General features: G+C 47.4%; 3 protein-coding genes and 2 pseudogenes across 7 annotated transcripts; all 5 read right to left on the reverse strand.

The window, feature by feature from the left end:
* Positions 1 to 7,471: 7,471 nt before the first annotated feature.
* On the reverse strand, positions 7,472 to 8,618 carry LOC146545487 (uncharacterized). Its single transcript, XM_085220722.1, is given in 2 exon segments — positions 7,472 to 8,150; positions 8,153 to 8,618. Coding segments are annotated over 2 exon segments (1,077 nt in total). The 3' UTR covers positions 7,472 to 7,539.
* A 1,274-nt stretch (positions 8,619 to 9,892) lies between these two features.
* On the reverse strand, positions 9,893 to 14,717 carry LOC146545488 (uncharacterized; annotated as a pseudogene).
* A 119-nt stretch (positions 14,718 to 14,836) lies between these two features.
* LOC146545489 (uncharacterized) lies at positions 14,837 to 15,914 on the reverse strand. Its single transcript, XM_085216842.1, is given in 3 exon segments — positions 14,837 to 15,447; positions 15,450 to 15,776; positions 15,779 to 15,914. Coding segments are annotated over 3 exon segments (1,074 nt in total).
* A 1,330-nt stretch (positions 15,915 to 17,244) lies between these two features.
* On the reverse strand, positions 17,245 to 21,045 carry LOC146545490 (inositol 1,4,5-trisphosphate receptor-interacting protein-like 1; annotated as a pseudogene).
* Positions 21,046 to 35,873: 14,828 nt separating this feature from the next.
* On the reverse strand, positions 35,874 to 56,772 carry CD47 (CD47 molecule). 5 transcript variants are annotated; one of them, XM_085239375.1, is made up of 12 exons: positions 56,588 to 56,772; positions 54,146 to 54,496; positions 52,843 to 52,890; positions 49,666 to 49,755; positions 47,036 to 47,137; positions 46,099 to 46,191; positions 45,650 to 45,745; positions 44,299 to 44,388; positions 42,982 to 43,013; positions 40,714 to 40,738; positions 40,075 to 40,102; positions 35,874 to 38,244 (listed from the first exon to the last, which is right to left on the reverse strand). In XM_085239375.1, the coding sequence occupies exons 1-11, from the start codon at positions 56,631 to 56,633 to the stop codon at positions 40,077 to 40,079; spliced, it is 999 nt and encodes a 332-aa protein (XP_085095501.1). In that variant the 5' UTR covers positions 56,634 to 56,772; the 3' UTR covers positions 35,874 to 38,244; positions 40,075 to 40,076. The 5 variants fall into 5 exon arrangements, with proteins under 5 accessions (XP_085095501.1, XP_085095533.1, XP_085095518.1 ...); XM_085239407.1 differs by lacking the exon at positions 52,843 to 52,890; XM_085239392.1 differs by lacking the exon at positions 40,714 to 40,738.
* Positions 56,773 to 60,948: the final 4,176 nt, after the last annotated feature.

Below are 60,948 nucleotides of genomic sequence, written 5' to 3' on the forward strand. Positions count from 1 at the left end.
GGGGGTAATGGGGAAGGGAAACCAAATGCCAGGCCCCCTTTGGACAATAACCCCATGGTTAGGTTTTGGGGAGAGGGGGGTTTTTTAAGGGGGAAAAAAAACCCGGGGGTTTTTTGCGTTGGTAAAAGACCACAGGGGCCCAGTCCAAAAGTGGGTTGAAATATGTCCCGCAAAGAGGAAACCCCCTTTTTTGGGGAGGCCCATTTCGGACCAGGGGCCCCTTTCCCAAAGCCAAGGGGTTTTTGGGGACAAAAAAACTGGTGGGGTTTGGAGCCAACTTCTGAATTTGGGGGTGGGGTTTTTGGGGAAAAAGGGGGGGTAGGGGGTTTTTAAAACAACTTTTAAGGAGTGGGATGAAGAAAGGGGGGCCCTTTTTTGCGGAAAAAAAGGCCCCCGGAAATGGCCAAGGGGCCGGGGATTTTGGGTGAAAGGAAAAACTTTTTTGCAGAGGGGGGTGGCCTGGTGCTTCCCCGGGGGTGGTATAGCTTGGGCCCGAGGGGGTCTATGAGGTCTCAAATTACGCCTGAGGAAACCCCCTTGGGGTTTTCCATTTCCCGGGTTGGGGCCCGGGGATAGTTTTTAGAAAAAAACCCCGCAGCAAATTCAAAAGTTTGGGGGGTTTTTTTTTCTTCCTCACACCCCATGGGCCGGGCCCAAGGTCCAAAAAGGTTTTGGAGTGGGAAGGCAAAGCTTTCCCTTTTTGCCCGTTGGGGACTGCCCCCGCAGCCCCGGGCAGCGGGGGATTCTTCCAACCCCCCCCCAAACCCCCCCAGAGCATTTGACCGGGGGGGGGGAAAAAGGGAAACCCCTATCAGCCCCGAGACAGCCCGCAGGGGGGGGTAAAACCAAACCCCGGGGACGTTTAGCCCTCCGGGTTTTGCGGTTCAAACCTTTGGGGGACGGGGGTTTTGCCCGGGGGAAACCATGGGTTTTTGCCGCAGCCCCTGGGGGAACAAGGGAAATGGGGCGCGAGGGGTTGGATTTCCCCCCCCTTCCAGTCCTCCTGCCTCTTAAATTAAGGAGGGTGATTTGCTTTCCCCCTAAAGGGGGAAAAAAAGGTCAACCCCTGGATTAAAAAAATTAAAAAATTTTTAAAAAAGCGAAAAGGATCCCCCCCCCCTTGGGAAAATCTCCCCAAAAAGGGGGTTTCCCCCCAATGGCAAGGAAAAGGGGCTTTTTGGCAGAAGAAAATTAAAACCAACCGCCCTTACCCCATTTTTTGAAAAAAAAAACTTGCCCAAAGGGGGGCCGGGTTTAAAAAAACCAAAAAACCGAAAATTCCAAAAACCCCTTTTTTTCTTTTTTTTTCCTTTAATCCCCTTTCCTGATACCCGGGGACAAAAGGGATTTTAAAAAAAAAAACAGGAAAAAACCTTTTTAATGTGGCCCCGCTTTTGCTGCTTTTGCCCAAGCAGAACTTTTTACTTTCCCCAGGTTATGGTTTGCCCCCCCCCGCCCGCGCCTTTTTTGGCACGCCCTTGGCCCCGAGCTGACCATTCGCTATTGCTCAGGGTGAACTCCCCAAAAATTTTTTAAAAACCCGGGTGATTTTAAGGCCCCCCCAAACCGTAAGGGGCCCCACCCTAAAGGCCGGAAGTGCCCCCCTTTAAAAAACCCCCCCCCCGGGGTCGTCTGCAAATCCAAAAACACACGAGGCAAAAAGGAAACCCCGCCAGATTGTTGGGGCTGACCCGGGGGGCCCCCCTGGGGTTTGCAAAATTTCAAATGCCCGTTCATCTAATGGGGGCTACAACCCAAGAGCTTTTCCGCTGTCATAAAAAACCGGTTTAGTTGAAATTTAGATATTAAAAAGCCCGGGAAACTTTGAAATTCCTAAAGTTTTATTGTTTAAAAAAAAAAATTTTCCAAAATCAAAAATTGGGAATTGCTCAGGAAAAAGGGGAAAAGAAAAAGGGTTCAAAAACCAATAAAAAAGCGAGGTTTTAAAGAGCCTGGGTTCCTTGTTTTTCCCCATTTTGGTTTAAACGGGGAAAAAAAATCCCCTCCAAAAAAGGGGCCCTTAGGGAAACCCCGGAGGCCAGGTAGAGTCATAGCCCAAAGGGGAATTCCTCCGCCCATTCAGGGGGGTTTTTGGGGTTTGGGGCCAAAAAAAACCCCCCTTTTCGGGCTTAGGGGAAAAACTTTCCCCACCAGGCAAGCAGGTCTCGGGAAAATTCAGAAGGGAGTGTGGGCGCCGGTAGCCGGCCCCCGGGGCGCCCGTCGACCAAGGCCCGGCCTTGCTGGTTCAACCCCACACTTAAAAATTCCCAGAATAACTCCTGATCCTATCTCAGGGAGAGTGCTTGAGCACTGCATGCCCACCTTCCGAAAAAAACAGCCGGAAAAAAAGATTACCAAAATCGTTGAAAAAAAAAACCCGTTTTTAAAAGAAAAAGAGGCGGGTTTTTTTAAAGACCAAAAAGAAAACCCAAGGGGGGGAACTTTCCCCTTTTTTTTAAAAAGGGAAAAAACTTTGAAAAGAGGAAATGGATCACGCTTCCTGACCCACTCAATGCCAGAAAAAAGCTTTTGCGAACCCAAACATCGGGTGTTTAAGGGGGCCCCGGGGGGGGGTTAGGGGTTTTTTGGGAGGGGGGGTTTTAAACGGGGAGGGTCCGGATTTTGGGGGGACCCCCATGGGCCCCCCCAAAAAAAAGGGGGGGGCCCCCCTGCACTGGGGGCCCGAGAAGGGGTTTGGGAACGGTCGTGGTCCCAAAACCCTTTTTGTGGGGAAAACCCAAACTGTCCCCCCCCCCCCCTCATTTTCCCCCGCAGGGGAACCTTTTTTTTCCTTTCCCCCCAGGAGGGGCCCAGGAATTCCCCCGGGGGAGGCCCCCCAAAACGGGGAGGGAAAGGTATAAGGTTTTGGCTCTTTCTTCCCAACCCTGCAACCCCTTTCCGGGGGGGGGGTTTTTTTAAGGGGGTTTTTCCCCCGCCAAAAGGGCATCCCCGGGTCTCGGCTGGCCTTTCTTTTTCCATTTTGGTGCTCCCCCTTTGGGGCCCCAAAATTCCCCGGTCCCCTTTATTAAAACCCCCCTTTTTTTATTGCCCCCTTTGTTTTGGTTTTAGGTTGGACGGCCATACTCCCCATTTTGGTCAGAAAGAAGGGGAAAGGAAAGGGGGGGAGGCCAGAAATTCGTGTTGGCAAAAGGTACCTCCCCCCCCAAAAAAGGGGCCCGCCAAAGACTCGGGGGCCGGGGGCCAGTCCGGAGGCCAAAGCGGGGTCCTTGGGCCCCATTTTGCCATTTTTTACTGCACCGTCTTTGGGGGGGAGCCGTTCCCCAGGACAAGGTGAAGCTTAAAAGCCAAAGGTGAAAAACCAAGGGGTGTTCCCCGGGAAACGTCCCCCCCACCACCCTGGGAAAAAGGGGGGAAACCCCCGGAAGCCCCAAAAAAAAAACCCCCCTGGCAAAAATTGCCTCTTCCTCCCCCCCTTGGGGCCCAAAAACAGTAAAAACTGGGGAAGCCCCGGCCTGCGGGAAACAGCGGGTGAATGCCCCGATACTCTAAAAACGCCCCCGGGGGATGAACCCCGAAGGGAATTCCATGAAAAAAGAGTGTAAAAACCCCCCCTTTTCGCGCCCCTAATGCGTGCCCACTGGGGGGGGCCAAAATGCCCCAAACCTTAAATCTCAAGCCCGAATCCCCCGCCCCCTTGGCCGGAACTGCAAAAAGGGACTCCCCTGCCCGCTTCAAAACCGGCCCAAACCCGCATGTTAATTTGCAGCTGACCTGTCCATCCCATGGGGGAAAAAAAAATCAAATTTGGGTTGGCCCTTACACCCTTTGGGGCTAATTGGGGAAGGGCCCAGTTTTTGGGAGAAAAAAGTCCTTTTCGGAAAAAAAGCCTTCCAAGCCAAAGCCCAAAAGGAAATGGAAACCAGTTTTTAAATTGGAAAAAAAAAGCCTCCCCAAAAAATTTCCCCTAAAAAAAAGCTGCAATAAAAAAAGAAAAAGTCGGGGTATGCCCCCAAATGGGGGGCCCAAAATTCCCCCCCCTTGTTTTCCCAAAATTTCCCAAAAACCCTTTTCCAAAACCCCTTTCCCTTCCCCCCGGGGGTAAACCCCCCCGGAGTCCACCGGTTTTCCACCCTTTCTGAAAATATTCTTTTTGAAACTTAATTCCCCCCCCGGAGCGAAAAATTCCCCCCCCGTTTTAAAACAGAGAAAAGGGGCCCCCCCCAAAAAACCCCCCAGGAGTTTTGGGGAAGGGTTCCCCCACCCCCTTAAGGGGAAACCCCCCCAGCCCCTTCCTCAAGGCCTGGTTTCCCCCCCCCCGCTTTTTTCCCCCCTTTGAGACCCACCCCTTTATGCTTCCCCGGGGGGGGAAAACCCCCCGTTCCTTTTGGTTGGCCTTCCCGGCTGGTACGGGGGAAAAATACCTTCCCCTTTTGGGGGCCCCTGTTTCTGTGCAAAAGGGGTCAGGCCCGGGCCCCCGGGCCCCTGGCCTTTTTGGGGGATCAATCTACCCCGGGATTTTTAAAGAAGAACCCCCCCGCCGTTGCTTTGTTTAGCCAAAGGGGGGCCCATTTTCTTTTGAACCCCTTCCCGGGGTTGGCCGTTCCCTGTAGACCCCTGGGCCCCTCCCCCAGAGATGATTCGCCCTTTGGGCATTGAGTTTTTGGGGTTCCCTTCCCTTTAAATCTAAAAAGATATGAAGAGGGGGGGGCCCCGGGCCCCGGAAACCCATCGCCGTGGAGTGGATTTTTTCCCCCCGACCCGGGGTCCGCCTCCTTACCCAGCCAAAATTACCCCCAGCCCGGGCGGTCCCAAAGGGGAAACTTTGGGGGTGCGGCTTTGCGAAATTGGTGCACATCAAAAGCCTTTCCCCTTTTTGATGGGCACAGACAAGAAAGGGGTCATTTTGGGTTTTTTCATACCCTGGGTAGGTTGTCCCCCGTCTCCCTCACTCCGAGACTCCCCCCCCAACTGTCCAAACCCCGGCCCGGGGCGGCAAAAGGTGAGTTGGCCTTTTAAAATTTTTAAAGGGATCCAAGGAAGCCTCCTCCCTTTTCCTCAAACCCTAAAAAAGGGGGCGCTGAAAAGAGGGGGCCTCGCAAAACCCCCATTTCCCCCCAGGGGGATTATTTGGGGGAATTTGGGGGCCGGGAGTGGGCCGACTTTTCCCCAGAATACGTGGGGTTCAAAGCCCCCCCGGGTTTGGCAGAGGGGGGAAAAGGGAAAAATGGCACAAAAAAAAAAAAGGGGGGGGTTTCCCCCCGTTTTTGCTTACCTGGGCACATTTCATCCAGAAAAAGGGGATTTCTCCTTTTTCTACGCAGTCCTCCAGCCACACCGCCCCAAGCCTGTAGCGTCGCCTGGGGTTGTTGTAGCGAAAGTGCAGGATCCGGCATTTGTTCTTGTTGAACCTCATCCCACTGGATTCAGCCCAGCTCTCCCGCCTGTCCAGATCCCTCTGTATGGCCTCGCTACCCCCACGCAGATCCGCAATTCCAGCCAATTTGGTGAAATCTGAGACTTTACTGGATGAGCACTCGATGCCTTCATCCAGGTCCTCAAGAAAGATATCGCAGAGGACAGGCCCCCGGCACCGACCCATGCGGAACACCACTCACGACCAGTCGCCAGCTGGATTTAACTCCATTCACCCCACTCTCTGAGCCCGGCCGTCCAGCCAACTCCTTACCCAGCCACGAGTGTACCCATCCAAGCCTCGGGCTGCCAGCTTCCGCACGAGATTACTGTGGGAGAACGTGTCAAAGGCTTTGCTGAAGTCTTGGTAGACCACATCAACAGCCTTTCCCTCATCCCACAGATGGGTCACTAGATCATTGAAGGAGATCAGGTTGGTCAAACAGGACCTGCCCTTCATGTTACCATGCTGGCTAGGCTTGATCCCCCAGACATCCTGCACGTGCCGCATGATCTCCCTCAAGACAATCTGCTCCATAACCTTCCCTGGCACCGAGGTCAGGCTAACAGGCCTTTAGTTCCCCGGATCCTCCTTACGACCCTTCTTGTAAAAGGGAGTCACATTGGCAAGCCTCCAGTCTTCTGGGACCTCACCAGTCAACAAGGAGCGCTGATAGATGATGGAAAGCAGCTCAGTTATCACCTCCGCCAGTTCCCTCAGCACTCTCGGGTGGATCTCATCTGGCCCCGTAGACTTGGGGCAGTCCAGTTGGAGTAGTAGGTCTCTGACTGTTTCTTCCAGAATCACAGGGGGGTTAGCATGCTCCCCAGCCCAGATTACCAGGTCAGAGAGAGGTTTATCCTGAGGATAACTGGTCTGACTTTTAAAGACAGATGAAAAGAAGGCTTTCAGAACCTCCCCCTTTTTGCTTATCCTCAGTGGTCACATTCCCAGCCTCATCCAGAAAAGAGTGGATATTCTCCTTTGTCCTCCTCTTACTGTCAATGTATTTATAAAAGAGTTTCTTATTCCTTTTCACCCCAGCGGCCAGGTTAAATTCAAGCTGGGCTTTTGCCTTTCTGATTTCACCTCTACACATCTTAACGACTTCCTTGTATTCATTCTGAGTTGCCTGTCCCTCTTTCCACAGGCGGTAGGTAGATTCTTTTTTTCTCAGGGACCCTCAAGAATAGCTCCCTATTCATGCACGCTGGTCTTCTTCCCCGCCGGCTCATTTTGCAGCTCAGGGGGACTCCCTGCTCCTGCGCCCTTAAGACTTCCTTCTTGAAGAGCAACCAGCTCTCTTGGACCCCTTTACCCCGTAAGACTGAATGCCGGGGGACTCCCCCTATTAGTCTCCTGAAAAATTCAAAGTCCGCCCTCCGGAAGCCCAAGGGAGCAGTTTTACTATTCCCCCTCCAGGCTCCACCATGAATTGAGAAATCTATCATTTCATGGTCCCTCTGTCCAAGACAGCCTCCAACCTCCACATCTCCCACCAGACCTTCCTTGTTTGTGAACAGCAGGTCTAGGGGGGCATTTCCTCTCGCGGGCTCTCTGACCAGCTCCATCGGGAAGTTATCCTCTATGCACTCCAGAAACCTCTGGAAACTGCTTCTTCTGTGCTGTGCTGTACTCCCAGCATATGTCAGGGAAGTTAAAGTCCCCCATGAGGACAAGGGCTGGCGACTGTGCAGCTCGTGCCAGCTGCTTATAGAATACCTCGTCTGTCTCTTCATCCCGGTTTGGGGGTCTATAACAGACGCCCCCCAGGGTGCCAGTCTTGTCAGCCCTTCCTCTGATCTTTACCCAAAGGGATTCAACGTTATCGTCCCCAGCCACAATCTCAGTAGCATAAAAACATTCCCTAACGTAGAGAGCCACACCGCCACCCCGTCTTCCTTGCCCGTCCTTCCTGAAGAGTTTGTAGCCATCCATTGCAGCGCTCCAGTCATGGGAGCAATCTCACCACGTTTCTGTTTCGGCAACTAGGTCATAGTTTGCCTGCTGCACAATGGCTTCCAACTCTTCTTGCTTGTTGCCCATGCTGCGTGCATTAGTGTAGACGCACCTCAGCTGAGCCCCTCGCCTCTCACCTAATCCCAACACCACTTCCCCAGGCTGATCTCTAGTAGGCCTGGCTTTATCCCCTTCCCCCTTCCTATCTAGTTTAAAGCTCTCTCTACAAGTCCCGCCAGCTCCTGGGCAAGTATCCGTCTCCCTTTTGGAGACAGGCAATTCCCATCAGCAGACCTCAGGCCCGGTGCCGAGTAGACTGCCCCGTGAGCAAAGAACCCAAAATGTTTGCGCTTGCACCAGCCTCTCAGCCATGCATTTATAAGATGGCTTTTCCCGGTCATCTCAGTGTTTGTCCCTGCCACCAAGGGAATACTGGCAAACACTACTTGTATGCCCGCTCCATCAACTAACTTCCCCAGTCTCCTAAAATCATTGTTTATAATCCTCAGGCTTCTATCAGCGATCCCATTGCTGCCGGCCTGAACTATCAATAAAGGGTAATAACCAGAGGGGCGGATAAGGCTGGGGAGTTTTCTAGAAATATCCCTGACCCGGGCCGCAGGAAGGCAGCACACCTCCCTACGGGTAGGGGCACGCCGACATACTGGACCCTCTGTTCCTCTCAGAAGAGAGTTGCCTACAACTATCACCCTCCTTTCTTTCTTGGAGGAGGCAGTCTTCAAACGTGGAGCTGACCGCCTCACCTTAGGTAAGCTTGGTGGCAGTGCTCCCACGTCATCATCACTCACCACTCTGGTTTCAGGGGTTCATACCTGTTACAGAGAGGGACCAGAGGAACCCAGGTAGGTCGGGATAGGGGCTGCCTGCGACGCCAGGCTGAGACCTGCTGCCATTCCTCCTCTCCTCTCAAGCTGTCTCTTCCTGTTTGACTATGATGAGAGAAAGGGTCCATTACTCCCTCAGTCTGGGAAGTGCAAACTCTGCGCCTTTCTCGCAGAAGGTCACTCCACCAGTCAGTCTGCCGCTCGCCGTCTCTGATGGGCTGCAGTCTATCTACCTCCTCCCTAAGCTCCCCCACCAGGTTGAGCAGCTCGTCCAGCTGCTCACACCGCACGCAAGTGGCATCCTTCCCATCCCCCCCCGGCAGCAGCAGGCTGAGGCACTCCCGGCAGCCAGAGACCTGAACCGCCACATTTTTGAGCAGACCCTCTGTCTGGGTTTCCACAGTCTTTGCGTGGGAAGCACGTTTCCTGGTGAGGACCATGTTTGAAGTGGTGGCGTCAGGGCCTGTCAACAAGAGAGCAAGTCAACTGAGAAAAAGACGAGCACTCACCCGTACTGACACAAGACCCAGCCTCCACTCCCACTGCTGCCTACTTGAATGGGCAGTGCAGGCGGCCCTCACACACTGACTATCTCCACCCTAGGTGGTTAGAGCAGCTTTCCACACCTTCTGTGTTGTGTTGTGTGCTGTAGTTCCCGCCTCCCGGGTCTCATTTTATCCACACAGCAAATGGGCCAAGGTCAATCTCCAGAGTTAAAGAGCAGGCAGTGTCAGCTCTGCCCCTGTTGAGTCAAGGGCCCGCCCACAACCTGCCAGCCCAGGCTCCAAAAAAGTCTAAAAAAGAGCTTTTTTGGTTGCTTTTCTTGACTCCAGATCCCTTGCCCACCGATTTTTTACCTGCTTGAAGCTAGACTCTGTAGCAAATGACCGATGACTCGTGGTAAGTAGCTTGAATACTGCCACGAGGTGTCAGCTCCGCCCCTGGTGAGTCAGGAGCCCGCCCACAACCTGCCAGCTGCTAGCCCAGGCACAGCTGCTAGCCCACAGCACAGCACTACCGTCATAGAGCAGTAGCCCTATGACGCTAATAAGAAACAGTCTAAGAGGATTTCTTGATATTCTAGATGCTCTGAAGGATTGCCTGCAGACTTCCTCCCCATTTTAGAGCTGCAAATCAGGGGAAAAAATCACCCTCTCATATCATAAAAGGAAGCAATTGAGGTGTACTCCAGGCAGCAGCAGAAGTGCCACAGGACGTCATCCAGCCACAGGGGCAATTCCTCTTGCCCCAGGCTTCAGAGGCTACGGTTGAGAGGTGGCGAATCACAACCATCTTCAGGGCTTGGGCAAAAAGCTGTGCCCACCAGCAGACAACTGCAGGTCTGCAGACAGTTGAGGAAGAAGCTGGAGTGATGGGCATGCCTGGCCATATGCCTGGCAATCTGTATGTCCCCCTCAGCGCAGTTTTCTGGCTGCACCGTGCTGCTGGTGCAGCTGGCTTCACCCTATTCGATGCTCAACAAAGTTCCCGAGACATCAAGCTCCTCCTGCATCCTCATCTCAGTGGTACTGAGCATGTCTTGATGCTACTGAACATGCTCCTCCCTACCAGAAACAAAAGGCAGCTGCGGAAAAGAGCCTTAGCAATAAATAACAGATTGAAAAAAAGCCACGTTCAAAGCAGAACTAGTCTTAGGCGTTGATTTGTGTAGTAGACGCAAAAAAGAATACTCTTACACAAGGAGTGCTGGTGTTAACAATAGTATCCAATTTATTTAAATAAGAGAATTACATACTTTGAAAGAGAGAAATAGAAAAGATCACAGAAACGTATCCTGAGCCTACTCAATGCTCAGAAATGAGTCCGATTCATCAAGCTGCACCCCAAGAGTCATCGGGATGTTGAAGGTATAGCTGGAGGGGTGATCAGCTGGATCTTGCCTGAGTGGCTGGAGGGCTGCAGCTCCAGGCGGCAGTCACGCGACTGAGGCAGACGCCTCCAGGCTGCTTTCACCTGGTCCTGGAGCCAGAGCCGCTTTTCTCCACGTGCACATAGGAGCCCGTGCAGAAGGTGTCGAGCAAGCTGGGCTCCTGCTTGTCTCTCAGCTCCTCCTGATCGTGGTGCAGAAAGCAGAGCATGTCCCCCAGCAGCCGCTCCCTCGTGCAGGTGCACACCAGCTGCACGCGCAGACAGGACTTGCTTATCGCTGTCTCCTCCATGTCGCCCAGGTCCACATGGAAGGTGTGCCCGGGAGGAGGCCTCACGGGCACGAGCAGGGCGGTAGATGACGTTGTCATAGAGGGTGCTCCATTCTTCACAGACCCTGCAGACCCCGATGGCCGGCTGCAGCCGGGGCGTGAAGCTGTGGCAGGTTTGTTCCTCGGCAGGCACGCAGAAGGTCATCCACCGGCTCCATCAGGCTGGCACTTGTCGGCCATGTACGGTGCTGGCCACTCGGTGCTGTCGGCCCAAACTCTGCCCAGGTCCCATGTCTCATCTGAGTCACTGTCCTCTTCCTCATTGTCGTCCTCCTCCTTGTTTCTGGACCTTTTCAGGCTGCTGCTGATACAGGCCAGCGTACGTGCCACTTTTGTGCGGAAGAAGAAGGGCTTAAGGAAGACAACAAGGATCGCAGCACAGATCCAAGTAATGCTGCTGCTCCGTGGCAAATACTGCGTCTTCCTCACGCACCAAATGAGGCCAAAGAACAGGATAAAGACTCCGGGAAAGGCCCAGATGTGCCAGTGCCGGAGGGCAGCAAGGAGCGGGGCTCCCTTGGCCACCCAGTTCTGCCATTGCTTCCACTGCACCGTCTTGGTCAGCAGCTGAGCATATGCAGCTGAACCTGCTCATACATATTGCCACACGTCAGGTGAATTGCCAGACGGATGATTCCCATAAAGGCCAGGGCGATGAAGACCTTCCGAGCCACTTGCATGAGGAAGATGAAGGTCTTAAGGAAGACAACAAGGATCGCAGCACAGATCCAAATAATAATGCTGCTCCCTGGCAAATCTTGCGTCTTCCTCACGCACCACATGAGGCCAAAGAACAGGATAAGGACTCCGGGGAAGGCCCAGATGTGCCAGTGCTGAAAGGCAGCAAGGAGCTGAGCCATGTCCCGACTCAGCTGCTCCACAAGCATATTGCCACGCATGAGGTGAATCCCCAGAAGGGTAATTCCTATGAATGCCAGAGTGATGAACACCACCCGAGCCATAGCCGCTAGCCACTAGCAGGTGCGTACCGCACTCACTGAAGGCCTAGGGCAAAGTGCCACAGCGCTGCCTCTCTTACAGCTCCTGACATCCCCAGCCCACCCTCCATTGTGACCTGTCTGCATGCTGTCACAAACACGGCCACATCACTGCACGCTGTCACAAACACGGCCACATCACTGCACGCTGTCACAAAAACGGCCACATCACTGCATGTTAGATTAGACTGGTAGCATGATCCGTGTGCCATGCCTCACTGGCGGAGCAGTACTGCAGAAGTATGAACAGGAATGCTGCCAACTTACACTCTAATGGTGGCTACAACTTAGGGGCAAGGGCTTTTCAGCTTAGTGCATGGAAAAAAGTCACTGTTAATCTAGGAAATTCAGCACCTATCTAAGCCGAAAGCCAAAGGGAAACTGTAGAACATTCCTTATGTTTTCCACTAGTTGGCTAAAGAATTAATGTCCATAACATACCAAGAAGTCTGCCAATGAAAATGTAAAGCTGAACAATGAAAAACTGACAAAAGAAACAGAGAATCATAGAATCACCAAGGTTGGAAAAGACCTGAAAGATCATCCAGTCCAACTGTTCACCTATTACCAATAGCTCCCACTAAACCATGTTCCTCCACACAACTTCCAGTCTTTCCTTGAACACCCCCAGGGTCGGTGACTCCACCACCCCCCGGCAGTCCTTTCCCGTGCCTGACCACCCTTTCTGAAAAGTAATACTTCCTAAGGTCCAGCTTGAATCTCCCCTGCCGTAGCTTGAAACCATTCCCTCTCGTCCTATCACTAAAGACACGAGAGAAGAGGCTGACCCCCAGCTCACTACAACCTCCCTTCAGGAAGTTATAGAGAGCAATGAGGTCTCCCCTGAGCCTCCTCTTCTCCAGGCTGAACATTCCCACCTCCTTCAGCCTCTCCTCATATGGCCTGTGTTCCAGACCCCTCACCAGCTTTCTTGCCCTCCTTTGAGCACGGTCCAGGGCCTCAATGTCTTTCTGGCAGTGAGGGGCCCAAAACTGGACGCAGTACTCAAGGTGTGGCCTCACTAGTGCTGAGTACAGGGGAAAAATCACCTCTCTGCTCCTGCTGGCAACACTGTTTCTGATGCAAGCCAGGATGCCATTGGCCTTCTTGGCCACCTGGGCACACTGTGGGCTCATGTGCAGCCGAGCATCAATCAATACCCCCAGGTCCATTTCCTCTACGCAGTCCTCCAGCCACACCGCCCCAAGCCTGTAGCGTCGCCTGGGGTTGTTGTAGCCGAAGTGCAGGACCCGGCATTTGGTTTTGTTGAACCTCATCCCACTGGCTTCAGCCCAGCTCTCCAGCCTGTCCAGATCCCTCTGTATGGCCTCGCTACCCCCGGGCAGATCCGCACTTCCAGCCAATTTGGTGTCATCTGAGAATTTACTGGGGGTGCACTCGATGCCTTCATCCAGGTCATCAATAAAGATATCGAAGAGGACAGGCCCCCGGCACCGACCCCTGCGGAACACCACTCACGACCAGTCGCCAGCTGGATTTAACTCCATTCACCCCACTCTCTGAGCCCGGCCGTCCAGCCAACTCCTTACCCAGCCAAGAGTGTACCCATCCAAGCCTCGGGCTGCCAGCTTCCGCAAGAGAATACTGTGGGGGACAGTGTCAAAGGCTTTGCTGAAGTCTAGGTAGACCACATCAACAGCCTTTCCCTCATCCACCAGATGGGTCACTAGATCATAGAAGGAGATCAGGTTGGTCAAACAGGACCTGCCCTTCATGAACCCATGCTGGCTAGGCCTGATCCCCCAGTCATCCTGCACGTGCCGCATGATCTCCCTCAAGACAATCTGCTCCATAACCTTCCCTGGCTCCGAGGTCAGGCTAACAAGCCTGTAGTTCCCCGATCCTCCTTACGTCCCTTCTTGTAAATGGGAGTCACATTGGCAAGCCTCCAGTCTTCTGGGACCTCACCAGTCAACAAGGAGCGCTGATAGATGATGGAAAGCAGCTCAGCTATCACCTCCGCCAGTTCCCTCAGCACTCTCGGGTGGATCTCATCTGGCCCCGTAGACTTGTGGCAGTCCAGTTGGAGTAGTAGGTCTCTGACTGTTTCTTCCAGAATCACAGTGGGGTTTGCATGCTCCCCAGCCCAGATTACCAGGTCAGAGAGAGGAGTATCCTTAGGATAACTGGTCTGACTTTTAAAGACAGATGTAAAGAAGGCATTCAGAACCTCCGCCTTTTTGCTTATCCTCAGTGGTCACATTCCCAGCCTCATCCAGCAAAGAGTGGATATTCTCCTTTGTCCTCCTCTTACTGTCAATGTATTTATAAAAGAGTTTCTTATTCCTTTTCACCCCAGCGGCCAGGTTAAATTCAAGCTGGGCTTTTGCCTTTCTGATTTCACCTCTACACATCGTAACGACTTCCTTGTATTCATTTTGAGTTGCCTGTCCCTCTTTCCACAGGCGGTAGGTAGATTCTCTTTTTCTCACGGAGCCTCAAGAATAGCTCCCTATTCATGCACGCTGGGCTTCTTCCCCGCCGGCTCATTTTGCAGCTCAGGGGGACTGCCTGTTCCTGCGCCCTTAAGACTTCCTTCTTGAAGAGCAACCAGCTCTCTTGGACCCCTTTACTCGCTAAGACTGAATGCCAGGGGACTCCCCCTATTAGTCTCCTGAACAATTCAAAGTCCGCCCTCCGGAAGTCCAAGGGAGCAGTTTTACTATTCCCCCTCCAGGCTCCACCATGAATTGAGAAATCTATCATTTCATGGTCCCTCTGTCCAAGACAGCCTCCAACCCCCACATCTCCCACCAGACCTTCCTTGTTTGTGAAAAGCAGGGCTAGTGGGGCAGTTCCTCTCGCGGGCTCTCTGACCAGCTGGATCAGGAAGTTATCCTCTATGCACTCCAGAAACCTCTGGAAACTGCTTCTTCTGTGCTGTGCTGTACTCCCAGCATATGTCAGGGAAGTTCAAGTCCCCCATGAGGACAAGGGCTGGCGACTGTGCAGCTCGTGCCAGCTGCTTATAGAATACCTCGTCTGTCTCTTCATCCCGGTTTGGAGGTCTATAACAGACGCCCACCAGGGTGCCAGTCTTGTCAGCCCTTCCTCTGATCTTTACCCAAAGGGATTCAACGTTATCGTCCCCAGCCACAATCTCAGTAGCATAAAAGCATTCCCTAACGTAGAGAGCCACACCGCCACCCCGTCTTCCTTGCCTGTCCTTCCTGAAGATTTTGTAGCCATCCATTGCAGCGCTCCAGTCATGGGAGCAATCTCACCACGTTTCCGTTACGGCAACTAGGTCATAGTTTGCCTGCTGCACAATGGCTTCCAACTCTTCTTGCTTGTTGCCCATGCTGCGTGCATTAGTGTAGACGCACCTCAGCTGAGCCCCTCGCCTCTCACCTAATCCCAACACCACTTCCCCAGGCTGATCTCTAGAAGGCCTGGCTTTATCCCCTTCCCCCTTCCTATCTAGTTTAAAGCTCTCTCTACAATCCCCGCCAGCTCCTGGGCAAGTATCCGTCTCCCTTTTGGAGACAGGCAATTCCCATCAGCAGACCTCAGGCCAGGTGCCGAGTAGACTGCCCCGTGATCAAAGAACCCAAAATGTTTGCGCTTGCACCAGCCTCCCAGCCATGCATTTATAAGATGGCTTTTCCTGGTCATCTCAGTGTTTGTCCCTGCCACCAAGGGAATACGGGCAAACACTACTTGTATGCCCGCTCCATCAACTAACTTCCCCAGTCTCCTAAAATCATTGTTTATAATCCTCGGGCTTCTATCAGCGATCCCTTTGCTGCCGGCCTGAACTATCAATAAAGGGTAATAACCAGAGGGGCGGATAAGGCTGGGGAGTTTTCTAGAAATATCCCTGACCCGGGCCGCGGGAAGGCAGCACACCTCCCTACGGGTAGGGTCACGCCGACATACTGGACCCTCTGTTCCTCTCAGAAGAGAGTTGCCTACAACTATCACCCTCCTTTCTTTCTTGGAGGAGGCAGTCTTCAAACGTGGAGCTGACCGCCTCACCTTAGGTAAGCTTGGTGGCAGTGCTCCCACGTCATCATCACTCACCACTCTGGTTTCAGGGCTTCATACCTGTTACAGAGAGGGACCAGAGGAACCGAGGTAGGTGGGGATAGGGGTTCCCTGCGACGCCAGGCTGAGACCTGCTGCCATTCCTCCTCTCCTCTCAAGCTATCTCTTCCTGTTTGACTATGATGAGAGAAAGGGTCCATTACTCCCTCAGTCTGGGAAGTGCAAACTCTGCGCCTTTCTCGCAGAGAGTCACTCCACCAGTCAGTCTGCCGCTCGCAGTCTCTGATGGTCTGCAGTCTATCTACCTCCTCCCTAAGCTCCACCACCAGGTTGAGCAGCTCGTCCAGCTGCTCACACCGCACGCAAGTGGCACCCTTCCCATCCTCCCCGGCAGCAGCAGGCTGAGGCACTCCCGGCAGCCAAAAACCTGAACCGCCACATTATTGAGCAGAACCCCTGTCTGGGTTGCCACAGTCTTTGCGTGGGAAGCACGTTTCCTGGTGAGGACCATGTTTGAAGTGGTGGCGTCAGGGCCTGTCAACAAGAGAGCAAGTCAACTGAGAAAAAGACGAGCACTCACCCGTACTGACACAAGACACAGCCTCCACTCCCACTGCTGCCTACTTGAATGGGGAGTGCAGGCGGCCCTCACACACTGACTATCTCCACCCTAGGTGGTTTGAGCAGCTTTCCACACCTTCTGTGTTGTGTTGTGTGCTGTAGTTCCCGCCTCCCGGGTCTCATTTTATCCACACAGCAAATGGGCCAAGCTCCAGAGATAAAGAGCAGGCAGTGCCCGCTCTGCCCCTGTTGAGTCAAGAGCCCGCCCACAACCTGCCAGCCCAGGCTCCAAAAAAGTCTAAAAAAGAGCTTTTTTGGTTGCTTTTCTTGACTCCAGATCCCTTGCCCACCGCAGTTTTACCTGCTTGAAGCTAGACTCTGTAGCAAATGACCGATGACTCGTGGTAAGTAGCTTGAATACTGCCACGAGGTGTCAGCTCCGCCCCTGGTGAGTCAGGAGCCCGCCCACAACCTGCCAGCTGCTAGCCCAGGCACAGCTGCTAGCCCACAGCACAGCACTACCGTCATAGAGCAGTAGCCCTATGACGCTAATAAGAAACAGTCTAAGAGGATTTCTTGATATTCTAGATGCTCTGAAGGATTGCCTGCAGACTTCCTCCCCATTTTAGAGCTGCAAATCAGGGAAAAAATCACCCTCTCATATCATAAAAGGAAGCAATTGAGGTGTACTCCAGGCAGCAGCAAAAATGCCACAGGACGTCATCCAGCCACAGGGGCAATTCCTCCTGCTCCAGGCTTCAGAGGCTACGGTTGAGAGGTGGCGAATCACAACCATCTTCAGGGCTTGGGCAAAAAGCTGTGCCCACCAGCAGACAACTGCAGGTCTGCAGACAGTTGAGGAAGAAGCTGGAGTGATGGGCATGCCTGGCCATATGCCTGGCAATCTGTATGTCCTCCTCAGCGCAGTTTTCTGGCTGCACCGTGCTGCTGGTGCAGCTGGCTTCAGCCTATTCGATGCTCAACAAAGTTCCCGAGACATCAAGCTCCTCCTGCATCCTCATCTCAGTGGTACTGAGCATGTCTTGATGCTACTGAACATGCTCCTACCTACCAGAAACAAAAGGCAGCTGCGGAAAAGAGCCTTAGCAATAAATAACAGATTGAAAAAAAGCCACGTTCAAAGCAGTTGATTTGTGTAGTAGACGCAAAAAAGAATACTCTTACACAAGGAGTGCTGGTGTTAACAATAGTATCCAATTTATTTAAATAAGAGAATTACATACTTTTAAAGAGAGAAATAGAAAAGATCACAGAAACGTATCCTGAGCCTACTCAATGCTCAGAAATGAGTCCGATTCATCAAGCTGCACCCCAAGAGTCATCGGGATGTTGAAGGTATAGCTGGAGGGGGTGATCAGCTGGATCTTGCCTGAGTGGCTGGAGGGCTGCAGCTCCAGGCGGCAATCACGCGACTGAGGCAGACGCCTCCAGGCTGCTTTCACCTGGTCCTGGAGCCAGAGCCGCTTTTCTCCACGTGCACATAGGAGCCCGTGCAGAAGGTGTCGAGCAAGCTGGGCTCCTGCTTGTCTCTCAGCTCCTCCTGATCGTGGTGCAGAAAGCAGAGCATGTCCCCCAGCAGCCGCTCCCTCGTGCAGGTGCACACCAGCTGCACGCGCAGACAGGACTTGCTTATCGCTGTCTCCTCCACGTCGCCCAGGTCCACATGGAAGGTGTGCCCGGGAGGAGGCCTCACGGGCACGAGCAGGGCGGTAGATGATGTTGTCATAGAGGGTGCTCCATTCTTCACAGACCCTGCAGACCCCGATGGCCGGCTGCAGCCGGGGCGTGAAGCTGTGGCAGGTTTTTTCCTCGGCAGGCACGCAGAAGGTCATCCACCGGCTCCATCAGGCTGGCACTTGTCACCATGTAGGGTGCTGGCCACTCGGTGCTGTCGGCCCAAACTCTGCCCAGGTCCCTTGTCTCATCTGAGTCACTGTCCTCTTCCTCATTGTCGTCCTCCTCCTTGTTTCTGGACCTTTTCAGGCTGCTGCTGATACAGGCCAGCGTACGTGCCACTTTTGTGCGGAAGAAGAAGGGCTTAAGGAAGACAACAAGGATCGCAGCACAGATCCAAGTAATGCTGCTGCTCCGTGGCAAATACTGCGTCTTCCTCACGCACCAAATGAGGCCAAAGAAACGGAAAAAGACTCCGGGAAAAGCCCAGATGTGCCAGTGCCGGAGGGCAGCAAGGAGCGGGGCTCCCTTGGCCACCCAGTTCTGCCATTGCTTCCTCTGCACCGTCTTGGTCAGCAGCTGAGCATATGCAGCTGAACCTGCTCATACATATTGCCACACGTCAGGTGAATTGCCAGACGGATGATTCCCATAAAGGCCAGGGCGATGAAGACCTTCCGAGCCACTTGCATGAGGAAGATGAAGGTCTTAAGGAAGACAACAAGGATCGCAGCACAGATCCAAATAATAATGCTGCTCCCTGGCAAATCTTGCGTCTTCCTCACGCACCACATGAGGCCAAAGAACAGGATAAGGACTCCGGGGAAGGCCCAGATGTGCCAGTGCTGAAAGGCAGCAAGGAGCTGAGCCATGTCCCGACTCAGCTGCTCCACAAGCATATTGCCACGCATGAGGTGAATCCCCAGAAGGGTAATTCCTATGAATGCCAGAGTGATGAACACCACCCGAGCCATAGCCGCTAGCCACTAGCAGGTGCGTACCGCACTCACTGAAGGCCTAGGGCAAAGTGCCACAGCGCTGCCTCTCTTACAGCTCCTGACATCCCCAGCCCACCCTCCATTGTGACCTGTCTGCATGCTGTCACAAACACGGCCACATCACTGCACGCTGTCACAAACACGGCCACATCACTGCACGCTGTCACAAACACGGCCACATCACTGCATGTTAGATTAGATTGGTAGCATGATCCGTGTGCCATGCCTCACTGGCGGACCAGTACTGCAGAAGTATGAACAGGAATGCTGCCAACTTACACTCTAATGGTGGCTACAACTTAGGGGCAAGGGCTTTTCAGCTTAGTGCATGGAAAAAAGTCACTGTTAATCTAGGAAATTCAGCACCTATCTAAGCCGAAAGCCAAAGGGAAACTGTAGAACATTCCTTATGTTTTCCACTAGTTGGCTAAAGAATTAATGTCCATAACATACCAAGAAGTCTGCCAATGAAAATGTAAAGCTGAACAATGAAAAACTGACAAAAGAATCAGAGAATCATAGAATCACCAAGGTTGGAAAAGACCTGAAAGATCATCCAGTCCAAATGTTCACCTATTACCAATAGCTCCCACTAAACCATGTTCCTCCACACAACTTCCAGTCTTTCCTTGAACACCCCCCGGGTCGGTGACTCCACCACCTCCCGGCAGTCCATTCCCGTGCCTGACCACCCTTTCTGAAAAGTAATACTTCCTAATGTCCAGCTTGAATCTCCCCTGCCGTAGCTTGAAACCCTTCCCTCTCGTCCTATCACTAACGACACGAGAGAAGAGGCTGACCCCCAGCTCACTACAACCTCCCTTCAGGAAGTTATAGAGAGCAATGAGGTCTCCCCTGAGCCTCCTCTTCTCCAGGCTGAACATTCCCACCTCCTTCAGCCTCTCCTCATATGGCCTGTGTTCCAGACCCCTCACCAGCTTTCTTGCCCTCCTTTGAGCACGGTCCAGGGCCTCAATGTCTTTCTGGCAGTGAGGGGCCCAAAACTGGACGCAGTACTCAAGGTGTGGCCTCACTAGTGCTGAGTACAGGGGAACAATCACCTCTCTGCTCCTGCTGGCAACACTGTTTCTGATGCAAGCCAGGATGCCATTGGCCTTCTTGGCCACCTGGGCACACTGTCGGCTCATGTGCAGCCGAGCATCAATCAATACCCCCAGGTCCATTTCCTCTACGCAGTCCTCCAGCCACACCGCCCCAAGCCTGTAGCGTCGCCTGGGGTTTTTGTAGCCGAAGTGCAGGACCCGGGATTTGGTCTTGTTGAACCTCATCCCACTGGCTTCAGCCCAGCTCTCCAGCCTGTCCAGATCCCTCTGTATGGCCTCGCTACCCCCACGCAGATCCGCACTTCCAGCCAATTTGGTGTCATCTGAGAATTTACTGAGGGTGCACTCGATGCCTTCATCCAGGTCATCAATAAAGATATCGAAGAGGACAGGGCCCCCGCACCGACCCCTGCGGAACACCACTCACGACCAGTCGCCAGCTGGATTTAACTCCATTCACCCCACTCTCTGAGCCCGGCCGTCCAGCCAACTCCTTACCCAGCCAAAAGTGTACCCATCCAAGCCTCGGGGTGCCAGCTTCCGCAAGAGAATACTGTGGGGGACAGTGTCAAAGGCTTTGCTGAAGTCTAGGTAGACCACATCAACAGCCTTTCCCTCATCCACCAGATGGGTCACTAGATCATAGAAGGAGATCAGGTTGGTCAAACAGGACCTGCCCTTCATGAACCCATGCTGGCTAGGCCTGATCCCCCAGTCACCCTGCACGTGCCGCATGATCTCCCTCAAGACAATCTGCTCCATAACCTTCCCTGGCACCGAGGTCAGGCTAACAGGCCTGTAGTTCCCCGGATCCTCCTTACGACCCTTCTTGTAAAGGGGAGTCACATTGGCAAGCCTCCATTCTTCTGGGACCTCACCATTCAACAAGGAGCGCTGATAGATGATGGAAAGCAGCTCAGCTATCACCTCCGCCAGTTCCCTCAGCACTCTCGGGTGGATCTCATCTGGCCCCGTAGACTTGTGGCAGTCCAGTTGGAGTAGTAGGTCTCTGACTGTTTCTTCCAGAATCACAGTGGGGTTAGCATGCTCCCCAGCCCAGATTACCAGGTCAGAGAGAGGAGTACCCTGAGGATAACTGGTCTGACTTTTAAAGACAGATGTAAAGAAGGCATTCAGAACCTCCGCCTTTTTGCTTATCCTCAGTGGTCACATTCCCAGCCTCATCCAGCAAAGAGTGGATATTCTCCTTTGCCCTCCTCTTACTGTCAATGTATTTATAAAAGAGTTTCTTTTTCCTTTTCACCCCAGCGGCCAGGTTAAATTCAAGCTGGGCTTTTGCCTTTCTGATTTCACCTCTACACATCGTAACGACTTCCTTGTATTCATTCTGAGTTGCCTGTCCCTCTTTCCACGGGCGGTAGGTAGATTCTCTTTTTCTCACGGAGCCTCAAGAATAGCTCCCTATCCATGCACGCTGGTCTTCTTCCCCCCCGGCTCATTTTGCAGCTCAGGGGGACTGCCTGCTCCTGCGCCCTTAAAACTTCCTTCTTGAAGAGCAACCAGCTCTCTTGGACCCCTTTACTCGCTAAGACTGAATGCCAGGGGACTCCCCCTATTAGCCTCCTGAACAATTCAAAGTCCGCCCTCCGGAAGCCCAAGGGAGCAGTTTTACTATTCCCCCTCCGGGCTCCACCATGAATTGAGAAATCTATCATTTCATGGTCCCTCTGTCCAAGACAGCCTCCAACCTCCACATCTCCCACCAGACCTTCCTTGTTTGTGAACAGCAGGTCTAGTGGGGCAGTTCCTCTCGCGGGCTCTCTGACCAGCTGCATCAGGAAGTTATCCTCTATGCACTCCAGAAACCTCTGGAAACTGCTTCTTCTGTGCTGTGCTGTACTCCCAGCATATGTCAGGGAAGTTCAAGTCCCCCATGAGGACAAGGGCTGGCGACTGTGCAGCTCGTGCCAGCTGCTTATAGAATACCTCGTCTGTCTCTTCATCCCGGTTTGGAGGTCTATAACAGACGCCCACCAGGGTGCCTGTCTTGTCAGCCCTTCCTCTGAGCTTTACCCAAAGGGATTCAACGTTATCGTCCCCAGCCACAATCTCAGTAGCATAAAAGCATTCCCTAACGTAGAGAGCCACACCGCCACCCCGTCTTCCTTGCCTGTCCTTCCTGAAGAGTTTGTAGCCATCCATTGCAGCGCTCCAGTCAGGGGAGCAATCTCACCACGTTTCTGTTACGGCAACTGGGTCATAGTTTGCCTGCTGCACAATGGCTTCCAACTCTTCTTGCTTGTTGCCCATGCTGCGTGCATTAGTGTAGACGCACCTCAGCTGAGCCCCTCGCCTCTCACCTAATCCCAACACCACTTCCCCAGGCTGATCTCTAGTAGGCCTGGCTTTATCCCCTTCCCCCTTCCTATCTAGTTTAAAGCTCTCTCTACAAGTCCCGCCCGCTCCTGGGCAAGTATCCGTCTCCCTTTTGGAGGCAGGGAATTCCCATCAGCAGACCTCAGGCCAGGTGCCGAGTAGACTGCCCCGTGATCAAAGAACCCAAAATGTTTGCGCTTGCACCAGCCTCTCAGCCATGCATTTATAAGATGGCTTTTCCTGGTCATCTCAGTGTTTGTCCCTGCCACCAAGGGAATACTGGCAAACACTACTTGTATGCCCGCTCCATCAACTAACTTTCCCCCGTCTCCTAAAATCATTGTTTTTAATCCTCAGGCTTCTATCAGCGATCCCATTGCTGCCGGCCTGAACTATCAATAAAGGGTAATAACCAGAGGGGCGGATAAGGCTGGGGAGTTTTCTAGAAATATCCCTGACCCGGGCCGCAGGAAGGCAGCACACCTCCCTACGGGTAGGGTCACGCCGACATACTGGACCCTCTGTTCCTCTCAGAAGAGAGTTGCCTACAACTATCACCCTCCTTTCTTTCTTGGAGGAGGCAGTCTTCAAACGTGGAGCTGACCGCCTCACCTTAGGTAAGCTTGGTGGCAGTGCTCCCACGTCATCATCACTCACCACTCTGGGTTTTAGGGCTTCATACCTGTTACAGAGGAGGGACCAGAGGAACCCAGGTAGGGCGGGATAGGGGCTGCCTGCGACGCCAGGCTGAGACCTGCTGCCATTCCTCCTCTCCTCTCAAGCTATCTCTTCCTGTTTGACTATGATGAGAGAAAGGGTCCATTACTCCCCCAGTCTGGGAAGTGCAAACTCTGCGCCTTTCTCGCAGAGAGTCACTCCACCAGTCAGTCTGCCGCTCGCAGTCTCTGATGGTCTGCAGTCTATCTACCTCCTCCCTAAGCTCCACCACCAGGTTGAGCAGCTCGTCCAGCTGCTCACACCGCACGCAAGTGGCATCCTTCCCATCCTCCCCCGGCAGCAGCAGGCTGAGGCACTCCCGGCAGCCAGAGACCTGAACCGCCACATTATTGAGCAGACCCTCTGTCTGGGTTGCCACAGTCTTTGCGTGGGAAGCACGTTTCCTGGTGAGGACCAGGTTTGAAGTGGTGGCGTCAGGGCCTGTCAACAAGAGAGCAAGTCAACTGAGAAAAAGACGAGCACTCACCCGTACTGACACAAGACACAGCCTCCACTCCCACTGCTGCCTACTTGAATGGGCAGTGCGGGCGGCCCTCACACACTGACTATCTCCACCCTAGGTGGTTAGAGCAGCTTTCCACACCTTCTGTGTTGTGTTGTGTGCTGTAGTTCCCGCCTCCCGGGTCTCATTTTATCCACACAGCAAATGGGCCAAGCTCCAGAGATAAAGAGCAGGCAGTGTCAGCTCTGCCCCTGTTGAGTCAAGAGCCCGCCCACAACCTGCCAGCCCAGGCTCCAAAAAAGTCTAAAAAAGAGCTTTTTTGGTTGCTTTTCTTGACTCCAGATCCCTTGCCCACCGCAGTTTTACCTGCTTGAAGCTAGACTCTGTAGCAAATGACCGTTGACTCGTGGTAAGTAGCTTGAATACTGCCACGAGGTGTCAGCTCCGCCCCTGGTGAGTCAGGAGCCCGCCCACAACCTGCCAGCTGCTAGCCCAGGCACAGCTGCTAGCCCACAGCACAGCACTACCGTCATAGAGCAGTACCCCTATGACGCTAATAAGAAACAGTCTAAGAGGATTTCTTGATATTCTAGATGCTCTGAAGGATTGCCTGCAGACTTCCTCCCCATTTTAGAGCTGCAAATCAGGGGAAAAATTCACCCTCTCATATCATAAAAGGAAGCAATTGAGGTGTACTCCGGGCAGCAGCAGAAGTGCCACAGGACGTCATCCAGCCACGGGGGCAATTCCTCTTGCTCCAGGCTTCAGAGGCTACGGTTGTGAGGTGGCGAATCACAACCATCTTCAGGGCTTGGGCAAAAAGCTGTGCCCACCAGCAGACAACTGCAGGTCTGCAGACAGTTGAGGAAGAAGCTGGAGTGATGGGCATGCCTGGCCATATGCCTGGCAATCTGTATGTCCTCCTCAGCGCAGTTTTCTGGCTGCACCGTGCTGCTGGTGCAGCTGGCTTCAGCCTATTCGATGCTCAACAAAGTTCCCGAGACATCAAGCTCCTCCTGCATCCTCATCTCAGTGGTACTGAGCATGTCTTGATGCTACTGAACATGCTCCTACCTACCAGAAACAAAAGGCAGCTTCCACTGCACCGTCTTGGTCAGTAGCTGAGCCATGACCTGACTCAGCTGCTCCATATGCAGCTGAACCTGCACATACATATCGCCACGCGTGAGGTGAATCCCCAGATGGATGATTCCCATCAACGCCAGGGCGATGAAGACTTTCCGAGCCTCTTGCATGAGGAAGATGAAGGTCTTAAGGAAGACGACAAGGATCGCAGAACAAATCCAAATAATGCTGCTGCTCCATGGCAAATATTGCGTCTTCCTCACGCACCAAATGAGACCAAAGAACAGGATAAGGACTCTGGGAAAGGCCCAGATGTGCCAGTGCTGGTGGGCAGCAAGGAGCGGGGCTACCTCGGCCGCCCAGTTCTGCCACTGCTTCCACTGCACCGTCTTGGTCAGTAGCTGAGCCATGTCCCGACTCAGCTGCTCCATATGCAGCTGAACCTGCTCATACATATCGACACGCGTGAGGTGAATCCCAAGATGAATGATTCCCATAAATTCCTGGGCGAAGAAGACCTTCCGAGCCACATAAATGAGGAAAATGTAGGTCTTAAGAAAGACAATGAAGATAGCAGCAATGATCCAAATAATGCTGCTGCTCCCTGGCCAATATTGCATCTTCCTGATGCACCAAATGACGCCAAACAGGATAAGGACTCGGGAAAGGCCCAGATGTGCCAGTGCTGGTGGGCAGCAAGGAACGGGGCTACCTCGCCGCCCAGTTCTGCCACTGCTTCCACTGCACCGTCTTGGTCAGTAGCTGAGCATATGCAGCTGAACCAACACATACATATCACCACGCATGAGGTGAATCTGTAGATGGATGATTCCCATAAATTCCAGGGCGATGAAGACCTTCCGAGCCTCTTACATGAGGAAGATGAAGGTCTTAAGGAAGACAACAAGGATTGCAGCACAGATCCAAATAATGCTGCTGCTCCCTGGCAAATATTGCGTCTTCCTCACGCACTAAATGAGGCCAAAGAACAGGATAAGGTCTCCGGGAAAGACCCAGATTTGCCAGTGCCGGAGGGCAGCAAGGAGCAGAGAACCCTTGGCTGCCAATTTCTGCCACTGCTTCCACTGCACCGTCTTGGTCAGTAGCTGAGCATATGCAGCTGAACCTGCTCATACATATCGACACGCATGAGGTGAATTTTTAGATAGATGATTCCCATAAATTCCATGGCTATGAAGTCCACCCGAGCCACTTCTATGAGGAAGATGAAGGTCTTAAAGAAGACGACAAGGATCACAGCACAGATCCAAATAATGCTGCTGCTCCCTGGCCAATATTGCATCTTCCTGATGCACCACATGAGGCCAAAGAACAGGATAAGGACTCCAGGAAAAGCCCAGATGTGCCAGTGCTGGAGGGCAGCAAGGAGCAGAGATCCCTTGGCTACCCATTCTGCCACTGCTTCCACTGCATCGTCTTGGTCAGTAGCTGAGCCATGACCTGACTCAGCTGCTCCATATGCAGCTGAACCTGCTCATACATATCGACACGCGTGAGGTGAATCACCAGATGGATGATTCCCATAAACGCCAGGGCGATGAAGACCACCCGAGGCTCTTGCATGAGGAAGATGAAGGTCTTAAGGAAGACGACAAAGATCACAGCAGAGATCCAAATAATACTGCTCCTCCCTGGCAAATATTGCGTCTTCCTGATGCACCACATGAGGCCAAAGAATAGGATAAAGACTCCGGGAAAGGCCCAGATGTGCCAGTGCTGGAGGGCAGCAAGGAGCAGGGCTACCTCGGCCGCCCATTTCTGCCACTGCTTCCACTGCACCGTCTTGGTCAGTAGCTGAGCCATGTCCCGACTCAGCTGCTCCATATGCAGCTGAACCTGCACATACATATCGACACGCATGAGGTGAATTTTTAGACAGATGGATGATTCCCATAAATTCCAGGGTGATGAAGACCTTCCGAGCCTCTTGCTCCCTGGCAAATATTGCGTCTTCCTCACGCACCAAAATAGGCTAAAGAACAGGATAAGGTCTCTGGGAAAGACCGAGATTTGCCAGTGCCGGAGGGCAGCAAGGAGCAGAGAACCCTTGGCTGCCCATTCTGCCAACTGCTTCCACTGCACCGTCTTGGTCAGTAGCTGAGCCATGTCCTGACTCAGCTGCACCATATTCAGCTGACCCTGCTGATACATATCGCCACGCGTGAGGCGAATTTTTAGACAGATGATTCCCATAAATTCCAGGGTGATGAAGACCTTTGGAGCCACTTGTATGAGGAACATGAAGGTCTTAAAGAAGACAACAAGGATTGCAGCACAGATCCAAATAATGCTGCTGCTCCCTGGCAAATATTGCGTTTTCCTCACGCACCACATGAGGCCAAAGGATAAAGACTCTAGGAAAGGCCCAGATGTGCCAGTGCCGGAGGGCAGCAAGGAGCAGAGCTCCCTTGGCTACCCATTCTGTCACTGCTTCCACTGCACCGTCTTGGTCAGTAGCTGAGCCATGTCCCGACTCAGCTGCTCCACATGCAGCTGAACCTGCTCATACATATCGACACGCATGAGGTGAATCTGCAGATGGATGATTCCCATAAATTCCATGGCGATGAAGACGACCCGAGCCACTACCATGAGGAAGATGTAGGTCTTAAAGAAGACAACAAGGATTGCAGCACAGATCCAAATAATGCTGCTGCTCCCTGGCAAATATTGCGTCTTCCTGATGCACAACATGAGGCTAAAGAACAGGATAAGGTCTCTGGGAAAGGCCCAGATTTGCCAGTGTCTGAGGGCAGCAAGGAGCAGAGAACCCTTGGCTACCCATTCTGCCACTGCTTCCACTGCACCGTCTTGGTCAGTAGCTGAGCCATGTCCTGACTCAGCTGCACCACATGCAGCTGACCCTGCTGATACATATCACCATGTGTGAGGTGAATCTGAAGATGGATGATTCCCATAAATTCCAGGGCAATGAAGACCTTCCGAGCCACTTGCATGAGGAAGATGTAGGTCTTAAAGAAGACAACAAGGATTGCAGCACAGATCCAAATAATGCTGCTGCTCCCTGGCAAATATTGCGTCTTCCTGATGCACCACATGAGGCCAAAGAACAGGATAAGGTCTCCGGGAAAGACCCAGATGTGCCAGTGCCGGAGGGCAGCAAGGAGCAGAGAACCCTTGGCTGCCCATTCTGCCACTGCTTCCACTGCACCGTCTTGGTCAGTAGCTGAGCCATGTCCTGACTCAGCTGCTCCATATGCAGCTGACCCTCCTGATACATATCGCCACGCATGAGGCGAATTTTTAGACAGATGATTCCCATAAATTCCAGGGTGATGAAGACCTTTGGAGCCACTTGCATGAGGAACATGAAGGTCTTAAGGAAGATGACAAGGATCGCAGCACAGATCCAAATAATGCTGCTGCTCCCTGGCAAATATTGTGTCTTCCTCACGCACCATATGAGGCCAAAGAACAGGATAAGGACTCCAGGAAAAGCCCAGAGGTGCCAGTGCTGGAGGGCAGCAAGGAGCGTGGCTCCCTTGGCTGCCCATTTCTGCCACTGCTTCCACTGCACCGTCTTGGTCAGTAGCTGAGCCATGTCCCGACTCAGCTGCTCCATATGCAGCTGAACCTGCTCATACATATCGACACGCGTGAGGTGAATTTTTAGACAGATGATTCCCATAAATTCCAGGGCAATGAAGACTTTCTGAGCCACTTGCATGACGAAGATGTAGGTCTTAAAGAAGACAACAAGGATTGCAGCACAGATCCAAATAATGCTGCTGCTCCCTGGCAAATCTTGCGTCTTCCTGACGCACCACATGAGGCCAAAGGATAAAGACTCTGGGAAAGGCCCAGATGTGCCAGTGCTGGAGGGCAGCAAGGAGCAGAGCTCCCTTACCTACCCATTCTGCCACTGCTTCCACTGCACCGTCTTGGTCAGTAGCTGAGCCATGACCTGACTCAGCAGCTCCATATGCAGCTGAACCTGCTCATGCATATCGACACGCGTGAGGTGAATTTTTAGACAGATGATTCCTATAAATTCCGGGGTGATGAAGACCTTCCGAGGCTCTTGCATGAAGAACATGAAGGTCTTAAGGAAGACGACAAGGATCGCAGCACAGATCCAAATTATGCTGCTGCTCCCTGGCCAATATTGCGTCTTCCTGACGCAACAAAAGTGGCCAAAGAACAGGATAAAGACTCCGGGAATGACCCAGATGTGCCAGTGCTGGAGGGCAGCAAGGAGCGGGGCTCCCTTGGACGCCCATTTCTGCCACTGCTTCCACTGCATCGTCTTGGTCAGTAGCTGAGCCATGTCCTTACTCAGCCGCCCCATATGCAGCTGAAACTGCTCATACATATCGACACGCATGAGGTGAATCTGTAGATGGATGATTCCCATAAATTCCATGGCGATGAAGACCACCCGAGCCACTACCATGAGGAAGATGAAGGTCTTAAAGAAGACAACAAGTATTGCAGCACAGATCCTAATAATGCTGCTGCCCCCTGGCAAATATTTTGCGTCTTCCTGACGCACCACATAAGGCCAGAGAACTGGATAAAGACTCTGGGAAAGGCCCAGATGTGCCAGTGCTGGAGGGCAGCAAGGAGCAGGGCTACCTCGGCCGCCCAGTTCTGCCACTGCTTCCACTGCACCGTCTTGGTCAGTAGCTGAGCCATGTCCCGACTCAGCTGCTCCATATGCAGCTGAACCTGCACATACATATCGACACGCATGAGGCGAATCTGCAGATGGATGATTCCCATAAATTCCAGGGCGATGAAGACCTTCCGAGCCTCTTACATGAGGAAGATGAAGGTCTTAAGGAAGACAACAAGGATTGCAGCACAGATCCAAATAATGCTGCTGCTCCCTGGCAAATATTGCGTCTTCCTGATGCACCACATGAGGCTAAAGAACAGGATAAGGTCTCCGGGAAAGACCCAGATTTGCCAGTGCCTGAGGGCAGCAAGGAGCAGAGAACCCTTGGCTACCCATTCTGCCACTGCTTCCACTGCACCGTCTTGGTCAGTAGCTGAGCCATGTCCTGACTCAGCTGCACCACATGCAACTGAACCTGCTGATACATGTAGCCACGCGTGAGGTCAGTTCTTATACAGATGATTCCCATAAACGCCAGGGCGATGAAGACCTTCCGAGCCTCTTACATGAGGAAGATGAAGGTCTTAAGGAAGACGACCAGGATCGCAGCACAGATCCAAATAATGCTGCTGCTCCCTGGCAAATCTTGCGTCTTCCTGACGCACCACATGAGGCCAAAGGATAAAGACTCTGGGAAAGGCCCAGATGTGCCAGTGCTGGAGGGCAGCAAGGAGCAGAGCTCCCTTGCCTACCCATTCTGCCACTGCTTCCACTGCACCGTCTTGGTCAGTAGCTGAGCCATGACCTGACTCAGCTGCTCCATATGCAGCTGAACCTGCACATACATATCGACACGCGTGAGGTGAATTTTTAGACAGATGATTCCCATAAATTCCAGGGTGATGAAGACCTTCCGAGGCTCTTGCATGAAGAACATGAAGGTCTTAAGGAAGACGACAAGGATCGCAGCACAGATCCAAATAATGCTGCTGCTCCCTGGCCAATATTGCGTCTTCCTGACGCAACAAAAAGTGGCCAAAGAACAGGATAAAGACTCCGGGAATGACCCAGATGTGCCAGTGCTGGAGGGCAGCAAGGAGCGGGGCTCCCTTGGACGCCCATTTCTGCCACTGCTTCCACTGCATCGTCTTGGTCAGTAGCTGAGCCATGTCCTTACTCAGCCGCCCCATATGCAGCTGAAACTGCTCATACATATCGACACGCATGAGGTGAATCTGTAGATGGATGATTCCCATAAATTCCATGGCGATGAAGACCACCCGAGCCACTACCATGAGGAAGATGAAGGTCTTAAAGAAGACAACAAGTATTGCAGCACAGATCCTAATAATGCTGCTGCTCCCTGGCCAATATTTTGCGTCTTCCTGACGCACCACATAAGGCCAGAGAACTGGATAAAGACTCTGGGAAAGGCCCAGATGTGCCAGTGCTGGAGGGCAGCAAGGAGCAGGGCTACCTCGGCCGCCCAGTTCTGCCACTGCTTCCACTGCACCGTCTTGGTCAGTAGCTGAGCCATGTCCCGACTCAGCTGCTCCATATGCAGTTGAACCTGCTCATACATATCGAAACGCGTGAGGTGTATCTGCAGATGGATGATTCCCATAAATTCCAGGGCGATGAAGACCACCCGAGCCACTTCCATGAGGAAGATGTAGGTCTTAAAGAAGACAACAAGGATTGCAGCACAGATCCAAATAATGTGTTGCTCCCTGGCAAATATTGCGTCTTCCTTACGCACCAAAATAGGCCAAAGAACAGGATAAGGACTACAGGAAAGGCCCAGATGTGCCAGTGCTGGAGGGCAGCAAGGAGCAGGGCTCCCTTGGCCGCCCAGTTCTGCCACTGCTTCCACTGCACCGTCTTGGTCAGTAGCTGAGCCATGTCCTGACTCAGCTGCACCACATGCAGCTGAACCTGCACATACATATCACCATGTGTGAGGTGAATCTGAAGATGGATGATTCCTATAAACGCCAGGGCGATGAAGACCTTCCGAGCCACTTGCATGAGGAAGATGTAGGTCTTAAAGAAGACAACAAGGATTGCAGCAGAGATCCAAATAATGCTGCTGCTCCCTGGCAAATCTTGCGTCTTCCTGATGCACCACATGAGGCCAAAGAACAGGATAAGGTCTCCGGGAAAGACAAAAATTTGCCAGTGCCGGAGGGCAGCAAGGAGCAGAGAACCCTTGGCTGCCCATTCTGCCACTGCTTCTACTGCACCGTCTTGGTCAGTAGCTGAGCCATGTCCTGACTCAGCTGCTCCATATGCAGCTGACCCTCCTGATACATATCGCCACGCATGAGGCGAATTTTTAGACAGATGATTCCCATAAATTCCAGGGTGATGAAGACCTTTGGAGCCACTTGCATGAGGAACATGAAGGTCTTAAGGAAGATGACAAGGATCGCAGCAGAGATCCAAATAATGCTGCTGCTCCCTGGCAAATATTGCGTCTTCCTGACGCACCACATGAGACCAAAGAACTGGATAAAGACTCTGGGAAAGGCCCAGATGTGCCAGTGCTGGTGGGCAGCAAGGAGCGGGGCTCCCTTGGCCGCCCAGTTCTGCCACTGCTTCCACTGCACCGTCTTGGTCAGTAGCTGAGCCATGTCCCGACTCAGCTGCTCCATATGCAGCTGAACCTGCTCAACGCATATCGCACCGCGTGAGGTGTATCTGCAGATGGATGATTCCCATAAATTCCTGGGCGATGAAGACCACCCGAGCCACTTGCATGAGGAAGATGTAGGTCTTAAGGAAGACAACAAGGATTGCAGCACAGATCCAAATTATGCTGCTGCTCCCTGGCAAATATTGCATCTTCCTCACGCACCACATGAGGCCAAAGAACAGGATAAGGACTCTGGGAAAGGCCCAGATGTGCCAGTGCTGGAGGGCAGCAAGGAGCAGGGCTCCCTTGGCCGCCCAGTTCTGCCACTGCTTCCACTGCACCGTCTTGGTCAGTAGCTGAGCCATGTCCTGACTCAGCTGCACCACATGCAGCTGACCCTGCTGATACATATCACCACGTGTGAGGTGAATCTGCAGATGGATGATTCCTATAAACGCCAGGGCGATGAAGACCTTCCGAGCCACTTGCATGAGGAAGATGTAGGTCTTAAAGTAGACAACAAGGATTGCAGCACAGATCCAAATAATGCTGCTGCTCCCTGGCAAATATTGCGTCTTCCTGATGCACCACATGAGGCCAAAGAACAGGATAAGGTCTCCGGGAAAGACCCAGATGTGCCAGTGCCTGAGGGCAGCAAGGAGCAGAGAACCCTTGGCTACCCATTCTGTCACTGCTTCCACTGCACCGTCTTGGTCAGTCGCTGAGCCATGTCCTGACTCAGCTGCTCCATATGCAGCTGAACCTGCTCATACATATCACCACGCATGATGTGAATTTTTAGACAGATGATTCCCATAAATTCCGGGGTGATGAAGACCTTACGAGCCACTTGCATGAGGAACATGAAGGTCTTAAGGAAGACGACCAGGATCGCAGCACAGATCCAAATAATGCTGCTGCTCCCTGGCCAATAATGCGTCTTCCTCACGCACTAAATGAGGCCAAAGAACAGGATAAGGACTCCGGGAAAGGCCCAGAGGTTCCAGTGCTGGTGGGCAGCAAGGAGCGGGGCTCCCTTGGACGCCCAGTTCTGCCACTGCTTCCACTGCACCGTCTTGGTCAGTAGCTGAGCCATGTCCTGACTCAGCTGCTCCGCATGCAGCTGAACCTGCTCATACATATCGCCACGCGTGAGGTGAATTCCCAGAAGGGTAATTCCCTTAAGTGCCTGGGCCATGAAGGCTGCCCAAGTTCTTCTTCCCACTTTTGTGAGTCAGGAGAAAGGCTTAGGGAAGACTGCAAGGATCACAGCGAAGATCCAAATAATGCTGCTGCTCCCTGACAAATATTGCGTCTTCCTGAAGCACTAAATGAGTCCAAAGAGCAGCATATTGCTATGCGTGAGGTGAATTCCCAAAAGGATGATTGCAATAAGTGCCAGGTTGATGAGGACCACCCGAGCTATAGCCTCTAGCCGCTAGCAGGTGCGTACCGCACTCACTGAAGGCCTAAGGCGAAGTGCCACAGCACTGTCTCTCTTACAGCTCCTGTCACTCCCAGCCCATCGTCCATTGTGACTCGTCTGCTGATGTCACAAACACAACCACATCACTGCATGCTGTCACAATCACGGCCACATCGCTGCACTCCTCTGCTCTCCTTTCTCTGGTGTCTTCTGTGGCCTCGGTACCAGGGAATGTTATGGAGCAAATCCTCTTGGTGAGATCACATGGCACTTGCGTGTTGTCCAGTGGATCAGGCCCAGCCAGCACGGGTTCATGAATGGCATGTTGTGCTTGTCCAATCTAATCTCCTTCTATGACTGGGTGACCAGATGATTGGTAGATTAGGGAAAGGCTGTTTATGCAGTCTCCCTAGTCTTCAGCAAAGCCTTTGACACAGTCTTTCACAGTATTCTCCTGGGGAAACTGGCTGCCCGTGGCCTGGACGGGTATACTCTTCTCTGCATAAAGAACTGGCTAGAGGGCCGTGCCCAGCAGGTAGTAGTTAGTGGAGTTAAGGCCTGCTGGTGACCCGTTACATGTGGTTTCCCCCAGGGGTCGGTACTGGAGCCCATCTTGTTTAATATCTTTATGCTGGGAAGTAGTGTCGATCTGCTGAGGCAGGGAGGCCTTTGAGAGGGGTCTGGATAGACTGCATCGCTGTGCTGAGGTGAATGGGATGAGGTTCACCAAGGCCAAGTGCCAGGTCCTGCACTTTGGCCACAATAACCCCATGCAGCACTATAGGCTTAGGGCAGAGGGGCTGGATGATTGTGAAGAGGAAAGGAACCTGGGGGTGTTGGTTGACGCTTGGCTGAACATGAGCCGACAGTGTGCCCATGTGCCCAAGAGGGCCAATGCGTTAGAAATAGTGTGGCCAGCAGGAGCAAGAGGTAATCATCCCCCTTTATTCAGCTCTGGTGAGGCCGCATCTCGAGTACTACGTTCAGTTTTGGGCCCCTCACTACTAGAAAGACATCAAAGCCCCAGAGCGTGTCCAGAGAAGGACAAAGAAACTGGTGAGGTGTCTGGAGCACAAGTCTTCTGAGGAGTGGTTGAGGGAGCTGGGGTTGTTGAGTCTGGAGAAGAGGAGGCTCAGGGGTAGCCTCATCACACTCTACAACTTCCTGAAGGGACGCTGGGATGAAGAAGGGATTGGCCTCTTCTCGCAGGCAACAAATAGGACCCCAGGAAATGGCCACAAGGTGTGCCTGGGGAGATTTAGATGAGATAGAAGGAAAAACTTTTTCTGTCAGAGAGTGGTCAGGCACTGGAACGGCCTGCCCAGCGAGGTGGTGGAGTCACTGTCTCTGGTAGTGTTCAAGAGGCGTCTGGATGAGGTGCTGCAAGACGTGGTACGAAAACACTGAGGACAACTGGCCCTACAATGGAGTCCTGTGGAGCTCCTCGGAGTTCCGCGGGATGAACCCGTGTGGGCCTCGTAGATTTGTATGCATCCAGCTGCAGCAGCAAATCCTACACAAGTTTGGGGTCATCTGGGGGTTTATTCTTACCAGTCACAGTCCTCCAACTCGTGTCTCTGGGTTTCCCAGAGCTCATCATCAGTGTTGAAGATAGTGTGAGGAAGGCATTAACCGTCTTTACAGCCATTTCTGCTCCGCATGGTGGAGCAGGCTGTCCCCCTGCAGCCCATGGGCACCGCGCAGGGCAGATCTCTATGCACAGCCACGAAGGAGCCCACGATGCAGCAATGGATGAGGCCTGGAGGAGGCCAAAGCACACGGAGCAGCCCTGGGCTGGAGCTGCAGCCCGTGGAAAGCAGCCCGCAGTGGGGCCGGAGGCCTGGGGGAGCTGTCACCCACTGGGGACCTGTGTGGAGCAGTGCCTCACGGGTATATCCAGCGGTTCAGAGCCGTGTTGGGGCAGTGCTGGGAGAGCTGCAGCCTGTGGGAAGCTCATGCAGGATCAGTTCTAGCTCTCAGCTTACAGCTCACCCTGTAAGTTCATGCAGTGTGCATAAGAATCTCACACACAAAAGTTCTAAAACCTTTAATGGTCACATCTATGCTTTGTGGCTCATTTTCAAAGTAAAGTGCTGGTGGGGAATCACAAAATATTTCAGAAGAGGTCTTAAAGTAACAGCTGTGGCTTAAATCCCCTCTGAGCAGCAGGGAATGGCTAGTAATTCTCACAGCAGCTCAGCTCTATTGAAGTAAATATAAGAGGGTAAACACTTCTACAGAACACTTTGAGCTCCCATTTCTCCACTCTGATGATTGCCAGACATCAGAAAATTTTTAAGTATGGAGCAGTACTTGAGCAGTAGCACAAGTCTTTTATCTCAGAAAAGTCAGTTCAACATTATGAAGACTAGAAGTAGAGACTGTCCTGCTGTATTTTTTAAATTATACTAGAAGCTTCTGTTATTCACCAGCCCATATTTTCTCCCAAATCATATTCTGGTGACATCTCATGTTGGAAGATGGTCAGCCTAGATACAAATTATTAGAGAGCAAGCTGCAAACTTCCTTCCCCAAATGGACGAGCTTTCAGAAGAGAAATAAGATTTTTAAGACAGAAGTAGCTGTAGCAACTTGTCGTCAAGCACATTCCTGTATATCTAGTCACTAGAGAGAGACACGGTGTAAAGGTACAGAGAAGAAGAGGTATGTCCAAATTTACAAAAGCAATTACGTAAGTTAAATCATACAATTGCTCAGGTTGGAAAAGACTTTAAAGATCATTGAGTCCAACCACAACTTCACCACACAACCCTAATTCTAACAACCCTCTGCTAAATCATGTCCCTGAGCAGACATCCAAACAGTTTTTAAACATCCAGGGATGGTGACTCAACCACCTCCCTGGGGAGACAGCAACAAGAAAAATCTCTGACAAAAACAACTTAAAATGACTTTATTTCAGTATATTAGCACAATATTTACAAAATCATTTCATGTTTCATAAATAAAAACATTCTTGATAAAGACTATAGATATTTAAAATGTCTATGCATTTATATATACACGCATACATACAAACACGAATGGTGTCATACAGTTGTGAACTTTGGTTTTAATCACTGGTGGGAAAGGGCTGGGCAGATCAATGACTTTTGAAACTCTCACTGTTAAATTTGCACCTCCAAGAAACCCAGAGGAGAGCCCTTAGCAACAGCACACTGGGTTTCTCTCATTTCTAGAGCAATTGATTCTGCAGGCTGTACACAGCCACTGAGTTCTAAATGTTTCAGCAGTACCCTAGTAACAGCCTGGCCTCATCACCACAGAGACACACAACGGATTCTACTGCAATTTCCTTTACAGTAGTTAACATAAAGCTATTATACGTGTTTGTTTGTTTTGTAAGGCAGGATAGCTCAAGAGAATTCCAGTGTGTTTGTTTTGTTTAATTCCTCAACTGTTCTACTTACAACAAACCAAAAAGAATCATTAACAAATGAGGAGCAAATCTCAATCAGATTAAATTCCAATATTGAATCGTTAACACAGAAGAACGTCTCCCATCTCTAGGTGGATCGCTATGACTATGGAAAGACCTGTATTGAGAAGATTCATATACGAGGAGCAGAAATCTGATAGGAATATTCCCACTGACAAACAAGTAAATTGCATCTGCTTCTTAAACACTTTATCACAAGTAACTCTCTACACTGTGGCCAATTTAACTTATTTTAGGGAAAGTTGGACCAAGGGCTGTTTTGGTGGTTCAGTACTGCAGCCTTTGCAACAGGACTGTTAGAGTGAATATTCTAAGATTGGATATTTCAATTTCATTTAGTTGAATTCTCGATGCAAACTGTCTGCACTGAGACTTGGATGGAGCCTGCACGTGGATGTCTGCAACACACAGCTGCAGCATGGCTACAAACCCTTGTTTCGTAACATCCAATCCTGAAACTTGTTATAATAGTCAATACCCTTTAAGAAATGGATTTTATTATTACACTACTGTTCAGCAACAGCTTTCTAAAGAAAGTTTTAAATCATTAGGAGAGAACCACGTGTGCCTTTGAAATCAGCCTAGTACAAATGGGAGCTGGGGAGAAGTTTTCTGCAAACTCTCAATGAAGTCCAAGAGAAGCCAGCTACATTGGAACAACTCTCAAAACAGCTGTAAAACACTAAAATCTCATGGAATGTGCAGGTTCTATAGAATCAATCTAATGTGGATTTTTATCTGTGCCACTTATGTGTAACAGCAGCTAAACCTCCTCACTTCTCATCAACTCCTCCTACACAAATTCTATTCTATGCATCTGTGACATAACACAAACACAAATTTGGGTCAGAAATGAAATAACTCCAATCTCCATTCAAGAAAAGAGATTTAAAAACACTAATAGGACAATTCAATTTCTTCTGAAGCATCAACGTGTTTTACAAATACACTCATTAAGAGAGCCTGAAACTGTGTGTGGTTCCAGTACCACAAACTCCACAACATGAACAAACACGTGAACCACATTCAGTGTGAAAATTACTAAATGCTCTGTAATTCCCGTGCTGAATTAGGCTCTGAAAGCTGAGCTGCTGCTCAAAGAAAACATAAGAGGCACTGAGAGCTCTCTCGCCAGACTAAAGTATTGGCCACCACAGCATACATGAGTGCTGTCTATTGACAGGAATATTACCATTCTGTGGAATTAAGATATCTTGGTTAATCTCTAAAGGAGAGCTGGCAGTAAAATTTGCATTTATACAACTTTGTGTCTAAGCATTTTATTTTTATATAAAAATTCTGCTGAACGTTGGAAAAAATATTTGTCCAATTCCTGCTTCCTGCTTGTATCACAGACATTACTACCATACCTTGCCCATGCACACAAATAAAGAAAACAATATTCTAAATGGTATTGCAATCTTTGGGCAGAGCAGGCCCATTATCAAAGCAGTGACTGATGATAACTTTGGAAAGTAATACCACTAAGTATACTGCAGGGAGATGCTGTAGTGGGCAAACAGTGCTTTTTATATTCTCACCCTCAACCACACCATATATACCGTAACAAAAGAAATAAAGGTCACACTTGGGCAAACACGCACGTCCCTCGCTACTGCTGTGACTATATAAAATTACATCATTTATATCAAAAGCACTTTTGCCACACATGCAAAACAACGAGTTTCCTGAATTTCTTCTCTTTGAGTAGTGCATCTTCAAGGCCACGGCGTATAAACAACGGTGTACTTCTCACACATCACTCATTTCTGCAGTAGGTTCGGTCTCTGTCTTTAATACTGAAAATTAAAGAAGATATACATATATATATGATTATTCATAGAAATATTTTAACCAGCAGCACTTTGAACTGCCCAAGTTACAACTTAAAAGAAAAAAAGCCTTTTTTGTTTTCCCCTCTTTCAAAGTTTTCTCTTGCTTGAATGCTAAGGCAGAATGGTAACTAATAGGCAACTGCTATTCCAGTCTCTCCACAACAGCAAAGTGGATGCTGTGCCTTGGAGTTCCACCTTACACATAGGAATAAGCTACAGTGGCTTCCAACTCTGCTTTCACTCCTAACACTGGTTCACTTCCACATGCCATATTATGAACGAATGTTGTTTCAACACCTGATTTATTCCCTGCAGCATATGAACAAACTTTCAAGAGGCAGTAAAAATCTGAAGTAGGTACAGCTCAAAATGTCCCTGCCTCTAGCATGGAAGAGAAAACCCTTAACCTCCATGTGTAATACTCTTTTTTTTTTTTTTTTTTTTTTTAAAAAAAGAAGACTTCCATCTTCCAAAGCAGACAAAGCAGTCAGGAATTTAGCCCATCTTAAAAAAAACTCAGAATGAAATTGATGATTTGCAGTATCAGAGCTTTTGTGAGACCCATCTCAGTGCTAAATGCAAAGGCAGGCTTTCAAGAGCTTAAAGGAGACCCAAGTAGCAACAGTCATTCTAAAATTGGATCTCCAAGCAAAACACTGCCTTGGCCTTCTGCAGGGAGTGGTAGCTACACTGATCTTATCCTTATCTCACATCTTGAGAGTTTTGAAAAAAGAACGCAATGCACCAGTAAATATCTGTTTGTTCCCTAATATCAAACAATGGAATTGTCACATCTGAAGCATGACCTACTTTCCACTCTGCCTGTCTACTCCAGTTCATACTGACTAGAACACATTTTCAACAATGTATGTAGCAGATACCAATGCAACTGGCCTTCAAACTGTGAAAATATTTCTATTTGTATTCATTTAGAAAGCAATCCTGTAGTGCATTGAGATGAATCACACACTTGGCGTAAGTACCACAAGTAACATCTAGCAGTACGTGGTATTTATGAAGCAGTCTGCTTTTAAGAAATCAGCTGCTGTACCTTGCTCCAGCTAGGACTACCTAGCGTATGATTTACTATCATAGTGTCAATTCATGCCTTCTAGATGTGACACAAAAATATTTCAAAGAAATTAGGAGGCTTAATGTGGTCCTGCCCTTTTTCTTGACTAGCAAATTGTTGTATTTTGATGCAGAAGCTTTCAGTTTAAGGTTTAGTGATGCTTCATGACAGGTTTGCTCAGTTTCTGCAATAAGCAGAACTATCTGTTGCATCAATGAGTGCTCTTTTATCCTACTCCCATTAAAGGGAAGGGCAGAACAGCACAAGTAAACATCTGCTTTAATTTTAAATCTAAGCATTTAACCTGAAATTTAAACTCCTAAATGAGACCAATCTGTGTTTAATAATATTTAAAATATTAAACAACTTCCATACAAATAAAATCACCCACCACCCACAGAAGAGTACATGTGTCTTATTAGACTGTATCAACAGAAAAGAAGCTAAGTACTTGACTTCTCACATTTAATCAAAACCATACTAGTCAACAGTTCCCTCACCAACCCATCCCCTTCTGTTTAAAAATGTACTTTTTTGCCCCCATCAGAAAATACACATTTAGAAAAAAATCAGAAAGTATTTTCTCTCTGATCAACTAAATGTGATTTAACTAAGAGCAGCACCTGCACTGAAACCTTCCCTCTAAGCACTAGATTAATTCTAAATATCAAAATCCCCAAGTAAACATTACAATAAATAGCTGAAGACGTAATTTGACTCACCATCATTCTAACATCACTCCTTTTGTATCTTTAAAAGCCAAGCAAATGGATTAGTAACAGACCAGACAGAAAGAAATACTTCACAATTAATGTTCAGATTAATTTTAAAATTAATTTTAGAATTTGCTACTACTGAGCATGCCAGTTAATAAACAGAATAGCAAAATGATGTTTTAGTCATCTGTTTCTCACTGTAAGTTTCCTGAATCTTAAATGCTATCAGTTTCCCAATTCAGGGAAATATCAAAACTATAGTTTTGATATTGTTTTGAATGACAGGGCTAGATTTTGCTAGAATCACAAGTTTTCCACTAAAATAAATGCTTATAAAGTAGTACTAACACTGCTTTCAAGAGGGAAAGAAAAAAAAGTGGGAGGGGCACAATATACTGAGGTATTACAATTGTTCCAAAACAGCCCCCAAGTGGCATGGCTAGAAGGAACAGCAGTGCAGAACAGAGGGTTTGGAGCTGCAGACTATTTCAGTGAGAGATCAAACTTACTGACTCACATATGGCAGTTTACATGGCTCTATCTGCCATCTCAGTGCTGTTGCATTGGGAACTACTATTTTTTTATTTTTTAATTACTTCCATAATTAATCCTTTAATTAGAAGGTAAGCCTTGAATATCACCTACCATTTAGTGGTTCTTCTACAGCTTTCTGCAAAACATTTAAAAATATATATATGTATAAAATGTCTTCATGTTTACTTTTGGCTCGCCACAGTTAAATTACTCTAATTGACATATACAGTAAGTAGTGATTCTACAAAAATCAAGAAAGCTGAATGTTAATAAAATTAATGACTAGAATTTTCCCCCGAAATTAAAAATCAATAACTACATTCTCCAGATTATTTTTCCCCATTGCAATTTTTTCCTCAGATGCAATACCTCTAGGTGGCAGCAGAAGGTATTGGAAACACTACTTGTAACCCCTAAAACCTACCGGATTATTTCTGCAATTCGATCAATGGTTAGGAATAAAACAGCATGACTAAAAAAAAAAGTAGTCAAGCAACCAAGTGTCACTTCCTCAGAAGGAAACACACCACAGTTGTGCATTAAGTTTGGTAGATAATCATCAGAAATAATGCAAGCAAATTAGCAATTGGTTAAAATTGGCAGATATCAAAATACGCACCTTTTCCCCCTCAGCCTCAAGAAAGAATCAAGCATCACTTTGTAAGCATGCCCCACAATCAAAACGAAGCCCTCCACCGACAGTAAGTATTTGTTAGTCTTTAGATTACACAGAATGAAGGTGTTTTTTCAAAACTATTTCTCATCTGTTCATTACCTCAAAGCAAAAACGCTGAAAAACCCTCAGTGGAAACAAGCAACACACTGACACAATTTTCACTGTGACTTCTCTAAGTTGATGGGTACAAATTGTCACCGAAATTCCTCTGACACACCACTAATTTAAACTACAAGAAGTGTGTTTTTAGTGGGAGGAGTCTTTAGATTTTATTCCTGTCTCCAATTCGGAGTAATGTGAAGTTCACCGCGTAATACATTACTGGCCATTTCTTTAGTTGCCAAATCCTTGCATAAAACTATCCCACGAAGAAAACAGCTCAAAGAGAAACAGCCACAAAGGATGTTGTTATCTCACATGTTGATTTGTATATCAAAGCTCATTTAACAGAGAAAAACTAAGGAAAAAGAAAACGCCTCCTCTTACTCTGTTGGCCTACATTTTACAAGTAAACCCGAGCATGTTAAAAGCAGGCAGGATTGCATTTTGACTGAAGTGCATCTGTAATACACTGTTAAGAACGAGCTGAGAAATGCCATGAGCTTTGTGAACCTCCTCATATATAAAAAAATTCAAGTTCCACATACTTCCCTAAGTAAGGTGACAAATCCTTTAAAATACTATTATTTAAATGGGAATGGAGAAAAAACAAAGAATAAATCAATTTCTCTCCATTATCAGCTCTTCTACCTCACTAATAAGACATGCCTTTCTTCACCAGTCTAGTCTGAGGCTAGACTGAAATAGAGACCTGAGAATGCATCTCGAATGATGGCTGGCATCTACAAAAATGAAATGACTCAGTATGTGCCACACTCCCCACTACAACAGAGCTTTATCAATACTTTATATTTGTTCCTTTTTACTTGCTTCTGCAAAACTTCAGAACTAGGGAGTTTACATTCTTGGACCCCTAGGAAATACTATGTCACTCTGTGAAAGTTATTGTTTCAAGGAATTATTCTAGAAAATGTGTATTCTAGAAAACAGGGAAAATGTGCGAAGATGTATGAAAAAATCTTTTTTTATTGCAGAAAAAAGTACTTTTCCATTTGTTCTGTGTGACCTAAAGACAGACACTCTGATTTCAGATTTTCTCATCAAATTAAGGGGCATTAAAGGAAAATCAGAAAAGATAAAGGCTATAGCATTTGTATAGATGGGGATTCAAGAAAACATCAAGAGTTCTGTAGTAAAAGGCCATGGGAAAAAAAAAAAAAAAAAAACAACCCTAAACCTTTCTTATAAGCCACCTATATAAAAACCAAGCAAACAAAAGTGTTATGCACTCACCTTAATGGAAAAAAAAAAAAACAAACATTAACCAATGGTCTTTATAAGTTCATGCCTAAGAGTGCATTGTAAAGACACCAAGCTTCCATTCACATTCACCACCTTTTTGTGACATCCCTTCAAACTCTGAGCACAACACTCGATAAGGGTTGCAATTACAGTACTTAAGACGCACTCAATAGGGACAATGAAGACCACCAACTCACTCAACATTAGACATCTGTTACACAGCCAGAACTTTTGCTTGCTACCAACCTGGTCTGAATTCGAACTAGTGAAGAAAGGCTCAGTATCTCACTAAAATCCCCTGAGCCATCTAGTCACCCCAAATTTATTAATTTTAAGCTTACCCTTGGAGTTTGATGATCTTTCATTCTGGAACCTATAACAACAAAAAATTTTTTAAAAGAAAGAACAAGTGATCAACCAAATAAAAATATCTACTGGTTTGACTTGGAAGAGCAGCAACACAAAACTGCAGCTTCCTCTATCTGTATCTATTTAATACTACCTCTGAATTCCAAAAGCCTCTAAGCGCTCCTCTAGTTAAGGAACTAAATATTTATGTGCAATCTACTACTTCACTGAAGGCATTCAGCTGTAAAAATGAGTTACACTACATATTTTTCTTTGTGCTTATTTTATACAAGCTTTGTAAATGGCTCAACATCAAAAAAACAAACTTCCATTGTTAGAAGGCTTTGCCTCATGCTTTGTCTTCATCTCAGTTACCAGATATTGCATCTTCTGCCTTATATTCTTCTTCAATAGAATCCCTCCTGGTCTCAGGGTCTATTATTTCTGACCATGCCAAACATGGTGTGTACACACTGAACTGGGAAGATCACATAATTCACTGCAGACTAGGTAACTGTACAAACCTAGCAATGCATCTTCAATTGTATAGTTCTGAATCCAAACTGACAAGCTGTTTGAAGAGCTTTCATTCACAGCTTGAAGCAAACAAAGCTTCTCTGCTCTCTCACACACAAATTATAAAGTCCACATAGTGTTATGCTGTGGTGCACCAGCTTAGAGATGTCTGCACCACATTCCATCACACAGCGTTGATATGCTTTATGCTTGCTTAGCAGGCCTGACTGGATTTTATACCTTCAGGTCTTTCCTCTTTTTGAGATCTGGTGACCAGACCAGTTTCTGAAACAAAGTGTTGCTATTTTTTGCTCCTGGCAATCAGCACAAGAAAACCAGGATTCACTGAAACAAGAGGTCCTCGTTCAAACTGCTCTTATTTTAACCTACATCTAACCTGTGGAAATCATTAGGTAGATATTGCTTCTTCAAATTCACATCCTGCACATATCTACAATAAGCTGTTATCTACACCACCCTGTAATCCTCTCCACAGAGTTCTTGAAATTCTTTTGCTTTTTTAGAGCTAACCTTTAGCTAGGCAGCTGTGTAAATGCAGAGCTTAAGCTAAGATCTTACATCTGAAACACGCTTGTTATAAAAGTGTTGGCTTTCCTAATACGTCTGAAGTTTTATTTTTTACTCAAGATACTCCATAGTCTCTGGGAAACAAAAGCCAACTTAGTCAACTTTTCAGTGGTTTTCTTGTTGGGTTTGTTTTTTTTTTTTTTAAACTGCATAATTGTGAAATCTCAAATAAATAAAATTAGTGCAGAATATTGGATGCTACTTACAACTATAGACATAAACCAGAGCAAGAAGATCCGCAACAGCCATAACAACTAAGCCGGCAATTACAACAGACAGGAGGACTGAAGGACAGGCTGTTAAAAAAAACAAAACAAAACAAAACACATTGTATCAACTGACAAATAACAAACTTTTCAGAAATAAATGAATACTCAAATAAATAGGCTCAAGAAAAACATAAGTGATTAATTTCTTTCAAACCCCTCCCCTAACTACTTTTGCATCTTCCTAAGGTCTTAAAGGGGGACACAGCAACTACCTGTGAAGTGATCCTGGGATGGGCTCTTTCTGATGACACTTAAAGGTCACTGAGCTGAACTTACAGCAACAGAGCTAACATCTACCCTGTATGACCTGTGAAAGCGTCCTCCTGAAAAGAGTGTGAATTTTTTTCTCTTTGAGCACAATAAAACCATCCCCCATTTTGGATCACTCTACACACTTCACCTATCAGGAATCTCCTATAGATCTATTTCACTTTTACTAGACAACACTTAGATGCTCCTCACAAATACTTCCATAAATATTAAACAAAAGACTCAAATTAAAGCTCCATTGAAAGGTCCATCATTTCACTCAGAATGGAGAAATCTTTAGGACCTATTGCAAAGAGAAACTTTTACTTTAAATCTCCAATCAGATAAATGATTAAAAATGTCTTCATGAAGTGATAAATCAGATGTACCAGTGCCTTGAATGAATGTATGCTCCAACTAAACATACAGCTAAGGATAGCTAATTCTAAATTCACCCTGTTGCTGGGTTTTCTGGTGGTCTTTTGGGTAGGGAGTACAAAGAAGGGGTAGAACAAAGGAAAGGGTACAGCTGGTGCTCCTTTACATCAGTGGTTGATTTTCTCAGAGCTAAAACAAGATGGCAGCCACTACTGGGCTTAAGTAGTTCAAGAATGCTTCCAAGTTTACTGTTTCTGTATTTACCTTAAGTGGTTTAATGCCACCTCCCAGCAATTCAGTTACAATTTGCATGCAAGCAGAGATTAACAACGAATTTCTGATAAAGGTCAGTGGTTGTTTCAGGTGATTCAGGGTGCAATTAACTACTGCAAAAACTAAAACAATTAAAAAACTATTTTTAAGGTAATTACTCATAAAATGCAATCATGTCAGATATACTGCTGAGACTGATAACACAATAGTACCTTTAGGCCATTCTTCTTTCACCACATAAAAGGGCATTAACAAAGTAGCCCTATTCACATGAATTACTTGCTAACATTCAACATACTGAAACTATTTTTATAGTATTTTTGTGTTAGAAATAAACATCGGGTACAAATAAAAGTAAAAAGACACTTCCAGAAGATAAATTACTTACCTGAGACAGACAGTGCAAAGCCAACTACAGCAACTATGTAACCCACAACTTGAAAGCCCATCAGTGCATATCCTTTGTGTGTTAGATCGTCCAGAACTGGAGAAGAGGGAGAGGGGGAAGGAAGAAACTTGTCATTTTTAAATTTCAGCTACAGAGATATGGAAGATAGGTCATTCACACAAAGAAAACCCAGGTTCTCCTAGATCCCAAACTCAGCCAGTCAGTGCAGGGAAAAAACTGCAAGTCACTCAGAGATCCTGCATTGTGTGTGTAAGTTAAACTTCTTGTTTTGAGATACCATGAAGGTCAAGAAGCCAGCATGCTATCATAGCATCTATGATTTACTTATAAAAAAGTGAAATAGTATGCAGATTATGTGAATTATGAAGGGGGATACTCAGTTTTTGAACTAGAACGTTCTGGAGTTGGTGAAATAAACAAATACTCACCCATTTTAAATATAGAGTATTGAAGCACCATCAGCATCCCAGCAGGTAGTACGGTAAAAGCAAGACCAATTTGATTCATGCTAATACTGCCATCTGCAAACAGTTGTACAGAAAGTAGAAAAACAGAAATCCTTTGTTCAAATAAAGAACAAAGTAAAAATGGAGTACATCACATTTTCAGGGTCCTCAAAGAATCCCAGTTCCCCTCATAGTTATCTAAGTCAGCAGCACAGAAAATAGAAAACAATTTGGAGTCTGCACCCCCTCCCCATGAACACATATGAAGGCCTGACTTCCCAGTGCTGTTGCTGTTGTATTCTAGAGTTTTCTTCATTGTAAAATTAGTAGGTGGCAGTTAAGAGGTGGCAACTAACTTCATACTTCATTTGAGGGTCCAGAGGAGGGCCACAAAGATGATCAGGGGACTGGAGCACCTCCCCTATGAGGACAGGCTGAGGGAGCTGGGCTTGTTCAGCCTGGAGAAAAGAAGGCTGCAGGGTGACCTCATTGCAGCCTTTCAGTACCTAAAGGGAGCCTACAAACAGGAGGGGAATCAACTCTTTGAATGGGTAGATAACAGCAGGACAAGAGGAAATGGTTTTAAAGCTGAGGGAGGGGAGATTTGAGTTGAACATCAGGGGGAAATTCTTTACAGAGAGAGTGGTGAGGTGCTGGAATAGTCTGCCCAGAGAGGTTGTGGATGCCCCGTCTCTGGAGGAGTTCAAGGCCAGGTTGGATGGGGCCCCAGGCAGCCTGGTCTAGTATTAAATGGGGAGGTTGGTGGCCCTGCATGTGGCAGGGGGTTGGAGATTCGTGATCCTTGAGGTCCCTTCCAACCCTGGCCATTCTGTGATTCTGTGATTCATACAATAGTACGGAAGAGATTGGTCTGTGCTCTTATTCCCTTAATCTAGGAAGGCAATTTTCTTACGCTTACCTTGGATAAAAAGCACAACAGCTACAACAGCAACGACTGTGAAGATGCTACATGCTACAGTAATGTGCTTTTTCTTCTTACGTACAGTTTCACATTTTAATGCTTAAAAACAAAACCAAAAGAAAAAGTGTGAGGACACTGATCAGACATACAGATTATTACACAAAAATATGCACTTTGTAATAGGACTGTTTTCATAAAGAACTGCTAAGACTTAAAACTGTAATTATCATTAAAAGTTCATTTGTTTTCATTGTTTGATATGGTCAATATGGCTTACTAAGATAAGTGAAACCTGGGACCACTGTTTTAGTTAGAATTCTTAATTCTACCTTCAGGTGCAATGCTATCAAAATAACTCTGGGCCATGGTGCAGGTTAATTCAAGAAGATGAATTACTGATATTTAATTAATACTATAACAGATTTATTACTCTGGTGAGCGTTGAACATGGATTCAATAATTCTCTTCCCAGTGACACCGTGCAACCTTGGATGTGCGACAGGGTGATATTCCTGTCTCACCAGAATGTTTTAGGGATGAGTAGGTAAGAATGATCTACATCTAGCTGCCATCTCAGCAATGGTTGATTCCTGAAGACTTTCAAACCAGCAGCACTTGGGAAGTCTTCAGAAAAAAAGGAACAGTACAAATATATATATCATGCTAACCAGCCACATCTGTGTTTTTACTGCCTAAAGCAGGAAAAGTAACAAAATAGGAAGTGCCTGCTGGAAGCTTGAAAATTCATTTACCAACAGTCTTGGTGTATGAAGAAGTCAGTAATATCTAGCAGGAAACAAATACAGTAAATAACTTCAGAAGAAATAACAAGGAGTATGTATAAAATTAACATCCTTCTCACCATGTTAAAACAACATCAGACTACTAGGATAAAATAATTTAGAGGGTATACAAAACAGAATTTTATCTACAGATGGGTTACCAAATGTTCTTTCTTGTAGCTAAAACTCATTCATCACATTCACATTGTCTAACAGAACAGGGTCCCAGCCACACTCCTAAATAAGATTACCATTTAAACCAGCAACTTAATTTGAAGCTAGCAGCAGTAGAAAAAAAAAATCCTGCATACCTGTGCTAGAAACTGCTATTCTTTCATATTACAAATACGCTTGATGAGGAAAGTTAGACTCAAATGCAAAACTAACTAATGGATACACTGCACTCAATTCCTCAAAGTTAATCCTGGAGGAAAACCAAACTAACAGAAAAACCCCAAACAAACAAGAACACACTCTACCATCCCCCCAAAATATATAATTCATGGTGAGACATAGAAAGAAACACCCAGTTAAATAACTACATTTGTTCTAAATACAGTTAAAGGTACAGCACAGCATCACTGGATTCACAGGTTAATTAAAATACTGCAAACTATAAGGGAAAAAATAAACAGTAAGTACACCCACAGTTAATTAGCTGGAGGTAGTGGGTTTGCTTTTCCCCAGAGAAGTCAGAGCTTGCAATAAAACCAAGCAGGCTCAACTTACTCCTGTAAAATAATTGCTTCTCCATGGATACATATCCATGGTTATCCTAGGACAATTATCACTTTGCTCTCAAAATGCTAAAAATATGCTAGTTCTGGTACAAATGACAGTTTCAGAACATATCACAACAGATCAGAGTCTTGAATCACTATAAATAATAAGGGGAAAAAAAAAATCAGAAATCTAACACTCTGGAAATAAAGTCATAAAGATCTCTACATATTAGTTTTCAGCCTTTGACCACAGATGGACCTTTGAAGGTTCACTTATCACTTTCAGAGGTTCATGAGAAGTTACCAAAGTATAAATAGATAACTGAATCTGATAACCATAAATCACTCTGAATGTGATTTTCTATTATTTCCTATGGACTTGACTCTAAGCAGAAGCCTGCAAACTGAAAAAGGCTGAAAAAGCTCGAAGACTGATGTAACAAATTATACCTCAGGGAACTATTTGAAACAGGGTAAGATATAAAGTGCCCCCTACACTGCATACATGTTGGACACTGTTGTGTGAAGAAAGCCAAGGATTTCTGACACAGACAGATGCATTGCACTGCCTCTGAAAACTTCTAACAAAATCATTGATGTTAGTGTTAAAATTATAGCTCTGCCAGTGCCAAGAAATTAATGTATAATTTTACATGAATTACATCGATTTTACAACCATAAAATGAAGATATTTCTGCTTCCAGTCATCCAGTAATGTCAAGGTGAACCAACAGTGAAATAATGCTTCCTTGTTTTAATCAAGGACAGTAGATTATCAACTTTTGTACGTGCAAAAAAAGGTTCTAGTTTGAAACAACACTGGCAGCAAAAACATTACCATACAGTAGACTAGCTCTATTAGAACCAGACCTTTTAGGCTGAAATATCTTACCTTCAAGAAATACATGTAAATAACAGTTCGAGTGATCAGGAGAAGATTCCAGATCAAACCAAACAATTATTTGACAAAGCTTACACAGTACCCCACTGTGTATTATCTGGATCAATTCTACCACACATTCTTCTAGATTTAGGCACCACTTTTCAACCTGCACAGATACCTTTACATAAGCAATCCGAGGACCAATCAATAGCTACAAAGAATTAAAGAGTCAATACTCACCAATAACACCTAACTGAGCCCAGCAAAGAACAATAATGAAGACCAGCAACGCTGCGATGACAATACTTTGGATTAGGTCGAACTGTCGTTCTAGAGAACAAAGAAAGAAAAATCGTAGGAGGAAAACAAACACACAAAAATTACTAGCTTTACACGTATTGCTCTGTTTAGGCTATCCTCTAGACTGTTTAAGATGGTATTTAATAGTTAGCCTGTTATAAGTCTTAGTGCTATGAAAGCCGTGACTTTTACCTATGTAATTTTCACTCTAGTCTTGTGTGACAACCTATTTTTTTCAGTATTTCTACTCACTGTAACATTTGCAAACTGAAGGTCCTTAGCTTCAGTGCAATGGAGGGTATGTTTATAATATTGTGTGGCAGCACAAGCTAGCTAGCTTGTAGAACTGCCAAATAACACAGAAAAATTCTGTATTTGGCTAACCGTGGAAGTTAGGCAAGAATAATGTCCAATATGATGCCTCCCCAGCTGCTCTACTCTATTTCCAACTGCTACAATTCCTGAAAAACGTCCAGACACGTGATGAGGAGCCAGCCTACGTTAGAGGGAAACACTGCTTCGTTAATTTTAGAAATCACACATTTTCCTTCAAGTCTTCCAATCATCATCCTTTTAGCTTTGTTCGCCCCGTGCATTTTGGACGCCTTCGGGTTGTTCGGTCACTCGTGCTGCAAGATCGTGCAGGCCACCATCCAACATGCAATTCTGAAAACATCTCCATTGAGCTGGAAAATGCAGTTGATTCCGGCATCTCTGCAGATAACGTCATTTAAACTTACACGGCGAAAGCCAAAGTTGTCTTCTCTTACATTATACTTGCCACTGCTCCTCTGCCTCCACACTCACTTGCAAGGAAATGTCTAATCTTCATTTAGGTGCATACTCCTTGCACTCACTCTCCACATTCATTTCAAAACTCTACCTGCAGCTCCAGAAACACGGGAATTAAAGTAGCAATACCTCACAACTTCCAATGGCAAGTAATACCTTGAGGACAGATTGAAATCGTAAATTCCATAGAGAGCAAGTTTAAGTAGAAATTATAGACTTGATTATACATAATTTTTTTTGGCTCAACTGTTCTGTTAAAGAAAAGATTCACGTTTCTAAAGCAACAGTAATACCTAAAAGGAAGGAAAGCATTATTTCATGGTAAGACAACACTTCTCCACACCAAATCCCTGCTTCCAGCCCTTTCCCTCCTCCCCCCCTCCCTCCCAAAATGAATAATATTACATGCAAAGGTATATCAATTTTTGCAGATTATTTGAAAAAGGATGGTAAAAATCAGCATGTGAAAGGTATGCATTTCAGGAATACTTTATCCTTATTAGCAAGTCTTATCTTTGCATTTGATTTCTCCCAAATTTTTGTGCAAGTCAGCCTTCTGGCTCACATTCTGCCATTCACATTTATCACCTTGTGTTAACACTCACACCCAGCATAAGATTCTTACAACAACAGCTGTTGCAATCCAGTGCAAGTTACCATAATACCAAGACGTGGCACGTGTTATCTGGACTCGTGCCACTGCACTATGCTATTGCCACAGGGAATATTTAACTAGTAACAGGCAGCATATTTCCCAACAAATTAGAGTTTGCCTTGCAGTAATGACCTCCTATTAGTAAAAACGTAACTGAGGCAAAGGGCTTCAGCAGAAATTTAGTGCAACTGACACAGAGATTAATCCTCAAACTGATGAAACACCAGGAAAGCAAGTCTGCAGCCCTCTGGTGCCAATAAACACCTCTTAGTATTGGTCTTAAGCTGTATTGTTTTGTGCTAAGACACTACAGGAACGTCTCTTTGAAAACATCTAGTGCTATTCACTGGGACTACAGACCACCTTAAGAAACAGGCTCTGTAGCCAGCATGGGCTTATAAAACCCAGGAGTTCAATCTCTGGTTAGACAAGTCAAAGAAACTGGCATTGGTACAGGATCCCAAGAATGGAGCTCTGCGGTACCATAGTCAAGGCAGCGGATGGAAACATGGATGCTATGACAATTATTACTGGTTTTGCTTCCTTAGGAGACATATAAGATACACCACAGTTACAACATAAATACAAGGAAATTAACAAAAGATACTACAGGCAGAGAAACCAAGGAATATCTATCAACTTTCTTATGGTGAAAAAAACCTCACCTAACTCATTGCATTACAGCTTTTTGCTTCATGTGCAAAAAAAGACACCGATTTTCAATAGCAACTTGACCGCAGTTTTGCCATCCTTTGGATAAACCAAACCCTTCGGGCAAGTCTTGGTGACAGTGCTTGATGCAAAGGAATTACTCGTGAATTGAAAGCAAACAGATCTGCAGGCTGAGAAGTAGCACCACTTGCAGGTGGCATTACCACCTACTTTAAACACACAGAGAGGCAGCCACAAAGCCTGCTGGTACGTGCTAGGATTTCAGGCTGCAAAATGGGAGCACCGAGCACGGCAAGTCTTGGAGTCCAAAAGCACTCTGGGTATGGAGATGCTCACAATATTGCTGGGACAAGCAACATGCAAATACAAAAATACAACAGCTCAACACATTTTCTTGCTAATACATTTCACTTAATCTGGTGCTTCACAGAACTCAAACTTCTGGGTAAAAACTTTTGTTTTTTGAAAGCCAACATAAGGAAGCCAGCTCCAAATTAATAAGACTTCCAGACTCAGCAGGGCATGGGAACTCAGGCACTAGAAACTACATTCTTTTATGGTTAATATCCTATAAAGATACTTGCTCAGGAAAAAGCGTGGCATAAAAACCTTGCTCACTTTGCCACCCACTTCCTATGAGCATGCTTTCTGTGAAGTGGAGAATAGTTGGCTCTAATAACATTGCCTCTATAAAAACAATTGCAAAGCATTAGTAATAACAGTGTGAGCTCACTGCTCAGAAAGAACAGAGTGGAGACTAATTCAAAATGGCTGTTGCTCACCAGCCCACTTCTAAGCTCCCCTCCTGTACTGTACCTCCTCCTCAGGAGTCTCTCTAAAACAAATTCCAGAAGATTATGCAGAAGATGTTAAACAATGGAGCAAGGAGCTGTTTTACCTTCAGTTAAGCCCTCAAATACAAAGAGTAAATTTAAAATATTTTCTATTATATTCTCTAAAAGCTATCATAAGCTTGCAACTAGAAATTCTTCACTAACCACACTTATCCACTGGTGTTGGAGGTTTTTCCTCGTCGCAACTGTCAACTAGAAAATGAAATTAGAAAAGTTACATCAGTTTCCTGCTTTGTAGACTTTATACCTCTTTCAAAGTTCTAAGCATAAAAGCTAAAAAAATGCGAAAAAACCCCAAACAATAATAAAATCGCATCTTATATCATATGCAATATTTTATTAAAATAATCACTGACCTCTCTTACAAGTAAAAAAAAAAGTGGCTGTACTCCTCTCAGTTTATTTCAGAATTACATCTGTTTTGCAGTGCATACGATTAACTCTATAATTAGGCCCAGCTGTAAACTACACAGATGTCTGCAGCAGGACACAAGTAGCACCTGCTTGATAGTCAAAGATAGTTTCAGCATTTGTCACTCAGCTAAGAGCAAAAAAAAAATATCCTAAAACAATTCCACAGTGGACAAGTAAGACTCCACATGTACTTTCTATGCACGTGCAATACGTTGAGTTCTGAAAAACCTTCCAGCAGCAAGAAAGTGTGCTGCACAGAGCAGATAAACAATACACACATCAAGTGCAAACCACCTCTACCAGAACACTTGACAGACTGAATGTGTATAGTAGATACTGTTATTCATCAGCTAAGGCACTAGAGCACATGGGCAGCATCTGGCAAGAGAAGTTAAAATGGCTCACAAACAAGAAAGTCATTGTTTGGTCACCATTATTTTTAATCTAACATTGTCCAAAGAAAACATTTCATGCTAGATAAGCCTAACGATTTAGCAGCTAGCAGTACTGTTTCCAACCTCACCAAAAAACAGTGTGCCTTTAGATCAAGTTTTAGAGTTCTTATGAAAAATTTCTATTAGTTCTACTCATTTTTTTTTTTTTCAACCCAGCTAAAGATTGCAAGATGTAATGCATCAAACATATGATCTTTGCTGCCACTCTGATGGATGTATCATCCCAGTATTACAAAGATATTAAGAATATGTTTTAATATGTAACACAGTAACTGAAGGGTGCTAGAAATGTCACCAACTATATAACCTAAAAGATGTGGGAAAACAGATTTCATCAGATCTGACAGATAATCTTCACCCATTACTACGCAATGAAAAAAATGTGTTCAGATCTTTCCCCCAGAGACACTCCCTCTAACTTAACACAAAATAACATTCAAGCTAGAAAGCCTGGATGCTACACTCTGGGTATTCTCAGTTTCAAGAAGCAATACTTTTACATTCATTAATTTCCCTTTCCCATAAAATCTTGTCTTTCACTCCCAACAGATCATGTAAAAAAATGACAGATAACTCACCCATGTGAGTTCTAAGTTCCATCTTTGTTTCTCCTTCTCTGTTTAATTCTGTTACTTCACAACTGTAATTTCCATCCGTTGCTTCTGCATTTTTAAGTTGTAGTGAGGCAACACCCTTAGATAAATCCATCTTAGAAAGGAAGTTAGCTGATGGAACCGACTCGTGCCTGTAAATGCGCTGTTCTGGTCCACTGAAAGAAAAAATTACTTGTCCTTGTCTCTTCCATGAAACATGCATGCTGCTGTCATTGTTCTCCTTTAGGTTAATCACGATGCAAGGTAAAACCACTGTATCATTACAGGCATATTTTTCAACAAAATCTACTGCATTAAACATCAGCTGGGTGGAACCTGGAAAGAAAAATGAAAACGGACACATTCAGCATTAGTTCTTAATATGCAAGAGATGAAAGAAACAAGAAAAAGCACGGCAACGTGAGACTTGGGAAAATAGAAAGTCTCCCATTGAATTAAGAAGAAAAACTCTGATTTAAGGAAGTAACAAAAGAAAAACATCCATGTAATGTGCAGATATCATAGTCAATCATGAATTAATAATAGTAATAAGACTCCAGGCTGCCACCTCGGACACTTCCCCAAAAATGCCATGCAGAGAAACATTGCACTGAGGCCTGGTCTCTGCACTGCAAGCACGTAACACTGACCACAACCAGTTCCAACGATGTTCCAATTCTTGTTGCTGAGCACACAGCTATCTAGAAATGGAAGTGCAGTGCCGTCCACTCGACAAAGCATCCCTTATAGCTCATTAAGGGCACTGGGAAACGTTTCTACCTCTATACTTCTCAGAGAAGGAAGGCAAGGCAGCTTAATTGAAGGGAAAAAAAAAAAAGTTTTCATTTGTTTCTCTCTCCAGGTGGAGCCAAAAGCCTGCAGATTGAGCACATTTCTTTCATTTCCCCTTTCCTGCCCATTGGAGGAGTAACATGCAAGACACGATTCTTAGCATTTGAGCATATAGCAAACAAAACTGGAAGTAGAATTTGTAACAGTAGGTTTCCTGTTTTATAAACCACTGTAACTAATGCATCTAGCAATATCATCCAGTGGAAAAAAAAAAATCAGCGTTATTTTATCGCTGCCATTTCTAACCTTTTTCTCCCCCCACAGTTCTAAAAGGGTATTACTAACCACTGTTTCAAGAACTCAAATTCAATGCTGAGACTCGATCTGAAGATCCATTCATCAGTTCTTGAGATTAACAGGAAGTATAATGCCAGCATTACACCAGGGATTCGAAGGAAGGCTAATTGAATTACCCTGATTGCCAAGTACAAAAGCTTTCAATTCTTCCTTCCCAATATTTTCAATCATTTATATAGAATCACAGCTCAGTTCAACAGTAGCCGCTCCCGGAATTAACAGCAGCATTAATCATTCAGAACATCTGACTATATTTGCCTGATAAAGCCCAAAGGTGAGAAAAGACGGCCACTTACTGTAAGGCAACACACCCCTAACTGTAAGCACACTCACATGTGCATCCTGTAGTGAGTCAGATCAGTGACTTAGAATCACGGAATACCCCGGGTTGGAAGGGACCCATAAGGATCATCGAGTCCCGATACTCACACGTCTGACACAGAAACAGTCTTCGTGTTCTCAAACCAGTCAGAAGTTACTACTGACTTCACAGAGCACGTAATTAACAGATTAGGGTAGTATGGTCAGGATGTGGTTGGACTTGATCATCTTTAAGGTCTTTTCCAACCTGAGCAATTCCACGATTAAACACGCACCGTGCATAACAGCACTTTACAATGAATTAATATTCCTCCATCTACACGTTGTGCTGCATTTTTAGCCATGTAACTCAAAAAAAAAAAAAAAAAAAAAAAAAAAAAAACCAAAACAAAAAACGTACCCAAATCGAACACAATGAATTGGGACAAGGATTTTTACCAGAACGAATAAGGGCACAGAGTTAGAAGCTCTCGAGCTTCCACTGTCCTTTCAGGAACGGACTTCACATCTCCTCCACTTTAAGCCTACAATAATTTAACTCCCTAGTAAATTTCTTTTTAATTTTTTTTCTGTTTTGCTCCCCTTTAGAGCTCATACGTTCGCAGGACGAATCAACACCCCGCACTGGCCCCATTTCAGCGAGAAAAGCGATTTTCAACTAAAGGAAGCAACTCAATCATCTCAGCGTTCACCACAGCCGATACAATCCAATCCTTTTGAAGGAGACGTAAGAAACCGACCGCGATTTCCGCACGGGGCGGCGGGCAGCAGCCCATACCCGGTTCCGCCTCAGTTCGGCGCATCCCGGCTCCCAGCAGCTCCCCGCCGTAGCTCCCGGCCCCTCCTCCCCGCCGTCTTCCCTGGTAGCGGCGGCGCCAACCCCCCCTTTCTCACAGCAGAGCCCCGCGCCAGCGGCCGAGCAGGGGTCTCCGTCCCCTTCCCTCCGTCCCCACCCACCTGCGCCCAGGACGGCGAAGAGCGCTCCTGCGGTCAGCAGCCACATGGCGGAGCGCCAGAGGGCAGCGCGGCCGATTACCGACCGACCTCCAGAGCCGCCACCGCCGCAGCGGGAAAGCGAACGGGCTGGAAAAACGCAGCCGCGCAGAGAGCGGCGCGGGGCGGGGAAGGGCGGGACTAATTGGCGGGGTGGCCTCTCTCTTAGGGGCGTGGCAAGCTGCCCACTGGCTCACTAACGGCGGTTCTGGTTAGGGGAGTGGTCAGGTCTTGCCATCTGCTAGGCGGTGACCCGGGCGCAATTTTTATCCTCCCGCCCTTCCTAGGAAACTGGGAGTCGCCCGCGGTAGCGGCTGAAGCTTAGAGCTCCGTAGGTGTGTTTTTCACACGAGCGTCATCTCTTAGTTTCATCGTCCCTTTCCTCCAGCTGTGCTGGTGGAGGTTCGCAATCCCCCTTCGCACCGCGGGGAGCCGGAGGCGGCGCGGGCGGGCCGACGTGGCGGAGCTGCCGGCCGTGCTGACCCGCGGCGGGCTGCCAGCGCCCCGCCCGTTGTCGACAGGGCGTTGTGAGGACGAGCAGTGAGGGGCCGAGTTAAAAGACGAAGAGATTTACGAGTCGTTCTCGTAGCAGCCCGTTTGGCAACGCCGCTCGGTCAAAAGCCGAAAGGACGCAGGCTCTCCTTCAGCCCTTCCTGCATTGGGCACGTACTGCTCACTGCAACCCTCACAAGAGGGTTGCTTCTCTGCAAGCAGCCCTCATGCAATGGGAGAATTGTCCTGAGAGGTTTGGAGCTATTAATACATAACTCCATTTTCAGCCCTGTGTGTTGGTGAAGTGTGAAAACAAAAAATAAACCGGCTGTTGGATATATTTGGGGAACACGTGCGTAAGCACATAGATATATATATATGTGTGTGTGTGTGTGTGAATGTTCTAAGAAGCCCCAAAGTTCAACGGAGGATGAGTTAGTGAAAACCAGGGCAGAATCAAAATGCTGTGGGAAAATCTGTGAATTCCCATTAATGTCTCATCTTCTGGTATTTTTTAGCTGTGACACGAATGTTGGTTTGGAAGATGCTTTTGTTATCCCTTTTTAGAGACTTCCTGCTTTCTCCTCATGTCTTCCCCCAGCCCTTTCCGTGTGATTACTGGACAGACGTCTCTGCCTCGCCTGCTGTGTTTGTTTCATCCAGATAATCATAAAGCACTCAGATGTCCCCCACAGCATTCCGGTTTAGTAAACAGCCTTCAGCAATGGGAGCCATCTGACTCCAGCAGCAGCATGAAGCAACCGGTCCTGCTCCTGCCAAACTGCCTCAGATGATGTTCTCTGGAGGCCAGGAGAAGCAGGCTGGAGCAGAGCTAGTAGGGAAGGCATGTCTGCTTCGGATATAGCTCGTGCATCTGTCCCCAGACCAAGTGCCAGGATGCTGAGAGCCACAGTTGTACACTGGGAACAGCAGCAGTGCTGTACAGAGCTGCACGGCATGTTGTCTGTGAGAGAACCGGGGGGATGCTCTCCTCCTGCTGCGGGGAGGAGAAGACTACAGCTGCATGCAGCATGCGCCTGTTGCTAAGGCAGCACGCAGCACACCCACGCTGGCCTCGAAGCAAAACAGCGCTCATAGGAAATTTTTTGGAGCCAGAAGCCTTGCGTGAGAGAATATGGCTTTGTATAAAGTGCTGTCTCCTACACTACTGAAGTGGGTTTCACAAATGTCCCAACAGTAGCTCCCTGTGCATGTAATTTCTCTGATTCTCTGGAGGAAGCTCTGCCATCTTGCTAGATATGCATCTGCAATGCTCTCTCTTATGTTCTGTCTTCTACAGTGCCTCTCTTTTATGAGAATTTCAGTGGATTATGCAGCGCAAGGCAGTTCTGATGTTTTGGATTCCTACTGATAGAAGTGTTAGGCATTTCTGCTGCCCTTTCCAAGCTAGATATACAGACCTTGCTATGAAAGAACACCTGCATGCTTTTAACTACTTCTAACATCTGTGTGACCATCTCCCTCTCTGTTTACCCTGCAGTGCTGTGTGTCCCATCCTCACACAGTGCTCTAAAAGCTTGCACAAGAACACTTCTCGAGCCTGTGAAAAAGGCAGCCCTGTCTCTGACTTGCACAGTGGGCCTCAGAGCTCTTACAGAAGTAGTTTATGTCTGTTGAAAACTGCATGAGTGCCTCTCTTCCAAGGCATGGTTTTCCTCTTTAACTCAGGCAGATATTTTAGTATCACTATGAGGCACCGATCTGCCATTTTATACTGGTTTACAACTCTTTGGAGTACCATTGATCATTTGTTATCTGTGTTCAGCAAGAGCATGAGCAGAAAGCCATGCAGCTCATGCACAAGCCAATGTACAGGAAACAGTGAGTGCTGTAGCTGGCAGGAAAATTTTCAAAAGTGACATAGATGCCTGCGTGCCTAAAGCAAAGAGTATCTGTAGATAGATTTGTCAAACTGGCTGTGAGTGCTGTCTCCCTCAGCAAGAAATGCAGTGAGCTGACCTCCATCTCTGTTCGGAGATTGCTTTGTATCACGACACTCAGGGAAACCATCCCTGTCCAGAAGTCACAATACAATAGTAACACTGTAGGTAACACTGTTCTTCTCTTACCAACACAAAGAAGCACATTGCTACTTCCTGTTTTGATCTGGAAACCAAAGTATACTGAGGTTCAATGAACTGACTGAGGTCACACAATCAGCCAGTGGCAAAGCTGAGAATAGGCTCTGTGTCCTTTTCTCCAGGCCTAAGATCTAACTCTGAGATCCATCCTGGGGGCAAAGATGGGCTACCAAAGCTATACATCACAGCTCTACAGAAAATGACATTTTTAGAACAGGCTCAACCCTGAACTTACTACAGATACTAAAAAAATTAAAAAGCATCAATGTTTTCTTCTTATGAAAGATTCTGCTTGGTAAAAATGGAATTTATAAATATTGATGGACTTTTACGCGTGAGCACATTAAAAAAAAATTCCAAAAGACTAAAGCCTGAATTAACTTTGAGAAATTGTTGCTGGAGACCTAGTCAAAAATAAAGCAATGCTGTGAAAATATATAAACCTTTTGCAGTCATTTTTCATCAATTTCAAAACCGTTTTTAGGGAAATGGCGCTTCTTTCACACTTCCCCCTTCCCTGGCTCTTACCCATAGTTCTTACAGCGTATACAAACTATGTGCAGTTCACTTGGTAGAGCAGCTGCTTCACCTGTGGTGGGCTGATGGCAACTGAGCAACTGTCTGCAATGTTATCTGCAGCTGCCCTGCACTTAAATGAGACTCCTGGGGGTGAGGTCCGGATTATCAGTGAGCTTATGGAAACCATATGTTGTGGTATTTAGGTGGTGAACATGATCCTCTTTCAGCATAGGCATTGTGATCCTCCAAGAAAATTCTGTAATGCTGGATTTCAGGAAATGGTTCAATTGAGCCCAAACTACAGTCTTCTACTACATCTTCAAGGACAGTTCCAGATACCTCTCCTTTCAGTCAAGATTTGCTCAGAGAGAAGATCAGTTAGAAAATTATATCTGTTTATACCTGACGTCCATTGCAGTGTAAATCATAATCCCTTCTAATTTCAGAGAGAATTAGGCTCTATGTATCTTCAACATACATAGATACATGGTTCAGCCATCTAAACACATGTACAGACCCAGCTTCAGCAACTGTCATTAGTATATTGGCAGGTTTCTGAGCATGGAAAATAAATTGTCTTCTACATGACAAGATCAGTCATCCCTGGAGGCACCTGCCAACCCAGCCCATCTGCCAAGCAAGTTTTGCAACCTGCAAGTACAGGCCCGGGGCAAAAATAGTGCCGGTGCCTACTTCAAAACACCCACATCCTTTCCGTCCACCACAGCCAGCAGGAAGAAGGCCCATCCCCACTCTCACTCTTTTTCTGCACCACAGCAACTGTAGCCACAGCCATGTCCCCTGAAAGCTGTACCCAGCAGGTGAGAGGCAGCACACCTTGTAGGCTGTAGGGAGAGGCACTCACGATGCCTGGCTCTGCAATGCCTGCAGGCTTCTGTCTGTAGGACAGACCCCCATCATAGGACATGCTGCCAGCTGAGTCTTGTGCTCCATCCTCTCCCTCCTCCCCATCCCTACCCCGATCTGCTGCCGTCTTTCACAAAATCCATAGAAATGTAATTATCGTAGAGATGTCTGCCTGTAGTGATGTTTTTCTTTGGAAATAATTATAATTGGCTGTGGCAGCTAAAAACTTATCGGAGTAGACAGATGACAGACAGCACAATCACATAAGCTTCCCTCTGAGAAAATAAAGCTAAAACCCATTTATCCTCCTAGCTGGGAACAAAGGACTTTACTTTGAAGAGCCAG

This window comes from Meleagris gallopavo, chromosome 1, assembly GCF_905368555.1.
Source record: "Meleagris gallopavo chromosome 1, MGAL_WU_HG_1.1, whole genome shotgun sequence".
Classification (NCBI taxonomy): Eukaryota; Metazoa; Chordata; class Aves; order Galliformes; family Phasianidae; genus Meleagris; species Meleagris gallopavo.

Bases quoted from the DNA above. Each gene is read 5' to 3' on its own strand.
- CD47 (XM_085239375.1), bottom strand. From the start codon at position 56,633: ATGTGGCTGCTGACCGCAGGAGCGCTCTTCGCCGTCCTGGGCGCAG. The intron at 54,497-56,587 runs GTGGGTGGGGAC...TTTTCTTTCCAG, and splicing joins CTTCGCCGTCCTGGGCGCAG to GTTCCACCCAGCTGATGTTT. The intron at 40,103-40,713 runs GTAGGTGATATT...TGGCTTTTAAAG, and splicing joins TGTAGAAGAACCACTAAATG to ATACAAAAGGAGTGATGTTA.